The 72089-nt window shown below is 36.5% G+C and overlaps 3 protein-coding genes and 1 long non-coding RNA gene across 5 annotated transcripts; 1 reads left to right on the top strand and 3 right to left on the bottom strand.

Annotated features, from left to right (window-relative positions):
* Positions 1–22584: 22584 nt before the first annotated feature.
* Positions 22585–25241, bottom strand: LOC132165261 (uncharacterized). The gene is made up of 3 exons (XR_009438477.1): positions 25041–25241; positions 23737–23784; positions 22585–22744 (listed from the first exon to the last, which is right to left on the bottom strand). It is a non-coding gene; the product is annotated as an uncharacterized LOC132165261 (long non-coding RNA).
* Positions 25242–34231: 8990 nt separating this feature from the next.
* Positions 34232–47437, top strand: LOC132165670 (uncharacterized). 2 transcript variants are annotated; one of them, XM_059576327.1, is made up of 6 exons: positions 34232–34793; positions 36151–36237; positions 39100–39282; positions 39395–39481; positions 39562–39633; positions 45101–47437. In XM_059576327.1, exons 1-6 carry the CDS (start codon positions 34584–34586, stop codon positions 47060–47062), a joined length of 2601 nt encoding a protein of 866 aa, XP_059432310.1. In that variant the 5' UTR covers positions 34232–34583; the 3' UTR covers positions 47063–47437. The 2 variants fall into 2 exon arrangements, with proteins under 2 accessions (XP_059432310.1, XP_059432311.1); XM_059576328.1 differs by lacking the exon at positions 36151–36237.
* A 7812-nt stretch (positions 47438–55249) lies between these two features.
* Positions 55250–57084, bottom strand: LOC132165653 (repetitive proline-rich cell wall protein 1-like). Its single transcript, XM_059576302.1, has 2 exons — positions 56056–57084; positions 55250–55553 (listed from the first exon to the last, which is right to left on the bottom strand). Exon 1 carries the CDS (start codon positions 57001–57003, stop codon positions 56062–56064), a length of 942 nt encoding a protein of 313 aa, XP_059432285.1. The 5' UTR covers positions 57004–57084; the 3' UTR covers positions 55250–55553; positions 56056–56061.
* Positions 57085–60655: 3571 nt separating this feature from the next.
* LOC132165136 (uncharacterized) lies at positions 60656–65014 on the bottom strand. The gene is made up of 3 exons (XM_059575632.1): positions 64756–65014; positions 64354–64506; positions 60656–60795 (listed from the first exon to the last, which is right to left on the bottom strand). The coding sequence occupies exons 1-3, from the start codon at positions 65012–65014 to the stop codon at positions 60656–60658; spliced, it is 552 nt and encodes a 183-aa protein (XP_059431615.1).
* Between the last annotated feature and the right edge of the window lie 7075 nt (positions 65015–72089).

Raw genomic sequence — 72089 nt, 5'->3', positions numbered from 1 at the left:
CCTATTCTTTTAACAAATAAAATAATAAAATAATTGTAAAAAAAAAACCAAATAATTTTTTTTAAAAAAAAACTAATGGGCGAATAAAAAAAATAAAAAATAAAAAGTTTTTTGGAATAAATAATAAATAATTAGTCACTGTAGTTGGCCTAAGTTACAAATGGTTTCATGTCCTATTAAAGTAAAATCCAAGGTACGGTTCTTCAGATATTCCAAAAAAAAAGGTACCAAAGTAGCCTATCAAACAGCCAAATCGATTTTACTTTAATACGACACAAAGCAATTTGTAAATTAGGTCAACTACAATGACTAATTATTTATTTATTCCCATCTTGGAGTAAATAAATGTTTTAACACATTTATTCCCTAAATGTGTTAACTCCCTAATCCCTACAACTGCGAAACATCCAGTTGTTAAAAAATCTTTTGTTAAAGAAAATAAAACCACTGTTAAAGCCTCTCACCCACCTTTTGAAAATTTATTAATCAAGACTTATGGAACTGACACAACTGTTAAATCTTCCCCTTTTAAAAATCCTAATCCTGCCTCTGTTCATAATGAAACCAGAAAAATCATTGAGCAAAACAATTTTATAAACCATTCCCTTCATGTCATTGGCCAACAATTAGATCGTATTGAAGACAAAATAGATTCTATCACTTCCTCTGGTTGTAAAATTGAAAAACCAATTATTTCTCTTCCAGAAGAAAGAAAAAATCTTGGCGAAAATTTGTTTTGATGCAATATTTTCAACATCCTTCTGCAAAATGTATTTAGTAGATTTACAATCAATGCGTAGTAAAAACTTTTGATTTAGTAGATCAGATTGAATTTAGTAATGCATAAAACTACAGAAAGAATTTCTTTCTTAATAGTACTATAATTAGCTTGAGCCTTATTCCAAGATCCAGAATGGAATCGAACAATTTGTTAAGGAGATCCTGGAGAAACAATTTGTTTCAGAATACCTCCGAAGCCGATTTCAGAAGCATCAGTTTCAACGATTTTGAAAGCGTTGTCTGAAGGAATTCCTAGACAAGGTAAGGCCTTAACATGGGCTTTAATTTCTATGACAATAGAAGTATGAGTGTCAGTTCAGGGGGGTGGATTACTTAACAAACGGTCGAACAAAGGTTTACAGTGTTTTATAAGATCTTTGTAGAAGTCTGCAATATAATTTAAAGAACCTAAGAATCTTTGGAGCTAATTTTTATCAATGATGATATCAAGAAATTTATCAGCAAATTGATGGCTCTATCAATGAGTCTTATCTGACCTTTAGAAATATCAAAACCAAGGAATCTAATTTTTGTTTGGAAAAGCTTGATCTTTTTAGCAGAAACAACAAGCCCATTGTGTTTGACTGTTTCTAGAAACGAATTTAAATGTTTCCAGTGTTCATCAACAGATTTAGAATAAATCAAAACATCATAAATGTAAACGATAGTAAAGTGACTGAAAGGATTGAAAATATCATTTATGATATTTTGGAGTTCACTAGGAGCATTCTTTAGACCAAAAGGCATTACATTCCACTCATAATGCCCAAACGGAGTAGTAAAAGCAGTCTTATACCTATCTTTATCATCAATTTGGATTTGCCAAAATCCTGACTTCATATCGAACTTAGAGAAAATTATAGCCTCACTGATACGACTAACTAAATCCTTCCTATTTGGAATGGGGTACCTAATCCATTCTAGTACATCATTGAGTGGTTTGTAATTGATTACAAGCTTAGGGGTTCCCCTTTCGACTTCAGCATTTTTCATAACATAAAAGGCAACACAAGACCAAGGAGATTTACTTTTACGAATGATACCTTTGGCAAGTAAATTAGCAATCTCTTTTTGGCAAAATTCTAAAGTTTTAGCATTCATTTGAATGGGTATGGCTTTAGTGGGAATTTTATTTTCAGAAATTTTTTTAATGTAGGGTAAAGAAACAATGTGTTTCTTCCTATGCCAAAAAGCAGTAGGAAGATCGGAACAGACAAGATCAATGATGCGGGTATTGAAAGAGGCAATTTTAGATTATAATAACTTATCAGAAAGTTGTTCAGCAATCTTTTTGTATTTAACTTCTTGTTTTAAAAAAATTAAATGTTTAGTTTTAGCAAAGATAATGTTAAAATGGCTAATATCAATTTCAAATTTGTTAGCAAAATAAAATTTTACTTCAACACCTATTTTAATAGTTGAAACGCCAGTTTCATCAACAGAAAAAGGATAAAGCATACAAATGAAAGGAAGACCAAGAATAACTTTTTTAGACATGTTTTTAACAAGAACAACAGAAGTATCAAAACAAATATTACCCTGACAAACATGTATACTATTTAATTCATATTTGATTTACAAACGGCTTCCACTGGCAGAATTCAACCTTTCAGTGAATTTTTCAAAATATTTGCTGGGCACTATTCCTTCTTGAATGCAATTCAAATCAGCACCAGAATCAATCAAAGCAATGGTATCAAAAGCATAATCAGGAGCAAGAAGTCAAGATTTGTTTAGAATTCAAACTTTCAGTGGTTTTTTCAAAATATTTGCTGGGCACTATTCCTTCTTGAATGCAATTCAAATCAACACCAGAATCATTCAAATGAATGCTGAAACTTTAGAATTTTGCCAAAAAGAGATTGCTGATTTACTTGCCAAAGGTATCATTCGTAAAAGTAAATCTCCTCGGTCATGTGCTACCTTTTATGTTATGAAAAATGCTGAAGTTGAAAGGGGAACCCCTAGGCTTGTAATCAATTACAAACCACTCAATGATGTACTAGAATGGATTAGGTGCCCCATTCCAAATAGGAAGGATTTAGTTAGTCGTATCAGTGAGGCTATAATTTCTCTAAGTTTGATATGAAGTCAGGATTTTGGCAAATCCAAATTGATGATAAAGATAGGTATAAGACTGCATTTACTACCCCGTTTGGGCATTATGAGTGGAATGTAACGCCTTTTGGTCTAAAGAATGCTCCTAGTGAATTCCAAAATATCATGAATGATATTTTCAATCCTTTTAGTCACTTTACTATCATTTACATTGATGATGTTTTGATTTATTCTAAATCTATTGATGAACACTGGAAACATTTGAATTCGTTTCTAGAAACAGTCAAACACAATGGACTTGTTGTTTCTGCTAAAAAGATCAAGCTTTTCCAAACCAAAATTAGATTCCTTGGTTTTGATATTTCTGAAGGTCGGATAAGACCCATTAATAGAGCCATTTAGTTTGTTGATAAATTTCTTGATATCATCATTGATCAAAATCAGCTGCAAAGATTCTTAGGTTCTTTAAATTATATTGCAGACTTCTACAAAAATCTTAGAAAACATGGTAAACCTTTGTTCGACCGTTTGTTAAGCAATCCACAATCCACCCCCTGGACTGACACTCATACTTCTATTGTCAGAGAAATTAAAGCCCACGTTAAGGCCTTACCCTACCTAGGAATTCCTTCAGACAATGCTTTCAAAATCGTTGAAACTGATGCTTCTGAAATCGGGTTCGGAGGTATTCTGAAACAAATTGTTTCTCCAAGATCTCTTGAACAAATTGTTCGATTCCATTCTGGATCTTGGAATAAGGCTCAAGCTAATTATAGTAATATTAAGAAAGAAATTCTTTCTGTAGTTTTATGCATTACTAAATTTCAATCTGATCTACTAAGTCAAAAGTTTTTATTATGCATTGATTGTAAATCTGCTAAATACATTTTGCAAAAGAATGTTGAAAATATTGCATCAAAACAAATTTTCGCCAGATGGCAAGCCATTTTAAGTGTTTTTTATTTCGATATTGAATACATTAAAGGTTCCAATAATTCTATTCCAGATTTTATCACTCGTGAATTTTTGCAGTGCCAGAATCAATCAAAGCAATGGTATCAAAAGCATAATCAAGAGCAGTGACAATATGAACTTTAGAATACCATTTAGGCGGAACAATCTTGTTAATAAGATTGATAATCTTGAATTCATTGTTGACTTCATTGGCAATCACTTTATTGCTGGATTCCGTTTCATCAGAATGCTCAGATTGCTTATCATTTTCATTGTCAAAATTGTGATCTTGAAAACAATTTTGGATTTTCAGTATTAATAATTGTTGCTTTAAATCATTATTATCAGATTTAATAGTAGAAAGGTCATTTTTTAAATCTGCAATTTCTTTCTTGATATTACTAATCTCATGCTGCAAATCTGAGATAGTAATCTCTTTGGATTTTTGTTTAGAAAATCGTTCCAAAGTTTCATCAAGAGAGATTTTTGTATTGTTAGGTTTATTAGTATTTTTACCCATTGTATTCTTGAGTTTTTTAAGATAGTCTTCTCTTAATTCAGGATTTTCAATTTTTGAAATTAAAGTAATTAGCAATTTCTTGTTCTTCAGTTTTTGTGAGAACATTGCAAGTTTTGACATTTTTGCAGCAAGAATCATTACAACCAATTTTGAAATCATTATCAGAAAATTCACTGGCAGAATGGTAATTAGAGTCACTTGAAGTTGCTAAAAACTCACAATCAGATGAATCAGAAGAACTTATTGATTGTAGGATTCTAAAAAGATTTTCTTTTTCATTGTCATTAATTTTCAAAGCATTAATTTCTTTCTTCAATTTTTTGGGTGGTTCAAGGCCAATACCTTTTGAAAAATTTATTTCCCCTTTTTCTCCAGAGACTGCCATTTCTCCTTTGGAAAATTATTTATCAAATTTTGAGTTATTCTTTATGGATTTGTTAGTTGTTGAAATTTTTTTAATTGGTTTATTAAATTTTCTTTTCTTGTAACTATTGTAATATGGAGTAGGTCTTTTCTTAAAAACTTTATGGGGTTTCTTTCTATTTCTCCGGGAGGGAGCCATAGGAGGTAACCCAAATTGTTTGCAGAAATTACCCATTTCATATTTAACTGTTGTCTTATCATTTTTTGATCGATGCACATTTTTATACCAAGTTTTTTAACGGTAGAAAACAAATCACCATAAGTTAAGTTTTCATATTCAATTAATCTAGTGTTAGAGTTGATGAGTTCATCTTTAACTTTGTGAGCAAATAATGAAGGTAATCCATCAATAAATTTTTCTTTCCAATAAGGCTTTTAACTATCAGATCTAATCATAACACGAGAAAGAAAAACATCTTGATACCATCTATAATCAGACATAGTAGGACAACGAAGATTATTCAGGAAATCAGAAATGCGAGAAGTGATGTTAGAAGTTGTTCCAATAAAATGCTTAATGATGGTGTAAATCAATGTGTTAACACTATCGGGTTCACCAGTGCCACGTTGCTCATCAAATATTGGTAAGCCATCTTCATCTTTCTTAACAACTTTTCTAATTGTTTCTCGAGATTCTTCAGTGGGGTGTTTATCCCACCAATTCCGAAGAGTTCCAGAGAAACCCGTAGAAAGCAAATCAACAATTTCTGATTGGCTTAAATTGTGATTAGTAACATAAGCATTGGCAACCATAGACATGTGATTCATTTTATTCAATATTTCTTGTTCAGACAAACCACCAATGTTCCATTCATAAAGTTTGTCCGCAGAAACGGAAAACTGGGATTGAAAAGATCTTTCTTCAAACTGTAAATCAGGAGGAGTGGGCTTTCAATACCAATTTTTTGTGAAATTAATTGGTTTGGTTTTATCAAAAATTCTTTGGAGTCTTTGATCTGGATCGAAATTTTCTTCAATCATCTTAATGTTGAAATCAGAAGGATATGGTGAATATTCAGAATTGTCCGAATCAGATGTTTCAAGGATTTTTTGGATGACACAAGCTTGTCCAAAGTTGGAGGCTTGACTAGTTTTTAGATCTTTCAACATTTTGTCAATTCTGTCAATATTTTTTTAGTTAGTGGTTTTCAATCCGAGATTTTTTCTTTCTTCTGGAAGAGAAATAATTGGTTTTTCAGTTTTACAACCAAAGGAAGTGGGAGAATCTATTTTGTCTTTAATACGATCTAACTGTTGGCCAATGACATGAAGGAATTGGTTTATAAAATTGTTTTGCTCAATGATTTTTCTGGTTTCATTTTATGAACAGAGGCAGGATCAGGATTTTTAAAAGGGGAAGCTTTAACAGTTGTGTCAGTTCCATAAGTCTTGATTAATAAATTTTCAAGAGGTGGGTGAGAGGCTTTAATAAAAACATTCTTGTTGGGGTAATGGTTTTGAAGAAAATCAAAAAACAAAATATGTTTTTGTTCTTCAATCATTTTTTCAGTCCAACAGATTTTGATAATAGATCTTTCTTTTTCAGAGAAATTAGAACGGTAAGCATGCCTTAATGGTTGATTTTCTTTTGAAGAAAAATCTTTTCTAAAGCAGACCAGTCTATTTGGGAAAAGAAATCTTTAATAGGAGCATGAATAACATTTAATTGATGAGGGGGAGGAAGATGTGCATTAAAATCTAAGGCAGAAGGAGAGAGAGATCCTCCATCGTCATTAGCTTGAGTGGGAGGAGGAGTTTGCTTAGTAGTGTAAAAACCAGAGGAAACTTGAGAATATCATAAACACCTTTTAGTTTTAAATCAGGGTGAGCAAGAAATTTTCCAACATCTTGGTCTCTTCGTCGGAGACCTTCTGAAGTGGTTGAGCCAGCAAAAGAATTTCTTCTTTCATTGATTAGTAAAGGCCTTTCAATTCTGTTAGGACGGTTCAAATCGGAGAAACTGATTTTTACAGATCTATCTAAATACTGCTGGATATAATCAAGATTACTGGTATTATTAACTACTCTGGTAGGCTTAGATACATTCTCCAGAAGCCAATCGTTGGGAAGGTCAATTTCTTCCCATCGAATCATTCTAGGTGTTCGTATATTAGCATCCTGAGTAGAACTTTGGATCAAAACAGTAGAGCTACCAGAATTCTTAATAATAGCCTGAGGATTTAGATTGGTTTTCAACAATTTGTAATAAATACGGTAGATGATAGCAAGAGGTCTGCTACCTTCTTCCATATCATATCCAGATGTTAGTACATTCAAAGTTAGAGCTTTAAGAATATGAATATCATTCAAAGCAAGAGTTAAGTTAGGGAATGTATCAAAATGAATGGGACCATTAAACAAAGAAGATTGTATCATACCAAGAATACTAGTTTGAAAGTTAACAAATCAAGCATCACGAAGACATAATAAAATAGAAGCATTAATGCCTAATCTGGTTAAAGGTTTAATAGCAACTTGAACAAAACCAACATGCAAGAACTTAAATCCTTTAGCAAGTGAGTCATTGACAAACTTTTTATTAAACAATTGAAATTTCTCATTATTACTAGAAATAGCAAACGTTTGTTCAACAGTTTTAATAGAGTATTCAGCCTTAAAAGTAGATTTTATCCAAAAGTGGTGTAAACTTCATTAGGAGAAAGTTTAGGAATATTCCATTTATCAAAACTAAAGGAATTATCATCTTGAACGGAGAAATGTTTTGTATTAATTACATTTGATGGTAACGAAGACCTAGAGCTAACGGAAGAATTGGATTTCCACATTTTCAAGAGCTAAAATCTAAAACTCTCTTTTAATCATAGGCTCTTCTCCAAGAACTCACAACACATACCCTTGGCTAAAACTAACCCTTTACCATGCCCTAAGACGCCAAACCCAGGCTTAAGATGGGACTTATAGGTCAACCAAGGTTACCTAATGAGGTGGTTGGTTTATAACTGAGAGAAAGAGATATGGGGTAAAGAAAGTAGAAGATGGGAGCTAATGGAAACACGGATCAACAACTCTTACGGCTCTGATGCCCTAGAAGATGGGAGCTAATTTTGGTGTATTTAACTTGATTAATACCTGTTTCTATGAATTCCTCATATGTGTGTGCCTGATCAACATATGCATGTGGTATGGACTAGTTAGTTAAATCAATTTGGATGACCGAGTCCTGGGTTTAACAAGAGTAACAAAAGATATCAACGCCGGATTCTTGGGTTAATCAACATGGGGAACCGGGAGTATACATATTGTTCACAATTACCTACCTAAATTAATAGGCAAATAATTGTGTGTTTTACCCGCAAGTGCACGAGGTCAACACAGTAGTATAGTGTGCAAATACAGAATCATTCCCACGAGGATTGCTGAATCTTTCTTAAAATCAATTCCAAAGTAAACTAAAATAAAGATTGGGTTAAGTTGATAATGATAAAAAGGTAGGGCTTTGATATCCACTGCTAATTATACTTAGCTAATATATCAATACGCTAATGCTTTGATCATATTATGAATATCTAATGTTTGTCAACCTAAGGGCATTGGTGTCTACTCCTTAAGCTATTGATTTCCCTAAGCAACGAATTAAGCATGGGTGACACTCTAATTTTTTTCTTTCTTAAAGGATTTAGCATGGGTGTCTACTAAGTTGTTCTTTAAGAAAGCATAAAAACTGTGGAAATCGACAAACACATGAGGCCTAGGGCATGGGTGTCTACTCCCGGTTCCCCATGTGGATTAACCCAAGAACCCGGTGTGGATTACTTTTGTTACTTATGTTAAACCCAGGACTCGGTCATCCAAATTGATTTAACTAACTAGTCCATACCACATGCACATGTTGATCAGGCACACACATATGAGCAATTCATGAAACTAGGTATTAATCAAGTTAGATATCATAACAAGATCATCACAAAGGTGCCAATATTGAAATATTAAATAAACATAACTAGGGCTTCAATCTAGCCCTACTAAATAAATTAGCTACACACAAAATTGATGTTAAACATCTTCATAAAATAAAAGAAAATAAAAGAATAAACTCGAGACTTGAACTTCAAGAGCTCCTCTTCTTCTCTTTACAAGACATCCCTATTCTAGAGGCTTAAGGGTCTATTTATAGGCTTTAGAAGTCCTTGACAAAGTAGTAAACCTAGGGATTTCATAGGGTTTCAAAACCTATTACAATTGGGAGTTGGAAAACCCTAATATGGAAAGAATGACAATCTGGCCGCCACTTGATATGTCTCCTGCGCACGGGTGCGATCGATCGTAACCCGTGTGCGCTCGATCGCAGGTCTGCGATCGATCCTTTTCTAGCATGCGCTCGATCGCTCCTGGCCTGGATTGTGCTTTGTCTTCTCGGGTACTGCGCTCGATCGCAGTGTCAGAGAGCTCCCAATTTTTCATCTTCTCTCTTTGGAGCCAAAATCATCTATATTTACTTCATTTTCTTCCAAAAGCCTACAAAAGAATGAAAAACACAAAAAGGAATTAAAATGACCTAATTAACCAAAACCAAATGATTAAAACATGCAAGTTAAGGGCTGAAAATATGAATATTTTAGCACTTATTAATACACCCATGCCCTAGGCCTCATGAGTTTGTCAATTTCCATAGATTTATGCTTTCTTAAAGAACAACTTAGTATACACCCATGCTAAATCTTTTAAGAAAGAAAAGAGTTAGAGTATACACCCATGCCTAACTCGTTCCTTTGGGAAATCAATAGATTAAGGAGTATACACTCATGCCCTTAGGTTGACAAACATTAATTATACCGGTATAATTGGCGCATTGGCATATTGTTATTTAATTAGTTTGATTAGTGGTGGATATCAAAACCCTAATTCTTTTTAATTTTTGTTTATCTTTTATTTTATTTCTTTATATTAAATTCAATAGTGACAATTGAATTTTATATGTTTAATTAAATAGGAATTTACTTTTAAGCATAATTTACCAATCCTCGTGGGAATGACCCCGTATTTGCACATTATACTACTATGTTGACCTTGTGCACTTGCGGGTAAAATATACAATTATTTGCCTATTAATTTAGGTAGATATTTGCGACAACAAGTTTTTGGCGCCGTTGCCGGGGATTGCGGCAGATTTTGTTTAGAATTAATTACCTTTAGTTTTGTTGTTTTAATTTTTTAAAATTCTGTTTTATCAAAAATCAAAAATATTTTCCGTTTTTCTTAATTTTTATGTTCTCTGTTTCAGTTTGCGGACCTGCATTCTGTTACTGCGATCGAGCGTAGTCCAAGTGCAATCGAGCGTAGTTCCAAGGAGCATCCAGACCACAATACTAAAGAGGCTGATTTCAATCTTGCCTTTATTTTTTTTTATTATTTATCTATTGTTTATATTTTTATTTTGTTCTGTTATTTTAATTTTAATTTCTGTTTTATCCAAAAAGTAAAAATATTTTTTTGTTTGTGTTTCAATTAGTTCTCTGTTTCTGTTCTATTTCAGGTTAAAGCACCTCGCATTCTGTTACTGCAATCAAGCGCACTAACCTGCGATCGAGCGCAGTTCCAGAGGACTTCCGCACAGTGGTACTGAAGCTGCTGTGACTCCAAGAGAAAATTCTCCTTATGCAAGGTCGTCAATCTCAAGCCTCAACCATCTTTCCACTTAATCTAGAAATTGAGAGGACCATTCGACAAGGGCATAAAGACAATTCCGACATAGAAGACGAAGAAGAGGTTGAGGAAACAATGCAAAAGCTGCCAGAGAATCCACAACCAGTGCGAAGGCCCATGAAGCAGGCTTTCATCCCGAAAAACCTAAACCATCCATCATGCATATCATATCAACCAGAGGTGGAAGGCAATTATTATATATTCCCGTAGACTCAATGCATTAACTCACTTCAGGGGCACAGCTACTGAAGATCCTAACTTGCATCTTAAGGAATTCTTTGATCTCTACAAACTTCAGCATGTTCAAGGCCTAACTCCCGAAAGGCTCAGGTTAGTCTTATTCCTGCTTTCCTTAAATGATAATGCTAAGTTGTGGTATAATTCTTTGCCTACAGAATCTATTCATACTTAGGAAGAGTTGTCTAGCAAGTTCCTCAAGAAGTTCTTCCCAGCTCAAAAGACAAGACAGCTTAGAAGGGAGATTCAATCATTCCAACAAAGAGGTGGATATCTGTTCTTTGAAGCATGAGACCACTTCAATACGCTGCTTCTTAAGTATCCACATCACAATATGCCTCAAGATGACTAGGTACAAGGTTTTTATGAAGGTTTAAATGATATTAACAAGGGTATTGTTGATTCAGCTTGTGGAGGTGTGCTGATGGAAAAGAGCAATGAGGAAGCAATAGAGCTCTTTGAGACATTAAGTAAACACTCCCAACAATTCTCATCCAAAGGGAGGCAAGAAGTAAAGAGCAAAGGCTATGAAGTGAATCCGAGTGGTGGACCCCCAAATCAGATGGCTGTTGTGGAAAGAAAGCCGGATATGATTGTCAAAGCCATGACTACTTAGAACGTCTCACCTAGTCAACAAGCCATGCAACGTCAGGTATATGCTTTATGTTCTCATTTTGATCACACTACTGAGACTTGCCCCTTTTACTCATCTACAGATCAAGAGCAAGTGAATTATGTGGGACAAAACAACTATCCTTCCAAGAATAATCCCTACTCCAACACCTATAATCCAGGGTGGCGAAACCACCCCAATTTCTTATGGACTAATAGTCAGAATAATTTGAACCATCAAAGGCAGCAGAGGAACTACCAACAAGCAAGCCAAACAAGCCAAGAATCAAAGCCGAATGACTTGGAAAGTATGGTACGCACCTTGGCAACCACACAAAGGGAATTCATGAATGATCAAAGACAAATCAATGCAAAAACTGATCAAGCAATACAAAGAACCGAGCAAGCTATGCAAAGATTGGAAGTCCAAATGGGGCAAATGGCTAAGGATCTGAGTGAAAGGAAACAGGGTGGATTTCCATCCCAAACAATACCCAATCCTGGAGCCTCTTCTTCAGAACAGAAATAAGAGAATGAAGGAAGAACCACCGTCTGGCTGAAGACATTAAACTTAGCGCTCATGGGAGGCACCCCATAGTTTATCTTGTTATTTTATTTTTGTGTGTTCCATTTAATCTTTTTATCTTTAGTTTTGTTTCCTTTTACTTGTTTATGTGTTTTCTTATTTTGCAGGGACAAGTGTGCTTCAATTCAAGTTTGGGGGTGTGCTATGAGCCATGCTTTCCAAGACGATGTTGTCCATATCCAGATACACTCTTTCCTTAATTTAGACACATTAGGGACAATGTGTCATTTAAGTTTGGGGGTATTGGCACACATGTTGTTTACACACACTTTGTTCATAATTTCATGTTATTTATTTTGTTTTGTTTGTTTGTTTGTTTTAAAAAAAAAAATTGCAATTATTGCGGTACACAAGTTTCTTCTGTTTATGACTTGTCTAGATGCTTTCCAGGTTGCAAGTTTCCCATTTGAGGACCATAATTGCCCCTATCCAACTCATAAATTCACTTTGTCTAAGTGCATATTCATGGTTGAAGGAGGACATTGAGAATGTTGTTGTTGTTCATTGTAAAGCTGGTATGGCAAGGACTGGAGTGATGATTTGTAGCCTTCTCTTGTTCCTTAAGGTTAGATTTTATAGTCGACCCCATTTAAAGCTTTGGGGTTCGTATCAAGGAAAATTTTCTTGTTCTGGTCCTTATTTGTCATCGCTTTCTTGACTATGATTATGATTTTATTTTGCCATCTCTCTTTAGTTCTTCCCAACAGCCAATGAGGCTATTGATTACTACAACCAAAAAAGATGCATTGATGGGAAGGCTCTTGTTCTCCCAAGTCAGATTGTCAGTCAATTGCTTTTCAGTATACTGTTATCCTTTTAAGGGTTGATCTTTTTTTACATCTTTCTCATAGTTTAGTATTACTCTGCTTTTCCTAGAGGTATGTCAAATACTTTGAGCGTGTCTTAACATACTTCAATGGAGAAATTCAGTCTAGACATAGGTACCATTCTGATTTCTATCTCAAAATGCTTCATTCTTTTACCTATAAAAAGGTATTGAAATTACAAATTGCACAGGTTCATGCTTAGAGGATTTCAGCTACTTAGGTGTCCTTATTAGGTTAGGCCCTTCATTTTTTTTTTTTTTTGATAAGTAATGTTGTATATATCAAACGCATAGAGGAGCGCTACCGTAGTACACAGGTAGTATACAAGTGTACACCTAATTAGAATTAGACAAGAGAACAAGAAAATCAGAAAAACTAATCACTAATGGAGCTAGCAAGGCGGCTGTCCAAATGAATAGAGTAGAAAAAACAAAAAAACAAAAACAAAAACAAAAACAAAAGCTCCTCCATATTCTTTTCGGAATTCTCAAAATATCTCCCATTCCATTCGCTCCATAAGCACCATATAATGCAAAGTGGGACCATCTTCCAAACAATAGCACTTTGAGAACAACCTCCATTCCACCAACTCGCAAATAAATCCGCCACCCCATAAGGCATGACCCAAGACAGCCCAAAGCGATTGAAGAAAGCATTCCATAAAACTCTGGTAGTCTCACAATGAAGCAAAAAGTGATCTATAATCTCCCCGTCCAGTTTGCAAAGCCCACACCTGTTAATCACCACCATATTTCTCTTCTCGAGATTGTCCTGGGTTAGAATCTTCCCTAGTACTGCCGTCCAAATGAAGAAAGCCACTTTCGAATGGGCCTTTGTACGCCAAATATTTTTCCAAGGGAAGGGATTAATTTCTTAGTAAATAAGGATATTGTAAAAAGTACTCGCATCAAACTTCCCCTTGCTGGAAGGACCAAATCTTGTCTTCACCTTCTCACATATCTTGGGAATATTGAAAAGAGTAGAAGACGCTAAAACTTCCACTTCCCAATCATGTACCAATTGAATAAAACTGACATTCCACTAGCGGGGTCCACTGGACAAATTATCTGCAATGGAAGCCTCCTTATTCCTAGCTATGTTGTATAGACCAGGAAATATCTCCTTGAGAGTCGAGTGGCCACACCACACCTCATCCCAAAAGCTGATCCTTGACCCGTCACTAGAGACGAATCTTGTGTGACTAAAGAACAAATGCCACCCTCTGCTAATAAACTTCCATAACCCCACCCATGCGATCCAGAAATATCAATGGAGCGCCACCCTCTCTTACAAATCCATATTTTGCATCCAACACCATTCTCCACCAGGCTCTTGTCTCATGCACATATTGCCACAACCACTTCCCTAACAAAGCCTGGTTAAACATTGTCAAATTCCGGATCCCTAAGCCGCCTTCTCTGATAGGAGTACAAACTTTGGACTAGCTAACTAGATGATATTTGAATTCTTCACCTAACCCACCCCATAAGAACACACATTGAATCATTTCTATTCGCTTTGCTACCGAGGCACGGATCGAAAAAAGAGACATGAGATAAGTTGGAAGATTGGATAGCGTACTTTTGATGAGAGTGATCCGACCACCCTTGGAAATTGTGTTGGCCTTAAAGTGAGCCCCCAAAGGTAGACCCAAGTATTTCAAAGGCAATAAATCAATGCCACAACCCAATACCTCTGCCAAATCTCTTATATTGTCCACTAATCCTATTGGAACCAAAACTGACTTGGCCATGTTTACTTTTAGCCCGGAAACTACTTCAAAGCACACAAGTAAGTCTCCAATGGTTTGAACATGATCAAGAGTTGCCCTGCAAAAGACCAAAGTATCATCTACAAACAATAATTGAGAAATGTTAAATCGCACTGCCCCACTAGCTCTCACCGAAAAGCCTGAGATGAGACCGCGATCAATTGAGGCTTTCATCATTCTGCTAAAAGCCTCCATAACAATGACAAGAAGGAACGGGGAAAGAGGATCACCCTGCCTCACCCCTCTAGAATTGCTAAAGAACCCTGTTGGAGTGCCATTAATCAATACTGAGAACCAGGCTGACGATATACACTGTTCTATCCAAGAACACCATCTTTCCCCGAACCCACACCTCCTAAGTTGATACATCAAGAACTTCCAATCAATGTGATCATAAGCCTTCTACATATACAACTTACAAAGTAGCCCTAGTTCCCTAGATTTGATGTGACTATCTAAGCATTCATTAGCAATAAGGACCGAATCCAGAATTTGCCTTCCTTTGACAAAGGTGTTTTGAGGTTTAGAAATAATCTTGTCCATAACCTTCCTCATCCTTTTAGCTAGAACTTTAGTGATTATCTTGTTAATCCCACTCACACGGCTGATAGGACAAAAATCTTTGAGCTCCGAAGCCTCAGGCAGCTTTGGAATGAGAGAGATAAACATGGCATTAATGCTTTTTTCGAATTTACCTCGGTCATAGAAGTCTGAGAAAGCTGCCATGATATCCTTTTTAAGCACTTCCCAACACTCTTGAAAGAATGCCATAGAAAATCCACCCGGGCCCGGGCCTTTGTCCCTATCCATGTCTTTGACCACCTATCGCACCTCCCTTTCCTCAAAGGGTAATTCTAGACTGGAAGCTTCACCTGGACTCAGAGAATTGAATTCTAAATCATCTAGTCTTCGTCTCCAGTTATTACGCTCAGTGAACAAAGACTCATAGAAATTAACTGGATGCTCTTTGACCACATCTTGGTTGGAGAACAAAGTCTCGTTGATGGATAAGGACTCTATGGCATTGAATCTTCTATTCACATTTGCCATTCAATGGAAAAACTTTGTACATTTATCACCTTCCATAAGCCACTTGGTACTAGAACCCTTCAACTTTTAGCCATATGTTCTCAAACTTTAAGGGGCTCTTGCCCCCCTTAAGACCTCCACAATCTAACAAAATAGGAAAGTGATCCAAGCATAGATGAAGCATCATTTGTGAATCAAACCCGGATGTCTCGCTTCCCACTCTGGAGAAACTAGGAAGCGATCACTTTTGGACCATGAATAATTGTTGGACTAGCAACACCTCCCCCTTGCTAAGGGAACATCCATAAGACCCATCTCTGAAATGAAGTCTAAAAACTCGATCATAGCTGAACTGATGCGCCTATCACCCGACCTTTCACAATGAAAGTGAGTAACATTAAAAGCTCCTCCAATACACCAAGGAATATTTGACCAACTAATAAGACCAGCCAGTTCTTCCCATAAAAGACCCTCCATTACCATCTCTAATCAGAATGATATGCTTTTCAAATACTACTCATTGTGTTCGTCCTAAAAAAAAATTAGTTATATCTTGAGATTTCACATTTATCATTTATAAAGATGCATAAGAAATTCTATGTCATATGCCCGCCTATTGATAAGTGCCAAAATATTCATATTTTAACTCTTAAATTATATTTGTTAATTCCTTAGTTTTGTTAGTTTGTGCTATTTTACTTCCCTTTTTGTATTTTCTTTGTTTTATAGGTTTTTGGAAGAAAATAAAGCATTCCTGAAAGTATCGAGCTTAAAGGGCAAAATTGGGAAAAAGCTAGAAGATTTGAAACAGGCAAAAGCATTCTGGTAGTGCTATCGATTGCAAGGAGCTAGAAAATTTGAAACAAGTAAAATTATTCTGGTAGTGCAAACGATCGCAGGGGACCTGCGATCGAGCGTACTTCCAAAGAGGTCCAGACGTGAAGAACAAGGCATGCACTCGTGTGTACAAGAATAGAATTGACTGCATTGTGATCGAGTGCATAAGACATACGATTGATTGCAGAGGTTCAATCGAGCACACACGGGCTGCGATCGAACACACCCGTGTGCTGGAGAATTCCAGAAGCTACGGCCAGACTTCCTTGGCTTTCCATATTAGGGTTGTTCTAGTCCTAGTTGCACTAGGACTAAACCCTACTATTTTACTAGGGTTTCTAGGTTTTCTAGAGTATTCCTAAGCATATAAATAGATCTCTAAACCTCACAATTAGGAGATCGATCAATAGACAATTTGGGGGAGAGGAATTGGAGGCTACTTCTAGGAGCAGCTTTCGGGTTCTTTCTTTCCCTTTTCTTTTATTTTAATTATGTGTAACTAACTCTTTTGTAGGGCTAGATTGAAGCCCTAATTATGTTTATTTAATATTTCAATATTGGCGCCTTTGTGATAATCATATTGTGGTGCTTAACTTTATTAATTCCTATTTTATTGAATTCCTCATATGTATTTTTCTGATCAACATATGCATGTGGTATAAATTAGTTAATTAAATTAATTTGGATAATCGAGTCCTGGTTTTAATAAGAGTAGCAAAAGAAATTCACATCGGGTTCTTGGGTTAATCAACATAGAGAATCGGGAATAGACACCCATGCCTTAGGCTTCATGTGTTTGTCGATTTCCATAAATTTATGCTTTCTTAAAGAACAACTTAGTAAACACACATGCTAAATCTTTTAAGAAAGAAAAGAATTAGAGTAGACACCTATATCTAATTCGTTGCTTAGGGAAATCAATAGCTTAAGGAGTAGACACCCATACCTTTAAGTTGACAAACATTAGGTATTCATAATATGATTGGAGCATTTGCATATTATTATATTATTTAAGCATGATTAGTGGTGGATATCAAAGCCCTACTTTTTCAATTATCTTTATATCTTTTTTTTTCTTTTTTTTTTTTTCATAATATCAATATTGTGACAATTTTGATATTTTAATTAATTCTAAAAAAAAAATCAACAATTTTCGTGGGATCGATCTCGTACTTGCTACACTATACTATTGTTTTGATCTTGTGCACTTGCAAGTTAAAACGTACTAAATATTATCTATTAATTTAGGTAGTATTTGGCATAACACATATATTCGTCACTTTCTATGAAAATTTCATTCCTTGAATTGAGTACAATTACATTCTTGTTTAAGAGAAAAGGGGCCTTTTTACAATTATTAACACTATGTAGGAGTTAAAAGTGCAAAGAAATTAGGGATATGTCCTCAGAAGTTCCTCTCATTTACTAAATCCTAAAAGATTTTGGGAAATATTCATTATGTTATGTATTTGGATCTGTTCTAGACGTGCTTTTAGAGGCAGCCTGTATGCATCTATTGTTAACTTATATTCTATAAAGCCTAAAAATAAGGTAAATCTATACAAAATTGTCGTACAATCTATTTTGATGGACGTTTTTTCATGCCTTCATATTTTCCCAGGCTTCGATTTTGTTACTAAAATTCAGATTTTTTTTATTGTTTACCATTACCATGCTATGCGAGGCACTATTTAGTGTTTTTATCTCGCTTCATTCTTTAATCTGTCATTAAACTTATTAGCATGGATGTTTTCCTTAATCCACTGGAATTCTGTTCTCAACGAGAAAGCATCCAAAAACAAAGGACCTAATGGTGAATTTTTCTTGAATATGGTCACATTGTTATTGATTTGCTTGTTAGTTTAATCTCTTATTTAAATTTCGAGTATGAGCCCACCATTTCATGCCCGCATCTAGAAGATTACTGGATTGGTGCACCAAATAAAGGGATTGTGGTCTTTGCTATACTAGGAGAGCCTCGTCTGACCGAGTTGGTTGGGGACTTTAAAATCCATTTTCATGACGGCCGAGGAGATTTCTATTGTTTTGTAAATTGCCGCCTACTTTCATGATTGTTTTTGTCAGTTTGTTATGACTGCAAACTTACTTTCATCTAACATATGTGAATTAAGGGGCTTGAATATATAATAATATTCAACACTTATCACACCCCAAACTTACATATTGCTAGTCTCTTAGCAATACAACTAAAAAAATAAAATAAAAAACATCAAACAAAAACTATACTACCTCCACTGTCGTGGGAAACACGATTGCATTTAGCGTATGTAACAAGCCTTTTAAACCCCTAAGTATCCCTAGTAGGACGAGTGAAGTCTCGTGAGTGTTTAAAAAAAATGTTACCCACAAACATTATGCAAAGTTCATTTCATCCACAAGACTAAAGTATCACTCAAAACTATGATTTTCATTCATTAGCAAGCTTAAAAAGATAAACTCCATCTTCACAATGAATTCGAATTCCAAAGTCTAACCACTTACAAATGACAGGCTGAGGCATTACAAGTTCATTTTATTGTAAAGTGAACCAACACATAAATATGAGACTTCAAAAACTTCCAATGTGCAATGACTTAATATCTCAAAGTTCACTAGGATCCCCATCGAAATGAATAATTATGGCATAACAGTAAGAGTATTTTTTTCTTTCTTCTTTTTGGTCAGGCTGTGCAATGTTTAGTTTCCTTAAGCTTTTTAATTGACCCATATAACGAGTGTTAAGCCAATGTTCCCAAATCAAATGGTTTTAGGGTCACTAGGTGTAAAAATACCCACATATGCTTCCTAACTCGAGTCAAAAAGGCTACGAAACCAAACTAGCCATGACATTAATCAAATCAAAATTTTCACCTTTTGACGTGAATACTCATTGATTGTGGTATTTTTGTGACAAAAAATATCAATTATAAAATTACCACTCGCAATAGGATGAATCCCGTAGGATAGGGCTATATTGAGGGTGTCGAACCTCAAGGACTGCAAGAGTTTTATTATCAAAATTCGAAAGATTAAAATTAACTTAATTAAAAAAGAGAATTGATTTGATTTTCTTTAAAACTTAAAGTGCATGAAAATAAAAGAGATTTAAAATAAGAGAGAGTGTAGGGTATTGACTTCACCTCTATCCGCACAACAATGGTTAATCATAATTAATCACAGAAATTCATTCTATGCATGTTATAAATAAACAAGAAACTACATTATTAAAGAATAAGCATAATCTATCTTCGGTTGGCACGGATAGTCCACCCGTCTTCCCTAGGTATAAATTATCAAATTATTTAACAGGATACATACAATCAATGAATAAGTGTAACCCATCTTCAGTTGGCACGGATTGTCTACCTAAATTACACTAAACTAGGGTGTAGTACAATCCGTCTTCCCTAGGCATGGCCTATCAAATTCTATTGATCATATGTCAATTTAACCCATTGTATAACCATCATCCTCATAATCACAGAAAACAAGAATGATTTGAGATAAACAAAAGTAAAATACTTTCTAAGACAAGAGAAGAATTTCACAAATATTGATTTTGGAATTTAAGAACAATTGCATTTAATATGAAGAACAGAAATCAATTGTAGCAATCCTCATAGTTATACAATCTACATGCGTAAATTAAAAATCTAGAAATTAAATACAATCAAACCATTGTACTTGGATAGGGTTACATCAACACCCCACGAAGGGGTTTAGCAGCTCATGATAAGCTCCAAAGACAAATTTCTGATTCTAGCTCTAGGAAGCGGTGTGTCATTTTTCTCAATGATTAGAGGCCTATTTATAGGTCTTAGGAGAGTCCTAGAAGCCCTAGTAATCCTAGAAATTTCGGAGATTTAAGTCCAAGTCCAATTAGGATAAAGAAAACCTAAGTCCAAATCGGAATAGGATTCGCCCACAATTGCGTTCTTATATTGCGGGGCGATTTTGGCATTGCGTCGCTCTGAATTAGGAAAATGTTATTTCACAATGATTTGTATAAATTTGAGTTAGCTTTTCAATGCCACTTGAATCACCTCAATCGGATATTTGATCTGAAAGTTATAGTTAAAATACCGAGACGTATGCAGAATCCAAATTTGAATCCAATCCGATTTTGACTCCAATTTGAGAAATTCTGAATTAATCATTTTCTTTATTTGATTAAACTTAACCACAACATATAGGTCCTCTGTTATGATTGGCTAAGCTTTATCATATCTTCTAGGTCTTCTCAAAGTGTGCTTTTAAGCCCAAAATCAATGGAATTAATTGCATCTTTATTTATAACCTGAAAACAATAAAAACAAAACAAATCAAACAAATAACAACGCTAAGGAATTAACATATGCAAATTAAGGGGCTTGAATGTGCAACATTCGGCACTTATCACTCATTGCTTAATGAGGCAAGAGGTCTAATTACTCAATGAAAAGCTCAAAATGATCAACTTTTTTTTTTCGAAAAAAGAAAAAAAAAACTAATGCCAAAGTATCCATCCAACAAGTCACCCGGCTTCACCCAAGACATTGAAACATACACAATCAAGCTCACATGTCATACCTCACAAACTATGTGCTAATGTGATTGTGACAATTCAAATCAAAACAAGTGAATTCTCAAATGCCAAAAGTAAGTAACAGAACTTAGAAACTCTATCCATCAGATCACGTGTTCAAAATTTTAAGCTTACCACTGAAATTCAAATCACAACTTTTAGATCAACCAAAGTCTCAAGAATAACATGAATATGCATTTTCAAAAATTTTAAAAATATTGGACAAAGTGTGTGTGTCTCCTACACCCCCAAACTTGAATTACACATTGTTCTCAACGTGTAGAGATAATGGAAAGATCATACCAGGGAGAAGATAAAACTAGTTGGAATAGGTATGGCTCATAACATACCCCTAAACTTGAATGCAAGCACACTTGTCCCTGAAACAAATAAGTGATACTCCAACCAAATAGAAATTAGTTGACAAATAAAAATTGGTTGAAAGGTAATTGGTTGACAAATAAATTCTAAACACATTTGAAAGCCCAAAAGTAATTTATAGTAGAAATTTAAAATCACACAAGAAACCACGTTATATCATTAACAACCCTCGCTGCCATTAAACCAAATCATAATACCCATGACCTAAAACCATATACTATACCCATTCTAATTTATCGACCATCGGCCGCATCCATGCTCGGTCCCCAACTCCTTTCTTCTCTCTTCATTTCTTCGCCCTCAAGCTACCATCTCAACATTCCCTTAAGCTACCATCTCAACAATGACCTATTCTCACATTCATACTATTATTAACATCCCACCTAAACAATTCATATACTCATACTAGTGTTTGTTATGTTTGTGCAACACTAGCAAATGCATGAACATGGTCCCAAATACATGCTTTTCTCGAAAACAAAATGGCAATTGATACCCAAAATAGAGAAGTGGGGGGTTTACCTTTTTCTTTGTGGTATTGAAGAGCTCGTCCCTTGCAGTGTGTTTTGGTTACAATAAAAAAATTGGTTGACAAATAAATTGGTTGAAAGGTAATTGGTTGACAAATAAATTTTAAACACATTTGAAAGCCCAAAAGTAATTTGATGAGTGCCAAAGATTGTATATTTGGACCACTTAACTTGTATTTGTTAAGCTCTTAGCTTTGTTATTTTTTATTTTTTATTTTGTTAGTTTTGTGTTAGTTTTGGTGTTCGTGTTTTGCAGGTCATTGAGAGAAAACTGGGGTTTGAAGATGCAAATTTGCGAATAAGTTGAAAGCCCCCTGGTTGTCCCATCGATCAAGCACATAGAGCCACGATTGAGCGCAGCTGCGCTTGAGCCCATGCAAGGCACACTCGAGCGCACGCCCATGTCAGCCCTTGCACCACAGAAGCCCAGAAGACCCGAGTGCGCTTGAGCGCACCGTGAGTGCGATCGAGCGCACTCACGCTGTGTGACGACCCGCTTGATAAAACCATGATTAAAAATTTTTCTTTTAAAAAACCAATAACCCACAAAAAAGCGGATTGTCACAATGGCATGGCAATACCACAGTGTGCCACGAACCTATGCATTAACCTGATTAACAATATCATAAGTCTCACAGAGCTATATGCATCATCCATGATTAATCAGAGTTCATATGTTTGCAACAGAATATAAATAACATAGACATAACTTAACACATTTGAGTTGATAATACATCTATGTGAATAATGTTTTACATACAAAAGAATGGCTAAACAAAGTGTCTCATGTGACACGAGCCATATACAAAATACCAACATCTAAGCATATACATAAATGCTCTAACAAAAAGGACTAATAACTAGTCCAACAGAATCAACCCTCGACGCATCTAGGCCTCAAACATCGTGGCCCAAATACATGGCAACAGGATCCTCATCTATCGTCTCTATACCTGCATCCACAACATTGTCTGCACCACAGGAATCACTACCACCCATGATGCAGGCGGATTTCATGAGTCCGCCGTCTCCATGACATAGAGACGCTCAGTAGTATAGAACTCACTAGGCTATCTAAAATAGTCATCATTTGAAAACATACTTACAATTTAATGAGCTTAACAATAAAATATAGGGAAGTCATCATGCAATGTCTAGCCATAACAATATACATATATGTTCCGTCCCATACCTGCCACATATGCATAGTGATACGTCTAGCATAAAAATCATACAAAACCAATCATCATCATCATACAATCATGTGCTATGCATGCTTATGCTCATGCTCATCAGCTTGTGCTGGTTCCATTGTGAGGCCAACTCTACGGTAGGAGACTTGTCATCACTACCGGGAGCCGTCACCCCATTTCACTTATACATATGAGGCCAACCCTGCGGTAGAAGACTTTTCATCACTACCGGGAGCCGTCACCCCGTTTCTCTTTTACATATGAGGCCAGCCCTACGGTAGGAGACTTGTCATCACTACTGGGAGCCGTCACCCCGTTTCTCGTTATGTATGAGCCAGCTCTACTGTAGAAGACTTGTCATCACTACCGAAGTTGAACCCCGTTTTCGTTATGCATGGGCCAGCTCTACGGTAGGAGACTTGTCATTGCTACCGAAGTTGAACCCCGTTTTCACGTCAATGCTTATGCCATGTTCATGCTTATGTCAATGAATCCTGGAACTCATGTGCTATCATAACTCATATCATAAAATCATAGAATCATGTCATAAACCATGTAAACCAACCAATGCACATAACAACATAATCATCTCATTATCTTGCAAACCCATAAAGCTCATAGAAACATTTCATCAAACATTCAACCAACACATCTCATAGAACATCATCAATAGTCATAGTATCTCAAAACATCATTCATCAATCGTTCAACCAAAACATCTTTTATACTTTAAAAATAGTATCTTTTTGCCCAGTAAGTAAAATACTTACATTGATCCGCTTGGGTTCTCTTAGCAACCTTGACCCACTTGCCAGCACCTATATATTTACATGATAAACACATAGTTAAACTCTATTATAGGTTCTAACAACACAAACTTCACCAAGATACTTGCATCCCACATCACTACATCGCTTACTCTCCTAGACATTAACTAAGCACCAAAGACCCTCCAAATAAGCCAACACAACTAAGGCCTTATTCTAATTAATTGCTTTACACTAAGACACCCAAGGTTACCATATTCTTACACCATGTATTAACTTGATTACTAAATACACACTTAATGAATTCCATCTTTACATTAGCAATTTATTACTTTATTAATTCATGATATGAAAGTATATTTGGTACGTATATAATTTAAATGCATATTAAGTTAATCGAATTTCAATAATGCGCTTATGTCACTTTATTGTACATATATATTTAATTGCAATACTAAGTGAATCCAAAGTCTAGTTATGCATTTTTACAACATAACCAATTTATAAATATAATACTCTAACCTTAAGGTTATATTTGGGCAACCAATAATATACAATCATCTCATCTTAAATCATTTTATTACATAACCTTATCATACTCTATGTTTATCAACATGTTTACCATTATACCCATCTACTTATCTATTTACTACTCATTACATTAAATACTCATTTACTCCCTTATCATACGTAACATGTATATATCCATTCTCATTGTCATTTACCCCAATTTATAATATTCATAAACACTTGCGATAATTAACATGATTCTAATATGACATTAGAACCTAAACCCATATTCATCAATTTCTATTAAACCCATGAAAACTTAGGGTTAGTTAACACTTTAAATGTAATTAACCTATTCAAACAACATTCCTAGTACTCACATACCCAAAGCCCCAATTTAATTTATACTATACCAATTAAGGTTTATGTTCATACTTTACCAATAGGTAAAATTAGAGTTTCAACCCATTAATTCCATAACCAGGAACTTGTATAATGCATAACAATTTAATACGCATAAAAGCCCGACATTAATTTTAGGCATTTAGTTTCATACTACAATTCTCCCCAATTTTCGGACCTAATTAGAAATTCCCCAAATCAATATGATTTCAAGCTTGGAATGCAATGGGTAGGACAAAACCTTAAAGAGAAACTACAGATTCAACCACATAACAAAATCCCATTCAAGAACCCTAATTTTTAGACCTAAATCATAGCCCCACAAATCCACACAATTTCTAACTTCTAATCTCATGGGTAACACGAAAATCATAAGAGAAAGCTTAGAGATTTACCCAACAAAAATCCATGGGTCGGAAATCCCATTTTCGGTCCTCACTTTCTTCTTCTTCTTCTTCTTCTTTCTCTTTCTTCCTCTTTCTTCTTATTCAAACAGCAGCAGCTCTCTCTCTCTCTCTCTCATTCGATCTTGTTCTCTCTCTCTCTCTCTCTCGGCCATGTGTGCGTGCGTGAAGAGAAAGGAGAGAAGAAAGGGAGAAGGAGATAAGAGGAAGAAGGGGAAATGAGAGGATGTGCGTGAGATGAGAGAAGGGAGAAAGAAATGGGATAAAGGGATAAGGGATATCCCACATAGCCAATGGTAGCCCGACATGTGGCATCAGTTAGATCTCCTTTATATTTTAAAGCCCAATATTTTATAAATTGCTATATTACCCCACCTCATATTAATTCTATCATTTTTGTTCTCTTTAATTCCCCACACTACATTTATTTATTCTAACAACAACTTATCATTACCATTACTCATTTACCATTAATGGTAATGATTTACCACACTATAACTTATTAGTACACTTTATTCTTCTAATACCATTAACCTATTTTATTTACTAATCGATTGTCACACTAACATCATTATTAGTTAAACTCTTTATCGCTTAAAACTTATATTACATAAGTATATCATCATTAAATAATATTGTTATTATATTATTATCACACAAATATTATTATTATTAATCAATCTCATATATATCTCAATTATGATAAAGTCATCATTATTATTATATTTATTATTCTAAATTATTCCATGCATTATTTATTCTACTAATTAATTCAAATTACTATAAGGTTACTAGTAATAAACTTAATTATTTTCTCGGGTCTTACACGTTGACCTGGCAGCGCCGAAGCCCTAGTTTTTTTATTATTTATAGCACATTTTTCTCTTGTAAAACCTACATTGGGAGGCACCGTTTAGAGCATTTTTTCAACCTATTGTCGTTCTTACGCTCGTTCTACGTTTCTCTTTGTAAGGTCTAAGATTTTTATGTTTTCAATAGAATTAATCATGTTGTTTTTAGTCATGAGAGGCTAAAACCTTCAACCAAGGTTGAAGATGAAGCTTTGTCATTGATGAACTCATATACTCTCGTTAGTTATTCGTACAATTCTAACTTTGAATAAGAATGTTGTAGTTTTCCATTCAATTGGTTGATTCATCTCTTTTAATTGAATGTCATGAGCGATTATGTGTTTGAGTTGGATATTTGATATGTTTCATTCTTCGGATACATCAAATCATTCGATTGAAATCGAATATCTGTTGTAATTCGTTAATCAAACGAATACATAGGATGATTTAATTTCAATCGGATATTTGTTGTGATTTGTTAAATGGGTGGATTCATTGAATGATTTAAACTATAATTTTGTAAAACATCGAACAACATTTTGAGCATAATAGTTTGTCATTGTATGAGCAAATACGAGAATATAGAGTTAAGATTTGGCAAAGTGAATTCTAAAACCGTAGTGTTTTAATTTATTTCATTATTTTTCTTTAGTTTACGTTTTGTTTGCATGTCAAAATCACGAAATGCGGAACTAGGTTAAAATAGGGTTAGTTTAAATTAGAAAATTGATTTTTGCAAGTACAACTCCATGTGGATAGACCTCGTACTTGCACATACTTTACTACACACGACTCATGCACTTACGAGTACAATTAAATTTGCACAATATAATTTATAGTAGAAATTTAAAATCACACAAGAAACCACGTTATATCATTAACAGTCCTCGTTGCCATTAAACCAAACCATAATACCCATGACCTAAAACCATATACTATACCCATTCTAATTTATCGGCCATCGGCCGCATCCACGTGCGGTCCCCAACTCCTTTCTTCTCTCTTCGTTTCTTCATCCTCAAGCTACCATCTCAAGAAGGACCTATTCTCACATTCATAATTTATTAGCCATCGGCCACGTCCACGAGTGGTCCCCAACTCCTTTCTTCTCTCTTCGTTTCTTTACCCTCAAGCTACCATCTCAACAAGGACGTTTCTCACATTCGTTTCTTCGCCCTCAATCTTCCATCTTAACATTCCCTTAAGCTACCATCTCAACAAGGACCTATTCTCATATTCGTACTATTATTAACATCCCACCTAAACAATTCATAGACTCATACCAATGTTTGTTATGTGTGTGCAACATTAGCAAATGCATGAACGTGATAAAAAATACATGCTTTTCTTGAAAACAAAATGGCAATTGAGATCTAAAATAGAGAGGTGGGGGGTTTACCTTTTTCTTTGCAGTATCAAAGAGCTTGTCCATTGGAGTGTGTTTTGGTGACCATAAAAAAATTGGTTCACAAATAAATTGCTTGAAAGGTAATTGGTTGACAAATAAATTGTAAACACATTTGAAAGGCCAAAAGTAATTTATAGTAGAAATTTAAAATCACACAAGAAACCACTTTATATCATTAACAACTCTCGTTGCCGCTAAACCAGCCCATAATACCCATAACCTAAAACCATATACTATGCCTGTACTAATTTATCAGCCATCGGTGGCATCCTTGTGCGGTCTCCAACACCTTTCTTCTCTCTTCGTTTCTTCGCCCTCACCAAAACACACTCCAATGGACGAACTCTTCGAAACCGCAAAAAAAAAGGTAACCTCCCCACCTCTCCATTTCGAGTATCAATTGTTATTTTATTTTTGAGAAAAGCATGTATTTGGAACCATATTCATGCATTTGCTAGTTTTGCACACACATAACAATCATTGGTATAAGTCTATGTTAGGTGGGATGTTAATAATAGTATGAATGTGAGAATATGTCCTTGTTAAGATAGTGAAGTTGGCCTTGAAACTGGAAGGAGTTTTTGAATGTTCATGATAAAAAGCTCGGAGCTTGCTTGAGTGATCCAACAAGGAGGTCAGATTATGAGTTGGCTACTTTTCTCAACTGCCACTTCAACCACGCCACAAAAAGGGAAAGAGTGACCATACGATCAACAGGTGCAAAAAGAGCAAGGGTACAAGGTTCAAAAAGAGTAAGGGAATCACAATCTGGTGGTTGCCTAACTACACAACTCAAACACCAAATACACTTTCCCAGCCTCCATCCTAGCATGCATCTCAACCTACATTACAGCTTGCCAGAATAACAACTTCTGTAACACCTTCTACAATAAATGCACCTTCTACAATAAATGCACCTTCTGTAATCCAGCTAACCAGAACAGCAAAAAGGGCAGCAACAATACATTTTGCATACAAACTAAATTTGAGTAATTTTTCATATTTAATAATTCAAAGGAAAAAAAAAATGCAACTTTAGGGGGCTAATTGTATACCTATATTGCAGGCATCTACCATATTTGGTAATAAAAATAAGGCAACTCTAGGGTTGGCCACAAGGTCAAGGGCAAGTAGTAGGTTTTAGGGCAGATGTTAGAAGTGGAAGAGAACCTTCTAACAAGCAGAAGATTATTCTTTAATTGATTGGGAAACCTGTTTGGCCACCCCCAATTCCAGGTGGTGAACCAGTATGCTCTTTGGGTCTTACCCGAGTTGGTGGTGTAACATTTTGAACTGCCCATTTGATTTTGACATACACAAAGGTCAGGCGGCAGCTGCTGACCACTAGGTTTTGGGGAGCTTTTCAAAGAATGGATAAGAGGAAAGAGAAGTCCACCACGACAGCGAAGGACAAATGGAATAAGAAAATGTGGCAACTATGACTTTTTGTGGCAACCTTTTATATTTGACCTCTTAATAGTTGAAAATGTTATATTTTGTAAACATTGTAATGGATGAGATTGCTTTGAAGGGAAAATGGTGGCCATGTATATTTTTGGAAACATTTAGAAATAGTGTAACTTGTGAATTCACTATTATGCTACATTTTAGATTCACTATTAAGTTGTGTGATTTGGATTATCTATATAATTTGTTTAGTGTTTGAGATTATGAATTATATATTTACTGAAATTGTTGATAGAGATAATTAAGTAGTTGATAAATGGAAATGTTGACTCGTTGGATTACAGCTTTCTGCTTATACATTTAGTGTTATTGTGGTGTTATTTTGGTTAAATTTGAATACATGTGGATGACAACATTTAGCCATTTTTTATTTCTCCATATTAAGGTATCACAGCAGCAAGCAATAAGACAACATCAAATTCAAATACCAACAATATATTAAACAAATCCCATTTGCGGACTTGTTAAATTGTACAAACAAAATTTATACAAAGCATTTGAAATATTGTACAATAGTTGGGTACAAAAAACATTACAAAATGGTTAATTGATATAAGTTTGATAGTAGTTGAATTAACAAATAAAGACAACAAAAACATGCAACTTCAAATCTCTTCTTTAGTTGCTCAACATCAGCCTTGATGTTAAGCAATAAGACACCATCAATAAGACATCAACAACATGCAAGTGCAACTCGTAACTTCAGCTGCAACGAACGATACTTATTTTTTTGCTTTTCAAGTTTAAGTGCAAAATTAGTAGCATCAACTTCCATTTTTGACTTGTACTCAACAAGTTCAATCTCGCATTTCAAGATCGCATTTCCTGTTGCAACTCCATCAACATTGACACTACTCGATCACCACACGCAAATTTCTGATTCAGCCCATTTTAAAAAATTGCAACCACAATTTTTTTTTTTTCATTCTGCACAATCACACAAATTAGGGTTTAACCCATTACTATAGGATTTAGGCATAACGGGAAAAATTAAATTTCTGTTCAAATTAAATTCTCAAACACATTTTGCCACATAATTTACACAGACATAAAACCTTTTGCCAAGATTTTTAGTTGTGCAAACTATTTTGATCACGGTTTTGCTCCCACATTTGCAAATCGGATAGCTCGATCCTGAATCACTTACCTCACCCTTGGAGTGCTCCATCTTTCACCATCATAATCTCGCCGATAGTGGGTATTGGGTACTAGGTCTTGCTTATGCCCTTTTAGACGTCCCACCGAGTAGTCGTGTGGGACTCCTTCACTGTCGTGACCTGTAGAGGGTAACGCGTATAGGTCATGATCTTCAGCTTGGTGAGACTTTTGTTCTTTAGCTTAGAGTGGGTGGAGGGGTCTAGTTCCTCAACTTCGTGTGGGTCGAGGGGTCGAGTTCTTCAGCTTCATGTGGGTCGATTTCTTTAGTGTTGGACATTTAAGTTAGTAAGGGTGAGGGTATAACGGGTAAGGATGGGGTAAAAACCATGTGTCAATCACGTGATGACGATTCCGTTTGAGGTTAATGATTGAATTTGACGAGGGGTTCAAATTGATTGCAAGTGAAAGTCTATTTTTACTTTTACTAGAAGTTTGCTTATTGTTATAAATATAGTAGACCTAATATGTAAGAGGAGGGTTGCTTTTTATTATGATGAGTTTATCAATGAGAAATACTTAAAGGTTGAGTTTTCTTTTATGTTTTTCCTTGAATCCTTATAGACTCAAGGTTTTAAGAAGAATTGTGAATTACTTGTTGTTTGTCTTTGCGACCCACGATGTCACATTGCATCAATCTCCCATCATTCAATGATTGCTTTCACATTGAAGATTTCTTAGATTAGGCGATGGATGTAGAAAAGTTTTTTGATTATATGAATATTCCCGATGATTGCAAGTTGAAGTTGGTGGTGTATAAGTGCAAGGGAGGAGCTTCTGCTTGGTGGGAACAATTATAGTTTTCTCAAGCCTAACAAAGGAAGGGACCTGTGACTTCATTGTTAAAGATGAAACGGCTACTCAAGGCATGATTTTTACCACTGGACTTTGCACAACCTCTATTCCAACAATACCAAGACTGTTGATAAGGAGGTCGAACAATCCAAGCATATGTTGGTGAATTCTATCACCTATCTACCCTTAATGATCTCATGGAGACAGAGGCTCAACAAGTAGTAAGATTTCTTGGTGGATTGTGTATGGCGATCCAAGACAAGGTCTCTATACATCTTGTCTTCACCTTGATCAAGGCAGTTAGCTTGGCAACCCAAGTAGAGAAACAACTAGAAAGGCATATAGCACCAACATGGGAGCAAAACCCAAGTGATTCGACGCGATCTACGCAGAGTCGGGGAAGACAACCCCTAATCCCGACAATCAGTCCAAATCAATCATTCACTCCCATGAGAAAATGATTCAGTAGCAACTCAAACATCCCAAGGCAACTAGTGAACATACCCTCATCCAACAACCCATATGCACGACTTGGTCCGAACAAGTGTTTCAAGTGCAACCAACCGAGACATAGGTCACATCAATGTCCTAGGAGACATATGATGAACTTGATCAAACATAAGACAGAAGGAGGAGTCGAGAGGATGGTGCAATTAGGGATGATATGCCATATTATAAGGAGGAAGAGTTGGTTGATGCTAATAAGGGAATTCCATTATCCAGATCCTTAGTAATTCAACGCTTTCTTTTGACTCCAAGACAAAAGGAACCAAATAACCAAAGATTTGTGATGTGATCGTTGATGGTGGTAGTGGAGAGAACTTCATGTCTATAGCAATGGTTACACAGGTGGGGCTGAAGACTAAGAAGCACCCATCACCATTCAAGATCAGTTGGATCAAGCGAAGTACCGAGACATAATTATTCGATAGATGTTGTTTTCCATTCTAGATCAGTAAACATTACTCAAACTCGATCTTATGTGATATGATGGAGATGGATGCATGTCATATAATCTTGGGGCGACCGTGACAATTTGAAGTTGACACCCAGTACAAAGGCAGAGACAACGACTACATTATCTTCTGGGATAGTCAGAAGATAATATTTCGACTCCTGCGGGAAAAAGTGAGCGGTACTCTGGTACTGGGGCTAGTATAGTAGCTGAACATTTAACAGAACAAGTAAAATCAACGCAAGAAGTGGTTCATCAGCATATAGAAGAATTGTATACCAAATACAAGACAGCAACAGACAATGGTCAGTAATTGAATATTTTTCAAGAATGAGATGTTGTGATGGTGTATTTACGCAAGGGGTGATTGCCGATTAATACTTTTAGAAAGTTGAGGAACAAGAAGTATGGTTCATGCAAAGTACTACAAAAGATTAACGACAATGCATATATCATTGATCTTCTAGAGGAAATGATGATATCCTCAATATTCAACCTGATAGACATTTTTGAATATTTTCCACTAGAGGAGTTAGAACTTAACTTGAGGATGATTTATTTTCAAGAAGGAGAGACTGATGTAGGATGTGTCTCACTGAAGACTAGAGATTTTTATTTGATTTTAAAATTCATTTCCCTATTAGGATTATGTTTACTTTCCTTACTAGGATTAGATTGACTTTAATTATTTTCCTTTCCTTACAAGGACTAGGTTTACTTCAATTGCAAGTATTTCTCTTCTATAAATAGGTTATGTTGTGATGTAAAACTCAATCAATTGAATTATAATCAAATCAAAGAATTTTATTTCAAATACTCTGCAGAGTTTTATCTTTCCTAAGCCTGTGGGCTTGTTTTATCTTTTGGTCAGAAGACGCAGATGCTCTTGATTATGGTTACTTAGTCTTCTGCTACGTCAAGAACACCACATAAAGATCTACAACCTGATCTGGAGAGCACCATAGTTGGTGGCGTGGGCACCATATGGCCCAAAACTACAAGAAAACAATAGAAAATAGCAGCATCAACAGAGGAAACGGGGGATGCATTAGGGCTGGCAAAACGGGTCGGCGGGTTGACCCATAATGACCCACCACCCGTTTAGGGTAAATCCAAACACAACCCGTTTAACTAATAGGTTAGCCCTACGAAACCCGGACACGACACGACTATTTCACGGGTTACTTGACACGACCCGCTTAACTCGTTTAAAATAATGGGTCGTCACCCGTGAACTTGACTCGACCTGACCCGTTTAACACGTATAAAGTAATGGATCATGTCGGGTTAAACATGACCCGTTTAGCTTAGAAAGTGATGTGATAATATCATTGGCATTCACAAATCATAATAGTTTTAGGTTTAAAATAATGGATCGTCTTGGGTTGACACAACTCGTTTAACTCGACACGACCGTTTTAGATACTTTTTTTTTAAAATATATATACACATATAAACGTGTCTGGCGGGTCATTCGCGGGTTGACCCGCCAAACACAAAATAAACGGGTCAACTCGTTTATGACCCAAACTCGGTAATTTCGTGTCGTGTTTGTGTTGGGTTTGCGGGTTGTATCAAAATTGCCAGCCCTAGATGCATGGGCACATGAGAACTATACGAAGGTGAGTGAGGCAGGCGAAGACATGTGGGGGTTGTTTGCCAATGGACCAAAAAAAGCCCCATATTATTCATCTAAAATTCAATTCTAACATTTTTACTTTTTACACCATATCAATCACATTTTACTACTGTTCAAATAAAAAAATAACTACAAAACAATATATTTTTTTTTTCTATTACTTTTCTATATCAAACGTTCTTACTTTTTTACACATCATTCAAATATTGTTACAGTTCCAACTGACTTTCTTTTCAAGCTAATGGCAAATAGCCTTGTGAGGTCTAGGTAGAGACGTAGAGGGTGGCGATGGGGAGCGGAGAGGCTGAAAAAGACAGAGGTTGGCAAAGTGGAGGAGTGAGCGGCGCTGCGAATTGAAAAAGGTGGCAAATCAGTGGTGGAGTGGACGATGTTGTGATTTTAGGAGGAAGAAAAGAATCCCTTCAGATAGATCGCCAAAGAGCGATGGAAAAGACCTCATAAGAGGTGAAAAGGTCTAGAGAAAACTCCCAAAGAAAAACACTTGGATGAAGGCTTCACATGGACGTGGAGGAGGAGGAGGGTAGAAACCAGAAACTTAACCCTCCTCCTCGAGCTAGGCGAGGTAGCGCGGAAAGCAAGTCAAAGAAAAGTTTTTGTTTTTTTTCCTTTTTGTAGAGCATGTCTTATTAAATTTAATATATCAATAATAAAAGAAGTTTACAACTTCTTACCTGCTGTCGCCTTATATAAAAGTAGACACGCCTATATGTACGAACTAAAAGCTCTTGTAAATTCACATCCCACGCAGGGAAAAGAACATTAAGGCTAAATTTGGTCGATCACTCCAAAGTCCCAAAATAGCCTATATGCCATGAACAACCCCTCCACTTCATTTCTTTTTGGCTAAATAAGTAAAATAGTCTGGTCCTCTTCCCAAAAAAAAACAAACAGGCAAAAGCACAAAACTAAAAAAAGTACTCTCTCTCTCCTCGCTCTCTCTCTCTCTCTCGCTCGTTTTATCCGTATCTCGCCCAATTTGGCGTATAGGTTTTTAGTTTTCACTCCCTCGCTCTGCAAATCGGACGCATCAAAGCAAAAGAAACTCTAACAAGTGCCCTTCTCTGAAATTTTCCAAACCTTAGGGTTTCGGAACCTTCCAATCGCTTCCAAAAGGCCACTACGATTTCCACTCGAAATTCAAATTCTAGGGTTTTTCAGATTCCCATTCATTACAGTTCAGATTAAGCTCATTTGGATAAGGTACTCGTAAAATCTCAGCATCCGATTGGTCGATCCGGTTGAAATGGACGCGCGAGATTTATCTTCGTCATCGTCATCGACGGCTGCCGCTAATGCGAATCGCGACGGGTCCTCGGGCACCGACGACGACGCCGTCTTGTCAGCCGCAGCCGCGCTCGCCAAGGACGCCGCCTTGCAATTCCAATCGAGCAAGTTCGCCGAGTGCGTCGAGGTCCTGAACCAGCTCTTCCTCAAGAAGGAACACGATCCCAAAGTAAGCCTTTCCACACTCTCGCATACATGTTTCAGTTCACTTCTTTGATATTCTTTTAGTTCGTTTTACTTTGCGTTACCCTTGCGGTGTAGATATCGATCGGATTTGCCTGTTGCTTTTCTTTCTGGCAATTGTAAAAGTTCTTTGTTAGGTTTAGGTGAGAAATCATTTGATTTTGGCTGTGAAGTTTGAGCTTGTGGCTTTTGGAAATGGAGATTTAGGCGTGCAGCTTGAATGAGTGAAAATGGAAAAGTGCTGTGATTGAAGGTTTGGTAGTTAGTACTGTAAATTTGATAACTGACGAGAGTTTGAGGTTGGGAAGGGTGAATGCTGGGTTGAGGTAGCTAGAAAAGTTCTGGTTGAAGACAACCTTTTGTATCTTTTGTATTGGTAATGTATTTGCGGTAGGATTTCACTAATTATTTGGAGAGGATTACTCTTCTGGTGGAGGTGAGTTGGAGGCAGAAATCGAGGGCCTTGTGGTTAATAGAGGGTGAAAGCACTGATGAAAAAGATAATCATGTGTGACACACAAGGATTTATATGGTTTGGCATTTTCCTATCTGTGCAAAGGAGAGGCACAATTTTCAAGAAAAGATCGGGGGTTATAGAAACACTTTCAACCTCTTAACTTTCTATGTGGACAACTGTCTTGGCAATCGGAAACACCCTCTAAACCCTGATCACATTCATATAGTTTTTGTATGCAATTTATTGACAAACTGACCCAAGTGAAACTGTTTGTGTTCCTTACATAATTGAGAGGGGTACAATGCAAGGATGGGCCCATTGAGTTCATGACATTTGCCACTTCAATTACAACAGTTTTTAGATAGCCTGCCTAAGAGCTTCCACTATGCTATTGCATCATCTATTTCAAATATTAAGCTGGATCCTTTTTTCCCGAGGAACAGTGGTTTTTCCTTCAAAGCAAAAGCCTCCAACACACTTATTGCCTTGTTTTTTGTTGTATTCTACAGCAGAAACGGTAGGTAGAGTAAGTCTGTGGAATGAACAAGACCTTTGTTATAAAGTGCTTTTTTCTTGGTATGTTTTGGAAGATCAGCTGTACCATATTTATCAAGAATTTCATACGAATTTCTGAAGTTTTCAGATGATTCTTGATTTATATTGGGACAAATTTGGATGCCAGCCTTTGATTGAATGTTCTATTTTTATAAAATTTAGTTGTATGTGATATCCTGGTTTGACCTGTTTATAAGCATTGCTGTTCATTTGTGGACATTTATGTAATTATTATTATGAACATTTTGAATCCAATGTCTTATGGGAATATCATTTTCTTTCTCTGCTGTAGCATTTTTGGTTTCAAATTTTATTAATATGTATATTTTAGGTTCTTCACAATATTGCAATTGCCGAATACTTTCGAGATGGTTGTTCGGATCCAAAGAAGTTGCTTGAAGTACTTAATAGTGTTAAGGTATGTGATCCTTTTACTTTTTCTCCCTTTGACCTATATAGATATTAGTTTTATGCTAGTAGATGGCCATAATAGTATCTGCTTGAACGCGGGCACAAGCATTAGGCACATTATTCCACATCTTACCAATTAGATCCTTGGTAGAAAAGGAATATATTTTACAGTGAAGGTAACCTTTGTTTCTCTCTAGATTTTCCATATTTTTTTTATATAATTAATTGACACATATCATTAAAAGCGTAAGACGCCCCTAGGTATATAGGAAGTATACAAAGGAAGCACCTAGCTAGTAAGAGTAAAAAGAACTAGGAAATCACTATAATTTTTTTTTTTTTTTTTTTTTTTTGATAAGTAAAACTAGGAAATCACTATAATTAATCATCATAGGAGAAACAAAAGCAGATGTCCAAAGGTACAAAGTTTTAAAGAATAAGGACTTAATCTCCTTCAATATCCTGCCCCAGTCCTCAAAACTTCTGTTATTCTTTTCCCTCCATAAGCACCATACAAGGCATGTTGGCACCATTTTCCATACAACATTACTCCACAGACCGTCAATAGTCCACCTACAAGCGTACAGGTCGACTACACGTCTAGGAATAACCCAAGATAGTCCGAAACGATTAAAGAAGGTAGTCCAAATGCCATAAGCCTTTTGAGTATATTAGATTTGTTAGATGCTATCTTCCTTGTTTGGTTGATGGCAATATTGAGAGAGGGTTATGGAGGTTAGCAATAATTTCATGGGCCTGCAAGAAGGATTGCTCACCAGCGTTGGATTTTACAGTTTCATTATGCCTATTGAGTATAATCAATGGAAGAAGTTAGAACTTTTGATTAGAGTGCTTAAGATGATTGACACATCATTCTCCTATAAAGATCATAAAAATAAATTCACAAGGCAAATTCCCTTATGCCCAAAATATGTATACTGTCTTGGTTCTTTATAAAATTTATATCAGGTTTAATTTGCGAGCTTTACTGCATATAAAGCCTTCTGATTTTTGCCTTCATAAATTAATATTGAATATACTTTCTTACTCTTTATTTGCAACTTCTAAAAAGGTGCTTACTCTTTTATGTCTGCTTGGTTCTTTTTGCACTATATTTGATATATAATGTCTTTGATGCTAGTCTTCATGTTAATATATACTATTTTCTTCTCTTCTGATGATAGTCGTCTCATTTTCATCTTTTCCTCCACTTTATTTGTTGGTCATGAAAGTTCTGTTCTTGTGCTCAGGAAATGTATTTAATTTTAATAATTTTACTGTTCCAATTCCCATATGCAGAGACGGAACTAATGGGGGGCTGGCATAGGCCTAGGCCCCCCCCATTTGAATGAACCTTTTTTCACATGGGGTAATTTATACCCATATGGCCCCATACAATTTACATTTTGGCCATACGGCCCCTATCTACAACAGAGAAGGCTAATTCCGCAAACTATATAATCCCTAAAAGTGTAAGGTTGCAGGCTGCAAGCAAGTAAAATTTAAGCATGTAGAACTAGAATTGACTTTCTTTATTTTGTTTTGTTTTGCCATGTCTCTTAACTCTTATCTAGTTATCTTCCTTTTTGTTAATTTTGTTAATATGTATATATATGCAATAGAATAGATGTAAAACCATTTATTGCAGGTTACACTTTTTGAGATTAGTTTTCTAAGCTTAATTCTAAATCTAAGCGGTCTTGTAATTCAAAGATTATGATTATTGAATAGTAATACTGTTATAAATATATTGCTATGTTTGTAAATTAATTTCATTAGTAGTTAATTTTTGTGAATTACTTTTCTGTAATGAAATGTGTTTATAAGAAATTATAGTTATTTGATTGCAGACTATAATACTTTCTAATTGTTATTTGATAACTATAGTTTAGAGTAGTTTTTAGTTCATAAGAAACAACCAAAATTAAAAAATGAAACCCCAAAGAAACAAGAAACATTTTTTTTTTTTTTTTTTAAAAAAAAGGAAAAAATAGTAAGCAACCAATTGGGTGATTTGACATCTAAAAGCTATTATATATTCATGAAATGTTTAATGTTAATATATTTTTCATTCATTCTTTAGCCTTCTGATTTTAATAAATTTTTCATTCATGCTTTTGCCCCCTCCCATAAAGAACTTCTGGTTCCGTCCTGCCCATATAGGAATTTGCATTTTAATGAATTTCGATTACTTATCCAAAAATTTTTTTTCCATATACGAAAGGCAAAACTAGGGGAAAGCTAAACTTACCTTTTATGGATCAGACATAGAAATTTGAAAAGTTACTGGATTTAGCATGGTGATAGTGTGGTTGCAAGTTTCAACATTTTACATTGTCACCTTAACGATGCCATGCAAATGGGTTGTCTATTGCAAACCATGATTAGGTTTAGTAAGAGCACAAAATTATATATTATGTTATTCATTTGGAAACCATCATTTGAGATGGTTGGTGTGGAAATTGTGGTATGTAATGTATTACTTCAACCCGCATTTTTAATTATGGTATATATCTATTTGGAAGGACAATAATTCACAAATCTTAAATAATGACCTAAAATGACCCTAGCTAGAGCGGAATGGCCCAAAGATATTCTGTTGCTGGCGGTAGTTTAGACTCAGAAAGTTACTGAGTTTTTATCTCTGATGTTTATTTTGTCGTCTCATATCGTGGCTTGTACAAAATTAAATAACAAGAGGAAATGCCATTCTGCACTGAAAAATGGCTGCTATTGGTATAAGTTTTGTTGCATCATATCATTGTAATTTTTATGGTTCTGTCACCTAATATTCCGGTCTTGATTAGACTTCTAATTGATGATTTTATGTTTGTTTTATTGGTAGTCATTCATTGTTTCTTTTTAACAGAAGAGAAGTGAGGAGCTTGCTAGTGCCTCAGGAGAACAGGTGGAGGCTGTTAGCAATCTCGGGAATAAAGTTATTTCGGGGTTTAAAGGCAATAGTACAATGGCACATCAACTTTCTACTGCAAATAGTTCCAATATTGTTTACACAGATGAATTTGACACTTCTGTGGCAATCCTAAATGTTGTATGTTTTCTTTATGTCTTTAAGTAAATTTATTGTAGATTGCTGAAGGGTAATTTGTTTCTTTTATTCCTTGTTTGAATTGATGTGCTTGTCTTAAAATTTCTCTTACCAGGCAGTTATCTGGTTCCATCTTCATGAATATTCCAAGGCATTATCGGTTTTGGAACCTTTGTATCAAAATATCGAACCGATAGATGAGGTACGATGGTTGTTACCTCTGGTTTTTCTTTGGCTGTTGTAGTCCTTTTGTTAAATGTTTTTCTTTTTATTTATCTGCAGACAACAGCTCTTCATATTTGCCTCTTGTTGCTAGATGTTGGGCTTACTTGCAGTGATGCTTCAAAGTCTGCTGTAAGTTCTTACTAGTTCGTTCAAAATTTTGTAATGTTCACAAATTTTTACCATTGTTGCTTTAAGTTAATATAATATCATTAGAGAAAGAGTAACTGCTGAAGTCAAGTCTTGTATCATTGTATGTGATCTATAACTCAATCCTTCTTATGGCCATAAAGGAAAGATATGGGGTGGGTTGGGTAATGTTGAACATGTGAAGCAAATTACTTTAACCTTTTGGTGGGAGCTTGTGTTCTTTTCCTTGGGATCAGGGAGTATCAGAGACCCTGGTGAGATGACATTTAGTCTAAGGATATAAAATGTTGTAGGTTTCTTTTTTTTAATAGATGATCCAATTTCTTGTTACAAGTTTCTATTTTCATTATCTTTTGTTGGTTGAGTACCAATTTGATGAGGGGGAAGATCCTTTAAGTTTGTGTATATGTGGCCTAGGCCAATGGTTTTGTGGACAAGGCGAGGCAATTGTGGTCATCTTATCTGTTTCAAGCCCCCAATGGAAAAACTCCGTACATTTGTCACCCTCTTTTAACCATAGAACCCTAAACTTTTCCCTAATACTTATCTCCTCCATTAAGTAGCTTTCTCCAATTCCCCAATGACAGAGGTCTTCCTCAGTTTCTCTTCATCATCCAAGACTCTTCCTCTAAACCATGAAGAACCTACAGCTCCTCCAAAAGATAGAGGGAAATTGAGGAAGACCTTTGTCATTGGGGAATTGGAGAAAGCTACTTTAATGGAAGAGATAAGTCAAAAGTTTAGGGTTCTATGGTTAAAAGAGGGTGAAAAATGTACAGCGTTTTTCCATTGGGTGGCCAATTCGAATAGGAGGAACAATTCCATTGAGTCATCGTCAGTCAATGGCTCAATATCTCTAATCAACCGGCAATCAGAGATCACGTTGTGCAATTCTATGACAGCCTTTTCTCATAACAGTTTAGTTGGTGCCCCAAGCTAGACGAACTTTATTTTGATTCCATTGATGTGGACGGGGCTTCCTGGTTAGAGAGAACATTAGAGGAGAGTGAGGTCTTTGATGTGGTGAAAGGTAGGAACAGTGAGAAGGCGCTAGGCTGTGATGGTTTTTCTATGGCGTTCTTCCAACTATGTTGGGAGGTGATCAAGGCAGATATTATGGGGGTGTTATGCGATTTTAATGCTGGTAGCAAGTTTGAGAAAGTCTCAATGCCGCCTTCATTGTCCTTGATCTTTAGAAAACCGGGGTCATTGATCTTAAGGACTTTCGCCCTTGCCAATAGGCTGAAAGGGTCGTTAGGAAGATCATTTCGAAGCCCCACAATGCTGTTGTTAGAGGTAGGCAAATCCTTGATTATGTGCTTATTGCTAACGAATGTATGGATAGTAGGATTAGATCCGGTGAGTTAGGGGTGCTCTGTAAGCTGGATATTGAGAAAGCCTACGATTTTGTCAATTGAGATTTCTTACTTGTTGAGGTGTGGTTTTGGGGAGAAATAACGTTCTTGGATAACACATTGTACTTATTCGGTGCGCTTTTCCATTTTGGTGAATGGCACTCCGTCTAGTTTTTTCAATAGCTCCCATGGTTTGAAACAAGGAGATGCTTTGTTACCTTTTACTCTTTGTTATTGTTATGGAGGCCTTAAGTAGAATGATTTTTGCAACTGTTGATGGGGTTTTCTCTCTGGCTTCTCAGTTGGGTTTGGGGTGGCGAACATCTCACACCTCTTATTTGCGGATGACACTTTGGTTTGCTATGGGGCCAATTCTGACAACCTTCGCAATTTGCGTGCTTTATTTTTGTACTTCGAAGCTATCTCTAGATTGAAGATTAATTTGGCTAAATCGAAATTGGTTTCTGTGGGTAATGTTGAGAATGTGGATGGTTTGGCTTGCATTTTGGGTTGTGGGGTTTCTTCTTGGCCTATGAAGTATCTTGGGTCTCCCGTTGGGGGCCTCCTATAAGGCCCAGTCCATTTGGGAAAGTGTTATGAAAACATAGAGCGGCATCTTGCTAGTCAAAAAAAAGATGTACTTGTCTAAAGGTGGCAGGATTACCCTTATCATGAGCACTCTTTCCAATTTGCCTGGGAATTTCATGCCCCTCTTCCCTCTCCCTGTGGGTGTTGCAAACTATATAGAGAAGCTTCAACAAGATTTCTTATTGTGGGGTAGGTGAAGAGTTTAAATTTCAGTTGGTAAGTTAGTTCAAGGTTTGCTCTCCGATCTCTGAGGGAGGATTAAGGGTTCAGAACTTGTAGATGTTCAACGTGCTTTCCTAGGAAAATGGTTATGGCGCTATTTACATAAGAGAGAGGTTTGTTGGAGAGTTGTGTTAGATGCTAAATTTGGCCCCATAGATCCAATGATGATTTTTAAAAATGGGAGGATGAGAGAAGGACCAGAGGAGGAAATGAAGCATTTTCCTTTTCTTAGTTCCTTTCTCCTCACTTTGTGCTACTTTTGCTGTGTGATTTTTGAGATCATTGTTTGTCCTACATCAAATTAGTATCAAAGCCTAACTGATTGTTTCCCATAGCAATCTCGCGATCCACGCTGTGCTACCCCAACGGAGCCAATGCCATGTCCATCACCATCTCAACACAGCTGCTGTCTGCCATCCCACGCTTCTCTACTATTGACCAAATCAAACCCTAAAAGCCCATCGGCTTTCAAACACCCAAGCCTGTCACTGTTCTAAAAAAAAACCAAAATCTGAAATCCCCAAAGATGCTATCGCTTCACCGCAATCCAGCAACCCACTTCGATGGACAGAGTCAATCTAGGCACCACCACCAAATACCCAAGCTGACCAACCAAACACCACCCCAAACACCCACACCCAACTAACAACCACTGTAGTTTTTTTTTATTTTTTTTTAAATGCTACATGTGAAATCGATAGGCAGCCTTCTTGGAGGGGGGGGTTGTTTCTTATTGGAACACATGAAACAGTTTGCTACATTTCCATTGTTTCTAGGCATCTTAAAATAGAAAGAACATAATATACCTATATTGGTTTTTTGGTTTTATTTAATGCTGCCTGATATTAGTTATGTGATATATGCGTTTAATTCTTATGATACGTAAGATACCTCTATACATAGACAAATTTCTTATCTTTCTGTGGTAATTTCAAGTTTCCATGTGGAACCTGCATTTAGACGTAACCTCATCTCCTTGATTCATTAGCGTTCTTAATAACATCAAGTTAACTGCATTGAGTTTGGATCAGCCAATAGCTCCCAAGGGGAACATTGTAAAAGATGTTGACAGTTTTTGCCTTCTGAAAGCCTTTAATCTGATCAACATTGATGTGTCAAATCACAGAAATCTTATATTTTGTGTGAATTTTTGTTTTTTATTTTTTATTTTTTATTTTATTTTTGAATTAGTGGAAGCTTTTCACTATGTCAATTTTTTTTTTTTTTTTTTTGGGAGGGACCTAATCTGTCACTTTTAGCTGTTATTGTTGGCCTATTAGTATAGTGCAATTTGGGCCACGGGGTCCTTGATTGGTTTTTCAAGTCCCAAAATTGATTTTACTGGTAATTATTGCACTGGATCTGTTTGTTGGACAAGTATGCTCTCCATTTCATTTGAAATGGATAGTATCTATTTCATAGTTTGAATTTAAAGTTGGTGCATCTAATGGTGTATATGATGCTACATCATTTAAAATTTTTAAAGGGCGTGCCAACATTGACTCCTTGTACTCCGTTAGATGTATCAACTTTAAACATGAAATAGATACTATTTATTTAATTTGAAATGGAGAGTATTCTTGTCTCGGTCTTGAATAGGTTTTTCAATTTTGAAAATTACTTTAGTTGTAATTATTGTAATTTGTGTTTTTAATAATGGATTGTAAAATTTTGAGATATGTGATAGCAAAATAATGGAGCAGTAAGAATAGTTGGTTGGAGGTATAAGAAGAGAGAATGGAAAAAAGGAAAGAAGGAAGAGGGACAAATTTGTAGAAATGCATCACCCCGCTTGTAAAATTCTATAAACACATCACCGCATTACCCCGCTTGTAAAATTGTAAAAACACATCACCCTTCTTTCTCTGTTGTTTCCCTTCCATAATCCTCTCATAGTTGAGGGGATGAAAAAGTTTGGGCCCTAGGTGGAGATTCCTCATCCCTACCTCTTTCCCTCCTTCCCACTATCTCTACCTCTTTCCTTCCATTTTTCCTTGAATCAAACAATGAAAAGATACTGTCCACTCTCCGGTTTGGTTCCCTTTCGTCCCTTCTCCCCCACTCCTCTTTTCTTTTGTAATAAACGGATGTTATATTTTGAGGGACTAGTAATGTAGAAGGCCCATCTGAATGATTCAGTATTGCAAGTGAAAACACACCAAACTTTGGTGTAGATGTCTCAGCTACTGTTGTATTTACCTGTTCCATGGTTGAGACAAGAACAGTTGGTTTTAATTATGTAGAATGTTGACTTTGTCAAATGGGGAAAGTGGAATTTCATCCAGTCAAATTTTCCATGTGCCAATGAACTCAAGCTCGAGTGGCACATTGTCCATGCATAAGAATCGGCTTGAGGGTGAACTTGTGGGTTCGAGGCTTACACCACCAACACACCCCAAAAAAAAAAACAACAGATTTTCCGTTTTTGGCTGAGTAGGGTTTTTTCTTTTTTCTTTCTTGGTATAAGCTCAGTATTTGTCCTTTATAAACATTTTCTAATGAGATCAAAGCATCCCATGTGCCTTGTTTATTCAAAATATGAAATCAATTCAAGCTTTTTCTTTACAGGATATGGAGAAATAGAATTATAAGCAACTTAGAATCTCCAAACAGCCTAAACTTTGATGTCCACAAGTACAAGATATGTGGTCTCCTTGTAAGAGTTGTGCTTTGAAGCTTGGCATGTGTCAACACAAGTTTGGCATCAATGAAAGATCTGGTGTATGACTGTTGGATTGGCAATGAGTGTTGTTCTGCTGAGTTTCTGAACCTGACTATCTGCTATAACTGGGTCGAATGGAAATGTGCGTCTGTAGAAACTTTTGGACCCCAATTTAACGAGTAATGCTAGAAGGAAGACTTTTGTCCCCCTCTTGTTCCTCCAAAGGTGATGGGACTTTTAAAATTACCATTGAATTTTTAAAAGCCACATTACCTTTGGAGGTACAAGAGAGGGACACAAATCTTCTTTCTAGGATTACTCCAATTTAAATGAAACTGTTGGCTTTTACTAGATGTTATGCTAGTGCATTTTAGGCAGTTCAAGCCATCTGTTGGATCTGGAATTATGCTGTTTATAGGGACATGATAACCCAGTTTGGACAATGTTGATCCAATGTCAATTCTTTTTTGTTTTTGTTTTTATTTTTAAATTTGCTAATAGCCTCAGTTCAAAATGTCTTCATTACTTGAATGTAAAAATTATGCTTACCATTTTAATTTTCGTGTGTACATCCTATTGTTGTTGTTCCAAAATGGTAACAAATATGATTATTCTTGTTCAGGATGTATTGATACGGGTGGAAAGAGCTTTTGGTGTTAGTTGTATGAGCCAAGGTGACAGTGGAAACATGGCACTGCAACAATCTGCAAGCCTAGTCACAAAATCTTCCTCTTTTCCTCCTAGCAGTTCATCAGCTACAGATGCTTCTAATTCAGATTTAGCTGCTAGTGTGAATGCCTCAGAAAATCCGTTATCGAGAACTTTATCGGAGGAGACACTTGAATATGAAACTATGTTGTCAACACTTGATATTGGTGGACAGAATTCAGCAAGGCCGTCCGGTCTTTCATCTTCAAATGATCTGTCAAGGGCCCCAGTTGATAGGCCTTTTACCACTGTTGATTTGAAGTTCAAGTTGCAGCTTTATAAAGTTCGGTTTCTGCTTCTCACTAGGAACCTCAAGCAAGCAAAAAGAGAAGTCAAGCATGTTATGAACGTAGCACGTGGGAAAGATTCATCCATGGCTCTCCTCCTGAAGTCTCATATTGAATATGCACGTGGAAATTTCCGTAAAGCCATCAAGCTGTTGGTGGCATCAAGTAATCGGACAGACATGGCAATTTCAAGCATTTTCAACAACAATCTTGGGTGCATTTATTATCAGCTTGGGAAGTACCATACATCGTCGATATTTTTTTCGAAGGCATTAACAAATACTTCATCTCTTCGGAAGGACAAGCCACTAAAGCTGTCATCTTTCTCGCAGGATAATTCTTTTCTTATAATATATAACTGTGGTGTACAGCACTTGGCCTGTGGGAAACCAATACTTGCCGCCCGCTGTTTCCAGAAGGCCAGTTTGGTGTTCTACAACCGGCCTCTCTTATGGCTCCGACTTGCTGAATGCTGTCTGATGGCTTTAGAGAAGGGACTAATAAAAACAAGTTTGGCTCCATCAGAAAGATCAGAAGTCAGAGTTCATGTTGTTGGGCAGGGAAAATGGAGACAACTTGTTATGGAAGATGGCGTATCAAGAAACAGACATGTAGATTCTGTTGAAAGGGATGATTGTTCGTTGAGCAGTGATGGGCAACCAAAGCTCTCAATGTCGCTTGCCCGGCAGTGTCTACATAATGCTCTGCACTTACTGAACTGCTCTGAATCAAATCATTCGAACTCTGATTTGCCCTCTAATTCCTCCTTGGAGGAAAATGAACCAAGTGAAGCAGCTTCTTCCAAGAACTCAAACCACAAGAGCTTACACAATATTGATTCGAAGGCGTTTACGGTAACAGTAGCCTTAAGTCAGGTTAGTTCAAATGGAGATGCAAGAGAACCAAAGGGAGGAACAAGTCAGGAGCTCATACAAAACTCTCTTTCTTCTTATGAAGATATTCGTAGAAGAGAAAATCACTTGCTAAAGCAAGCCATTCTTGCTAACCTGGCATATGTAGAGTTGGAGCTGGAAAATCCCATGAAGTCCCTTTCAATCACCACGTCTCTCTTGGAACTTCCAGAAGGTTCTAGAATTTACAGCTTTCTTGGTCATGTGTATGCAGCGGAGGCTCTCTGCCTGTTAAATAGGCCAAAGGAAGCTGCGGAGCATTTGTCCAATTATTTGTCTGGGGGAAATACTGTTGAATTGCCATTCAGCCAAGACGACTATGAGCAATGGCGATTGGAGAGGAGCATCGATTGTGAAGAGTTTAACGGAGGATCAGTGACTGCCAATATTCCTCCAATCGAGGGCTCGCAAGGTGTTGTTTTCCTCAAGCCAGAAGAGGCGCGTGCAGCACTTTATGCAAATTTTGCTGCCGTGTCTGCCATGGAAGGTGAGCTTGAGCAGGCACACCAATTTGCAATGCAAGCACTAACCATATTACCCAACAGTCCGGAAGCAACTCTGACTTCAATTTATGTGGATCTCATGCTCAGCAAGTCAAGAGAAGCTCTCACCAAGTTAAAGCAGTGTAGTCGTGTCCGGTTCCTCCCAAGTGGCGTAACATTCAATAAATCTTCATGATTATTGCATTGGTTGTTCTTGAGTCGTTATGTCCAGCGCCCCCCTCTCAACATTAGTTAGTGGGTAGATCAGCAATCCTTTAACAGGATTTGTAACATATATATAGTTCAATTCAGAGAATAAGTTTTTTCTGTTCTTTTTTTTTTTTTCCTTATAATTTTTCACTTCTAGGGTTCATTACTGGGTGGTGGCTGTGTTTTGGTTAGTGCGGATGCCCACCTTTCAGATTTGAGATTTAGTTTGATTCCGACCATTGTGTTTTAGTGGCTAATCCAGCTGGTATTCAAGAATAGAGAGATCATGTGCTCCTTGAGAAAAGAACTGAAATTTTTTAATCCTGAATTTGAATTCCAAGCCTTTTCCATTTGATATCCAGATGACCATTTGCAGTCTCACATAGCTTGTTTTACTGTTTCATCTTCCTTTCATTACGTGTGGATGCCTTCTGAAGAAAGAAATAAAAGAATTATCCAAGCACAATTTTTAACTAATGAGAAAGTGATCAATTTAACGAGTCTATGGTGGCCTTTGGCCACAAATATCGTAGGAGTGATGAAGGACGGGAGCGACGTGAAGAGAAAATAGAGGGAATGTGATAAAAACATAAGAGTGAGTCAAGGGGGATGTGAGATTTGGGGGAAGTTAGGGTTTCAGTAGAGGATGATCAATTAGCTGTAAGTTTAACACGTGGCGCACATCGAAAGATTGCTACAGATTGGGCTTAGTTGGCAGTCTAGTGCGGTTGTTTATATCGTTGGGTTGTTTGTAAAAAGACAATAGTCTTTCTCAATGGGACATTCATTCAGGTCCTTTGTAATAGAATATTAGTTCTTAGATACTTGTAGAATGAGGCTGGCCCAACCTCGAATTGGCCATTCATTTCCATTTCAATACAAACTTTCAATCATCATTCTTAAAAAATAATCGCAGAAATCAGTGAAAAATTAAAATAATAGGTGTGTTACAGGCTGCGAGCTTCGTGCGACGCGATGTTGAGTCACGGCCGTTTGCTGCCTACAACCATAGTGTGACACCGTTCTACCTCTTGGTCTTCGACGAAATCACCTTTCTCTCTCTCTAAAGGTAAGCTTTTCTCTCTTTGGTTTGTGCATAGGCTGTTTGTTAGCAAGCCTCTTTATTCAAACGTTACTAAATGAATAACGACATTTTTGGGGACTAAAACGTCACTATTCATGGATCACAATTTTTTATTTTTATTTTTTTAAGTTTTTAATATATATATATAAAATCTTTTGTCACATTACCTAGGGTTCCAATGAAAAAATGATAAGGTTCAACTAATTTGGGCTGGTCGAAAAGCTTCAATAAGCAGCTAGGTTTTACGGCATTAATATTGTATCTTTTTCTCATCCTTCAAAAATACATCCTTCTTATGTTTCCATCAGCTCTCTCTCATCATTCTCTTAGCTTTTTTTGGCCGAACATTCCCAACAACTTGTTCGATAACCGCTTGTTCCTCGTCAGGTTTAGTTCTTCGAAGTTCACTAGAGAGACGAAGAGGTCAGAAACTGTTATGCCAAATACTTGCCTAAATTAATAGGCGAATACTCAGTACGTTTTAACTCGCAAGTATACAAGATCAAACGATAGTATAGTGAGGCAAATACCTGATCATTCCGACGAGGATTGTTGATTCTTCTTAGAATTGATTTTCTAAATTAAAATATCGAAATTGTCACGAAATTGATATTATGAAAATAGATAAAGATAAATGAAAGCGTTAGGGATTCGACATCCACCACTAATCAGACTAATTAAGATAACAATATGCCAATTCGCCAATCATACTGGTATATTTAATGTTTGCCAACCTAAGGGCATATGTACTTCTTAAGCTATTGATCTCCTTAAACAACGAATTAGACATGAGTGTCTATTCTAATTGTTTTATTTCTCAAAGGATTTAGCATAGGTGTCTACTAAGTTGTTCTTTAAGAAATCATAAATCTATGAAAATCGATAAATATATGAGGCCTAGGGCATGGGCGTCTACTCTCTATTCCTCATGTTGATTACTTCAAGAATCCATGAGAAGATTCTGTTGTCACTTTATTAAGACAAGACTCGATCATCCAAATTGACTTAAATAACTAATCCATATCACATATATATGTTGATCAGGTACATTCATATGAAAAATTCAATTAAATAGAAAATAAACAAGTTAAGTATCCCAAAATATGATTGTAACAAATACGCAAATATTGAAATCTTAAAAAGACATGATTAGGGCTTCAATTTAGCCCATAACTAAGAGTTAGTTACAATAATTGAAATAAAAATAAAAGAAAAGGGAAAGAAGAAACCGAAAAACGACTCCTGAAAATAGCTTTCAAATTCTCCTCCCTCAAGTTCCGTGTTAAATTGTGAGGCTTAGAGGTCTATTTATAGACTTAGAAAAACCCTAAAAATCCTAGTAAACCTAGGAAAATCGTAGGTTTTAAGTCTTAGTTCAACTAGGACTTGGGAAACCTAGTTTGGGAAGGAAAAAGGAGTCCTATCCGCCTTTGGGTTTTCCTCCAGCGCACGAGTGCACTCGAGCGTAGACCTGCACTTGATCACATGTGTGATGCGCTCGAGCTTCTTCTGATGCATGTGGTCGCAGCTGTGCTCGCTCCTTGGCTTTGGGCGCTCGAGCGCTCGAGCCTAGGTGTAGTGCGATCGATCGCACGACCCGTGGATGCTTTTGCTTGATCCAAAACTTTTAGCTTTTTCCAATTTTGTCCTTTAGGCCCAATACTTCTAGAATTGCCTCATTTTCTTCAAAAACCTAGAAAAACAGAGAAAACATAAAAAGAAAATAAAATAGCACAAAATAATCAAAACTAAGAAATTAACAAATGTAAATTAAGGGCTAAAATATGTATGTTTTGGCACTTATCAGAAACCACCCCGGAGAGTGCTGCGGAGTTAAGTCAAGGAAGACAATTGTTTCAGAATCGTGACTTGGAGGGTGTTTTCGGAGAGGTCGAGGAGGAGGAGGCACGGGAGGGAGGATATCACTGGCGAGATCCAAAGCTCTCGTGGAGATGGAATAGGTGTTGCACATCCTCGGTGTGGAGGTGGAATTGAATGGGCATTTGTTTGGATGCTATCAGATAACTCGAAGCCTTTCAGTTAGAGAGTTGGCTGCACGTGAACTAAACTAATAAAGTTTGAACTTCTTCAGTTGTAATTTAGTTCATTCTGTTTTCAGTCAAAGTTGAAGTTAGTTAGTTTAGTTAGTTCTCAATTTCTGTTATCAATGTAGCCAAGTATATAAGTAGTATTCATTCATTATTATCATTAAGGTTGATTATATAGAGTATAAAGCTCACTCTTTCTCTTTCTCTCAACTTGTTCAACCTTCTCTCTTATTTCTCTCTTCTGTTTGCATTACTCTGTTTTCGGCTATTTCTACGGAGCAAGCTATACTTGACATGGTATCAGAGCCTTTCACATTTTTGTGAAGCTCCTTCGTTTTCCTTCAATGGCATAAGACTTTGCTGCCTCTTCTTTTGCTCTTCCAAACACCATTCCAAACAATCGTTCCATTGATCCATCTAATCATCTTTTTCTTAACAGTGGTGAAAATCCCGCCATCTTACTAGTTGGCCAGCCACTAACAGGAGAGAACTTCAATACATAGAGTCGCTCAATGCTTGTTTCTTTGAGTGCCAAGAACACAATTCGCTTTGTTGATGGCTCAATGCTCAAGCCATCGGATCATGACAGTCAATTTCAAGCCTAGACTTGCTGTAATGACATGGTAGTGTCATGGATTCTTCATTCTGTATCAAAGGACATTGCCTCCAGCATCATCTACATCACCTCATGTAAGGACAATTATTTATCAATTGGATGTGAATAATGCATTCCTGCATGGGGATTTAAATGAAGAAGTTTACACTACTATGCTCTCTGGTTTTGCTGCAAAGGGAGGGACAAAGATTTGTAGGTTGACAAAATGCTTGTACGGTTTGAAGCAAGTATCCCGGCGGTGGTTTTCTAAGTTTTCTACCACCTTAGTTGATGTTGGTTTTATCGAATCTAAGACTGATTACTCATTGTTTACACGGCTCAAAGGCTCCTCTTACATTGCTCTTCTAGTCTATGTTGATGATGTGGCCATAGCAAGCAATGACTCAAAGGTAGTTTATGAGTTTATCACTCTCTTAAATAATAAATTTTGTTTGAAAGACTTGGGACCTTTGAAATATTTTCTAGGACTTAAAATTGCTCGATCCACAGAAGGTATTTTTGTATGTCAAAGAAAATATGCCTTAGAAGTTCTTGAAGATTCAAGCCTCTTAGCTTCTAAACCTGTTACTTTTCCCATGGAGCAGAATCTGAAATTATCCAAGGATGCATGAGTTCTTCTTGCAGATTCTATAGGTTATAGGAGATTAGTTGGCAGACTCCTCTACCTCACTATCACTCGGCTTGACATAGCATAATCAGTGCAGATCTTAAGTCAGATCATAGACAAACCAAGACAACCTCATTTAGATGCTGCCACCAGAGTTTTGAGATACATAAAGAATTCTCCTACTCAAGGGCTTTTGTTTTTTGCAAAATCAGATTTTCATTTGGAGGCTTTTTCAGATTCAGATTGGGCAGGCTGTATAGATACTCGAGGATCCATAACTAGATTTTGTGTGTTCCTTGGTGATTCATTAATCTCTTGGAAATCCAAGAAACAACAGACAATTTCAAGGTCCTCTGTTGAGACAGAATATCGTGCAATGACTTCTACTTCTTGTGAGCTAATGTGGCTATTTTTTCTACTCCATGACTTTCATATACCTCATTCAAAAGCTGCTTTATTATTCTGTGATAGTAAGTCTGCTCTCCACATTGCAGCTAGCCAATCAAGTTTATCATGAAAGAACTAAGCATATTGAGATTAATTGTCACTTGATTAGGGAGAAAATCCAATTTGGCATTCTCAAAACTTTACATGTTTCCTCTCAAATTCAGTTAGCTAATATTTTTACAAAAGGAATTGGATTCAAAGATTTCTCTCATTTGTTGTCCAAGATGTCTGTTGAAGATATTCACCCCCATCCATCTTGAGGGGGAGTATCAGACAACTCGAAGACTTTCAGTTAGAGAGTTGGCTACACGTGTACTTAACTAATTTAGTTTGAACTTCTTCAGTTGTAATTCAGTTTATTCTGTTTTCAGTTAAAGTTGAAGTTAGTTAGTTCCCAATTTCTATTATCAATGTAGCCGAGTATTTAAGTAGTATTCATTCATTATTGTCATTAAGGTTGATTATACAGAGAATAAAGCTCACTCATTCTCTCTCTCTCTCAACTTGTTCAACCTTCTCTCTTCCTTCTCTATTCTGTTTGCATTACTCCGTTTTCGGCTATTTCTACAGAGCAAGCTTTGCTTGACAGATGCTGGGAAAATTTCAGCAACCATTTTTTTTTTATTATTAATTTTGATTTACGTCGTTTATTTAAATGACATCAAAATTTACGTCATTTTTACACTAACGATGTAAATTCTTGTTGTTTAGAAGAAAAGAGACTTTAAAATTTTTTTCTCAACCCAATGTTACATGACCTACAACAAACGACATGAACAAAACAACATCAATCGTTTCATTTTGTTTTTCACTATTCATGTCATTTTTTAAACAATGTGAATTAGCTTTATTTTGTAGTGTTTGAACCCTCTCGTGATGAGTAGTGTTAAAATATAAATTAAATGATTAAATTTAACTCTTTATAACAACTTCAATATTTAGAATAATAGATGATTTAACAATCGAAAACTAAAAGGCTCAAATCATAGTTGATCAATTAAAATGCTCTGCCTAGCTATCATTAGTTGTGGTGGTTTAGTGACCTCAAGGAAATTTTCAAAATGGTTAGGCATATACTCGGGTGAGAGTTTGACTTTCGAAATGGGGAGTTTCAATCCTATTAGTATTAACTGTATTGGGTCTTATTGATGTCTTGACGGAGCTGAGTCAGGCTATGATTCAATCGGACTTGAGAGAGCATCTGCGGTTCGTATCGTCTAGTTCTCGCTTGTACAGCTCCTAGTGGACAAGTACTAGCTACTATGGTCTCGCCTAAGTAGAATAATTACTATTTGATTTCTCCCACCCACCTTTTTTCTCATTAATTTTTTTTTTTTTTTGATACTCTTGGCCTCAAATCTTGAGTACTGTTACTGTATTTACCCAGAGACACCAAATAAACCAAGGAATTTCATGTGATTTCAACCGACAGGAACCTCATCACAGACACCCACATGTTTCAATGGGAAAAGAGACAAAAGAAATTCTTGTGCCATAGCTTACAGTGGTCCCTACTTTAAATCTAGTCGTGGGCATTTCTCTTGCATTTGTTTTCTTTCATTATCTTCTCACTCCCTCATACTTTTTTTTTTCTTTTCTTCATGGTGAGAAATAGAAAAAGTGAGGCACAAGTTAAGGTTCTGAATAATGAACATTTACCTCCCACAATGAAAAATCTTCTTCGATCAGTAGGATTTTGAGACAGGTCCCATAATTATAAGTATACATAAATGAGGTAATTAAAGAATCCTAAGACAAATGTTGATAAAGAATATCTCGTCATTTTCAACTGGAACCTACTTGGTATGCTTTTTTTTCGATGGGACAAAAGATTCATTGTCCTTAAACTTTACCACAGGATCGTCCGGTCATGATATCTTGTTTGCTACATTTGTTAAAAAAAACAATGACACCCCTATGAAGTATGAATTTGAATACTTTCCATTGCATTGGATCATCATTTGGGTGCTTCAAGATCTCTCTCTCTCTCTCTCTCTCTCCCTGAGGGTCTATTACTCACTGTAGTGGTAAAATGTAGCACTTTTAGAATGATGGTATTTCTCAACCCCCATTGGAACTCTCTCTCTCTCTCTCTCTCTCTCAGGTTCTATTACTCACTTGAGTGGTAGACTGAAGGTATTCCTCAACGCCCATTGGAAATTACAACAACTGGATCTCTCTCTCTCTCTCTCCAATTATATATATTGTGTTCTAAAGTGAGAAAATTACCCATGCGACCATGCGGGCCTGCGGCACATGCACTTAGAGCAGAAAATCTCTCCTGAAAAAAAGATTAAATGTAAAAGACGATGCCCTTGTTCAAGCTCCACAGGACCACAAATAAACTAGTAAATGTACTAGACTTGCTTCAGTTTTTTTCGTTTAAGAGCCTTAATTAATTTCATTCGTTTTACAATAACTATCAAACTGGCCGGTATCTGTTAGGATTTTAGTGACCGAAACATTTAGTGTCAAAATATGTTTGGTGGTGAATTTAGGTCAGGGTTAAGTCGGTGTAAAAGTTAATTAAATACATCGAAATTCAAGTTTGTGTTGCTATTATGCATTATCAAACATAGGCCTAGTCGGAGTAAAACATTCATATATTTTATTTCTGACACTAGATGAAGGCGAGCTTGGTGACATTGGAAAACTATCTCAAAATTTTACAACTTTTTTATTTCACGAAATTTTTTTAATTCCAATGTTTACGATGTCAAAATAAATATTATTTATTTTTTTTTTTTTTCAGTCTATATACGTCCTCTTCTTGATAATTCTTTTCATTCAAACCATAGAAAAGTTATCAACCATCAAAGTCATGATTTGAAGCAGACGAGGTTCCTTTTTTAAGAAGGCCAGAGTATCTGGAGCAATTATGGTGGGAAGAAACTGCGTCATTTACCGGAATTACAAGATTGAGTCTTAAAAGTTACTGCAATTTTAAATAGAATAATTTATAATTAACATAAGTCTTTTATAGTTGAGGCATTTAGAATTGGCTGGCTTCTGGAGTGATTACACTTTTTGAAGGGTTTCAAAAGATTTCAACTTCGTTACTAAAATCTATGTGCTTATTTCTTTTACGCATGCTTTAATTTTGGTATTGATATCTATTGTACTGTTTGGCTTTAAAGTTGATAAGTTTGTTCATCATTATTTTATTTAGTAAACTGGATTAAGAACAACTTGGGGTCTAAAATTGAAAATTTCAGTTTCCTAAGGCTCACTACTTTTTTTCGTTTATTTGTGGATAGAACTCTTATAATTATAAATGTTGGATCAGGTCTCGGTGTTCGGCGAAGAAAACCAAAGCCGTTTATGACATTTGAAATTGTACTCCGCAAAGCATCTTCTAAGAACCATTCACGTGAACAAACTGTCGTACCTCAACAAGAAAAGAAATACAATTACAAGAAATTGTGGAACAAGGTGAGAATCCGATAAAGAACTGAAATTGGACTCAAAAAGCATCTTTGATAGCTTCCTTGCTTACTTAAGACAAAACACACATGCAACAATCCCTTAATTTAAAAACAAATGGTGTACAAATGATGCCAAACATCAGAATATCAATCATGAAAAGGATAAGATTTTTTGGACAAAGAAAGAAGGGGGGGCTCGACATCCTCTCATGTCGATTCCGCCGTTCCATGCTATCATCAATCTGACAACCTGCAATCAGTTCACCACGACATACGATGAGCCAATATTTCCCGACATATATTCCAATAAATAATAAATTCAAGCCATCTCTCTATATATAGAAATAGTAGAAGAATTTGCTTAGAAAAAAAAGTACAAGAATTTAATTAGTATTCTAAACAAGATCTAGTATAACCTCAATATTTACAAATTCAAATTATATATATATATATATATATAACGTAGCTAGCTAGTTAGTGATCTGTACGGATCTGATCAAAAGCTGATATGCTTTTCATTTTCAAATGCTACTTAGGAATACCATACAATTGAATGCCGTAATAATAAAAAATTAGTATCTATGACTGATAAAAAAAGGTAAAAAAAAAGAAAAAGAAAAATTAATTTTAATTCAAGGGTTAATTTTTACTGCTACGTCGTCTAATTATATGTGAGTTATACGTAAATCTACTAAATAAAATTAGTATATAAGTGAAGTAGAAATAAAGCTTTTTTTAACTAATTACTTAACTCATTTCTAGAGAGAGCAGGTGTAACCAGGAGGGGGTTCTTTTCCACAAGTTACAAGGAGCTGAAGAGCTAGCGGAACAAAGATGTTGAGGTTGAGAAGCTTGAGCTTGAGAGTGGTGCACAAGCAAACCGCGGCTTCCAGCCCAACAAGTCCATGCAAGACAGGGCAGCACTCATTGACCACCGGATCCCCAAGGCCAATGTGCACCAACCCACCAAGAAGATCCACACAAGCACCCAGTTTCAACGTGTCAATGGGGCACGTCTCCTCCGGCGGCGGGGGGCATGGGAGAGTCACAGGTGGGTATTCTATGGGAGGGTGAGTCACTGGTGGCTCTACTATAGGAGGGAGGATCCCCGGAGGGTTTTCTATGGGAGGGTGAGTCACTGGTGGCTCTACTATGGGAGGGAGGATCCCCGGAGGGTTTTCTATGGGAGGGTGAGTTACTGGTGGCTCTACTATGGGAGGGAGGATCCCCGGAGGGTTGACTATGGGAGGGAGAGTCACCGGTGGCTTAATTGGAGGGATTGGCACTGGTGGCAGGGTGACTGGGGGCACCGGTGGCAGGGTGACCGGTGGCTTAATTGGAGGGATTGGCACCGGTGGCAGGGTGACCGGGGGTACCGGTGGCAGGGTGACCGGTGGCTTAATTGGAGGGATTGGCACCGGTGGCAGGGTGACTGGGGGCATCGGTGGCAGGGTGACTGGGGGCTTGACAATGGGGGGCTTGACAATGGGAGGCTTGACAATGGGGGGCTTGACAATGGGGGGCTTGACAATGGGAGGCTTGACAATGGGGGGCTTGACAATGGGTGGAGTGATGGGGCCTTTTGGGGGATTTCCCTTGGGGGGTGGCTTGCCACAATATGGACAGCCAAGAATGGGGGTGGCTGAGGAGATGAAGAGCATGGAAATGAGGAAAAAAGCATACATCTTAGAGGAATCCATTTTCTTGGGTGAGTCCCTTTGGAACAAAGAGAGAGAGAGAGAGAGAAGTAATACAGAGTGGCCTGTGAAGTTGTTTGTACAGGAAAGAGGGTGTTAAATAGGAATAGTGAAGAGTAGAAGAAAACAAGAAGCTGAAGAAGCAGATCACGTGAACATGGGGCTAAGCTTGGCCTCAAAAAGGCAGCTGCCAAACTATGCTAGTTGGCAACTACCATACAAACGCATGAATCCATATGGACTTATGTTTTTGTGCTATTTATCATTGTTTTCGTTCATTTCTATTGTCTTTGTAACCATTCAAATGGAGGAAGCTACCTAGCTAAAATGAGCAACAACAAATACAAACAAACACAAAAAAAAAAAAAAAAAAAATCTAATCTTGATAGTAATCCAACCATAGCTCCATAGGGAATCCTCGAAGATAGAAAAGGCAATCAAGAATGCTGTCAACAAGGCTAATTGTAGCGACCTACAGTAATCAACTTTGATATATATATATATATATAATCTCCAAACTTAACACTACGACTTTGAGTTTTTTTTTTTTTTGTTTTTTTTTTGGCATGTCCGCACAAGGAGATTTGAACTAGTGACTTCTGCTTTATGAAGCATAGTTCTCAGTCTATTGAACTACCCATTAAAGACACGACTTTAAATTTCTAGGACTGTGTTAGAATCCTTAAGATTTTCTTACCATATTGTTGTTTAGTAAATGTCAGGATCCTTAAAATCTCTCTAGCTAGCTACCTTTTCAACCAAACCTTACCTATCCATTGTATTCTATATAAATAGGACCATTGTAGTACAATGTTATTCAAGTCAATACAATCGAGTGTAAACTTATTTGACATTATATTTTTCATATTTTACTTTAATGGAGTTGATTGATTATTGTAGTGAAGCGCAGTACTAGCATGCATGCATGTTTGATGTTTCCATCCCAATAATTCAGGTCTGCACTCATGTTGCTTTCTCTCTCTTTCTCATAGAATATTGAAAAATATTAATCCTAAGATTTACAACTTGTTTAAACTCTTTTTTGTTGAATGTAGTAGTATATCTCAAAATTAATAAAATTTATTATATTTGAACAATCTAAAATATTATACTTGAACATCTTAAATTCTTAATTTAACTATAAACAATGTTATCCTCATGACTTTTTTACCGACATATATATGTATGTGCATGATTGGAAGGTGCATGTTAAATTCTTTTTAGAACTTCTGCGTGCACTCTTAACTCCACACTTCCAAGTGTACACTTCATAACGTGATACTAAAAATTACTATTAGATCCAAAATCTAATGATAATTTTCATAATCACGTTAATGAATGTGGACTTGGGAGTACTGCATGTAGAATTTCTCAACTTTTTTTTAGTGTTTGATTTGGCTCTAATCACATGCTAACATGTGTCAACAAATTGTAAAAGAGTCGTAAGCGAGATGACCTATTTCATGATCAAAATTTTATTTTATTGCATCTAATGATGTATATGATGCCATGTGGTGAATATATTTCCACATTAATTTACATAACGTAGTATAATCTTAACTACAAAATGACTCAAAATGGAGATTGAGTATCCTTATTCCGAGAAAGAGCATCTGAATTAATTAATTTTCCTACTCTAAATCTTAAAATCAAGCCATAAATTTGCTTGCTAATTAAACTTATTTAAATTGGTTGGAGATGTGGACCATATGATGCCACATCATTGGAGGGTGAACCTTCTTTTTTTCTTTCGATCTAATTCTTCTAATCTACCGCTAAGCTTAGTGATGTACAGAGGATTCCTTTCTTTTTTCCTTGTTTTTTTCCTTGTGTTTTTTCCTGGGCATAGGCATGTGATACAGAGGTGGGTTTCTTCTTCTTTTTGAAACCTTGTGATTTAGAAGTTTCGTACGTAACATCCATGGAAAGAGCTAAATAATGAATTTAGTGTTAATAAATTTATCCTACTCCAAAAATCAGTGAGATTCAAAAATAAATATACAATCACAAGATTCACAACCACATAGAAACAATATAAGAGGTGTCAATTACATCCCCACAAAACCCTAAATTAATTATAGGCGATTTTAAATACGATCTCCAACAAGGTCAAAACATCGAAATGGGTCAAAATTTTGTTCATAAGCTTCAGAAAAAACCTCATTTAAACTGTAGCACTTCCAACGTGATCATCCGGGTCGAATAGAAACCACGCTCCACGTCGCCTAACATTTAGAACCTAAAATTTAATGATCATAAAAATAAATAAATAAACTAAATGCACAGATGTAGAGAGTACGTACAGCTATGCAAGCATGTGCAATGGTGGGGTTAGAGGAAGTGTAGTGGAGGTGGAGAAGAGAGGGCTGTGAAAGTCTATGGCTTCGTCCGTGAACTTGAAAAAGGATATACTTGAGAGGCTGGAATTTTTGTAAGATTGTGGATCCGTGATTCTTCATTTGCTCACTCTGATGTGATCGGTCTCTCTCTATCTCTCTCTCCTGCGCCAATTTCTCCTCTCATGAGTATCAAATTATTATTCTTTTTCCTCTGAAGGAATTGTGGGCCAGCTGAGTGACTCGTGAAAAATTCAAACAACTTGTTAGCCGTGACAGTGCCAGTAGGCAAAATATACTGTGGGATGTGTTATCATTTTCACCAAAGAAAAGAGAGAGAAAAGGTAAGGATGTCAAGTCGTTTTCATGCCAAGAGATCTATGCTACTGTACATGAAAAATCATACTAATTAATCGAAACTCCAACCTAGCTCCTTTGCATCTCATTTTAGAGGGTTTGAAGCAGGAATTTTTATTAGGTTTTGTCATTGTTTGTGTTAGAATATTTTATATTATATTGTCTTATATGTTTTAGGGTTTATTCTAGGGAAAAGGATCCTCTCTATTTCAAAACCCCTCTATTTTCTCCATTTAATGTATTTTAAAGGGTATTACATTTAATGCACTACCATCATTAAAACTTTTGGACCACACTACCCTTTAAAATGCACTAAATGGAAGAAATGACGGGATTTTGAAATTGAGAAGATCTGTTTCCTTAGTCTAGGATTTCTTATACACTACTTTTTCTCTCTCTATAAATAAAGAGGTATGTAAGAGCATTCCCAATGGAAGAGATAAATGTTACTTTTATCTAAAATAGCTCTTTAAATGTTTAAAAAACCTCCTACATTGGATTAACCAAAAGAAAATGTAAAATAGATATTTGATTAGAAGAGCTAAAAAAAAAGCTAAATGTAGCAGCACTTTTTAAGGGAGCTATTTTATTTTTCATTGTTTCTCTCACCTATTTTCTCTTTTCCCGAATCTTTTCCTATTTTTTCTCTGCATGTTCTCTTTTTCTCAAAACTTTTCCTATTTTTCCTCTCACATGCTCTCTTTTTCCCAAAACTTTTATTACTTTCAATAATATTTTAATAGAATAGATGGAAATATAGCTAATTGGATGTAGAGACATTTAAAAATGGCATAACTAAACTAGATAAAAGTGAGTTTTGAGAAGTCATTTTACATAAAAATATGGCTCCTCCATTGGGAATGCTCTAAACATATCAAATATAGAAGAGAATACAATGTAGTCCTTAGCTTCCACTCTCTGTCTTTCTTCCGCTCTCCAATATATTTAACATGGTATCTGAGTTATTTTCTTGTGGCCTCCAATAAACGTCTTGGACGTTTCTTGGCGCTCCCTCCGACGACGTCATTGTTTCGGCCGTCCGCATGCTGCCAATCCTCTAAAGCTGTTGTAAATCTCTTCCACTCCTTCACCGCAGCAAAATCTGGAAAAGTAATCCCAGAATCAAGCTCATAAGGCACAAATCTACCGATCTGTGGAAGATCTGCTGCCAACGGCTCACTCACGTGCCGCCACGCGTCCACCTGCAGAATTCCATGCGCCGGGAGCTGCGCCTAAGAATCTGTCTCTTTAACCGCACCTCGACAAAGCACTGATCACATCGATAGTAGCGCCAATCGACAGATCAGGGCCAGACGAGTCTAGATCCGACAAGAACTCTGCCGAAAACGCTCCGACGCGCTGCTACATCCACTCGATCAGCAAGGTGGTTGGACCGTTCCATAGATCTGCCGCCGTTGGTTCCAATTCCGTCCAGGAATCCGCCAGCCGAGCTCCGACGCGTCGCCACTTACCAGTAGAAGACTCTGCGCATGGGCTTCATGCGCCCTAGCACCTCACAATGGGAGGCGTGTATACTACACGCGTAGACGGTTTTCCACTTTTCCTCTGCCATGTGTCACTAGAGAGGCCGCCACGTCAGCCATAGCCGTCCAAGAGCACCTCTGCCATGTCAACACCTCCAACCCGGTTTCTAACCAGGTTATCAGGTCTAAAATGGGTCCAAAATAGGTTTTTAACCGACCCAATCATTCACGACCTAGCTACCCAAGTCGGCCCACTCTCAAATCGGTCCAAATAGTTAACCCGGTTCAATGAGTTAGACCCGGTTCACTCAGATCCGAAACAAATCGGATCCTACCCGGTTCAGTCGAATAGGGCAACTGGGTCAATTCCTATAACCCGGTCCAAAGTAGTCAACCCGGTTCACTTCCTTGCTGGTCAGACCATATTCAATGGTTCATAGGTTTTGGCCAATTTTGTCCCAATGAAACTAGCCCACCACCAACAATTAAGTCCATCAAGATTTATTCAATAAGGCTCCATCCCAAGTCTCAAGCCCATTCCAACGCCCAAATCATTCACTGCCACCAGCAGCCAACACCGGCAGCCAGCATCCGGCCGCCACTCTCCGACCACTACTCTGGCAAACAAAAAAAAAATTCATTATTTCCCTTTCTTTTATCCAAACTCAAGCTTGCACCTTGAGTTTGAGGGGGGATGTTAGAATATTTTATATTATATTGCCTTATATGTTCTAGGGTTTAGTCTAGGGTTTCTTGCCCACTACTTCTTCTCTCTCTATAAATAGAGAGCTATGTAAACATATCAAATATAGAAGAGAATACAATATAGTCCTTAGCTTCCACTCTCTCTCTTCTCTCTCTCTCCTTCTTCCGTTCTCCAATATATTTAACAATATATTTAACAGTTTGCAATGAGTTCCCATATGAAAAATAGTTTAGTAATAGTCTAATGCTCACGCCCTATCTTAAGTTAGGATAATTCGTAAGCCTAACCCATGTAGACAGGTTTAGAGGGTGAGTTGTGTTAGTTTTATATTGGCTAATTCGGTGTTTCTAATGTAATAGTTTGAAAATGAGTTCATGGATTAACAATTGAAGAAAGAAGTTGGTCTCAGCCTTGTGTGTCCGGGCAACCATTAGACGTGTATGGACATAATTTCCAAAGACTTCAATTCACAAGTCATATTCGGACAGCTAGAAGATGTGCCCGGACATGATTTTCAAAAGACTTCAATTCACAAGTCATGTTTGAACAACTTGGGGACATGTTTGGACAGAAATTCTAGAGAGTTTATTCAGTATTGGATGTCCAAACATTGGGACTTCATGTCCAGACAGGTATGGTTTACAACAACTTGTAACCCTAGCCATGTCAGGACATGCATTAACCCTGTTTGGACACAACCACTTTATTTTAACCTAATTCTATTTGGAATAGGATTGTGCTTAAGTCTATGTATAGGAGATTGTCAAGCACATTTTCTTTTATGTATTCCAAGAGCGAATACTATTGTGCTAAGAGAGCTTTTGAGATTTAGAGCTTTAGGTCTCTCTCTTAGAGTTAGAGATTGTGTCTTCATCCACAGATCCAAAACAACTGAAGCCTATTGGTAATCTAGTAAAGGAGATCACATAGAAGAAATGGTCCAGAGGTTCTAGGAGTTTTTTTACTTTCTTTTTTTTTTTTTTTTTTTTTTTTTTTTTTAAGGTTTTTTTTTTAAAAAAAACAAACGTTCCAAAAGTTTTTTTTTTTTTTTTTGTTGGGTTACCAAATATATGTGTCTCCTTGATTTACAGTTTTTATATATATTTGGTAAATTATTGCATGCTTAATATTTTTAACTTCCACATGTTGGTCATGAACACATATTCAACCCCCTTTTAAGTGTAGATTGGAGTCTATTAAGTTTTTCAAATTGAATTATTTTAGTTAAATGGATCAAAACACCACTAAGCATGAAATAAAGCTTTTGATTTAAATTTTCTTTTTTCTTGAATGATATGCTTGGTTTAATGGTTTAATTGGCAAACTCAATACTCGAAGGCCTAAGATTGAGTTCCCAGATAAGCAAAATTTCAGTTTACACTAATTTTTACTTAATTACATCCATAAAAGTATTAAAAAAAAAAAAAAAATCAGCTTTCCATACAATTACAATATGGGTGTTGTTGTTTTACAGGCAAAAGAGTAATGCTAGAAACTAGATTCTTATCGCCAATGTTGATGTGACAGTCATAACTAACCATTAGATCAGCCATTGTTAAAATTTCATTTTACACTAATTTTTTACTTTCATCCTTAAAAGGAAAAAGAAAAAAGAAAAAAAAAAAAGGTTTTTCATACAGTACTTATATGAGTTTCTGCCTTATAGACATAAGAGTAATGTTAGACATTGCATCTTTATCCCACAATTCTGACATGGTTGTTCCAACCAACCCTTGAATCAATCATTCCTAAAAAAAGAAATGTTGAAAGATTAGTTAGGACTGTCATGATAGCATTAAGGGATATTTGTGGGATAAAAAAGTTGTATATAGCATTACCTTAGACAAAAATGTTAATACTAAGAGTAATGCTTTATAATCTATTTTTATCACATAACCATCCTACAATGTTGGTGTAGCAGTACCCTAACCAAACCTTGAATGTATTTTTTCTTTTTATTTTTAACAAAAACTGATTCAATAATTGTTTGAAGTTGTCTTTTCAATATTATAGGATAAAAATGTAATTTTTAACACTACTCTAATACTTTTTTGAAGGAATATTATGAATATTCATTATCTTAAAAAGATCTGTTAAAAGATCACATAAGTAGGAGAGATTGCTCTCGTTATACAATATCACATACACTTGGTGGGGCATCCCCCAACCAAGTAGACATAGTGACATGGGTGGTAGCCAATTTTGCTAGCATATGCGAAGCATTATTGGCGTCCCTAATTACATGCTTAAAACTAGCATTTTCCAGAACATGTAGCTCTCTTTGGATACATTCTATGAATTGTCCATAGCTACTAAGACACGGCTCCTTTGAAGCAATAGCCTTGATAACTTGCAGGGAGTCACCTTCAAAAATAATATTGTCGAAGCCCAATTCCTTGCAGAAAATAATAGCATGCACCACTACTAGAGCTTCGGCCGAAGTAGGCTCAGTGTGAATTAAGAGACATACTCCGAGCAGCAAGAAATGTACCAATTGAATCTCGGCCTATAAGCCCCAATCCCACACGTCCTTCCTTCAAATTCAGCCTAGCTTCCCAATTCAACTTAATCATATTGTGTGGTGGTGGCCTCCATACTACCGCTTCGGTTTTATTGTCAGTACCTGCAGCACATTGGACCTTGTTATTCACTCTGTGAAATTCTTCCAACGATGTCTATGCTTCCTATATTAACCATGTCGGATGATTAAACTTTTCTCCATGTATGATAGAATTTCTCCTCAACCATATTTTCCTTGCCAGGACAACGAAAAGTTTGTTGTCCCCCGTGTCGCATCTTTCACTAACTGACTCAAAAGTTTATGGGAAACTACTCCCCATTCCGCCACATTTTTGCAATTTAACTGGCCCACCTCCCCACACATCATTTGATGATGGGCATGTCCATAGGATGTGCGCAACCGTCTCTTCTTCAAGTCCACAGATGGGGCATAAAGTGTTTCGGACAATTCCCTTCTTAGCCAGGTTCACCCTAGTCGGTAATAAATTATGTAAAGCCTTCCATAAGAAGAGCTTTGCCACATTTGGAATCTTTAGCTTCCAGCATTCTTTCCAGGCAATCTCGCCATTAGGTATGGATGTTCCACTTCCTTTATTTGCCCTGTTTTCCATTTCCAAAAAATATGCACTTCGGACAGAGAAGATCCCATTTTTTGTACCCCGCCAGATAAGGCGATCCTTAGGTGGTAAAGGACTAATAGGTATGTTTCTAATTACCTCAGCCTCATTGTTCAGAAAGAAGGCTTGTGCAATGAGGTCATCTCTCCAGCACTACTGTAATACTTACATTACAGTAGATAATGTAATAATCTACTGTAATACTAACAGAATATTATTACAATATTCTCACATTCACACACATTATCGCATTTAATTTTTAGACATCAAATTAATTCACCATGGACAAATGTCCAAAATTTATTCATATCATAATTACTACAATGATGGGCCATAAATGGGTACACATGATCACATTTTAAGTTAATTTTCATTCTCATAGTTCTACATCACTAAGTTAATAGCTTAGGATTTTTATTTATTTTTGTTAACTTAAACACCCTAATCATTTGATTTGCCATGTGATCATAATCTTATGAGTGAAATAATATGTATTCAAAAAAATTCATTTCTAGAGTGCTATTCTTAAACCACACGCCCATATCAAAATTTTCTCCAAAGTAATTATTCTTTTTTCTTTTTTTTTTTTTTTTTAAAAAAAATAAAAAATAAAAAATTCCATAGTCTCTCCAAAACTCTTCAATCAAAATACTATAGAACTCATCAAACTCTTTCCCCACAACATATTCGACTTAATCTCTTTTTCATTCTCACTCTCTCAATTTTGTTTCTCTCAACTACTTCTCTCAAAAATTCGCACATGCATCTCACTCTCTCCTAATCTACATGACACTTAAGGGGCATCAAAACAATTTCCTCTCTTCTCTGATATTTTAAAACATGTAAGCATCTATAGACATATGCATGCATATGGAGAATAAATTCGTGAAATCATGTTTGTTTGCACATTATTCATTCTCTTAGTTTCATGGGTGAATATTAAAATATCATTAGAATAGGATGGCATATTAATGTTTCATGAATTAACACACATGCACCGCACAGTTTTTGCACTAGGATCAACAAGAAAAATGGAAATACGCTTTAAGAGTATAATATCATAGGGCTAAATGATAAGAACCGGCCTAGATTTTCAGGTCGCATAATTTCATGCTTAATTGATCACTAAATGCATTCTTATCAATGTTTTAATAAAGTCATGACGTTACGGCTAGGTTAGGGAAATTTGTGTGACTCTCTCAAGAATATATATTGAGATAAGTCTCTTACTAGCTCCTTCCCAAGTTTATTTTCATGACATATTTTTAACCAAGTTCTTTTATAAGATGATGGCAGATGTATGGAGGAAATATTTTGGCCTCTCAAGATTCAAAGAAAAGACAACACGATATCGGGCGCAACCACTGAAAGATGTTTCGTGAAGATATGAATCCAAACTACGTTTGCCACGCTAAGTGCACCTTCGTTAATCGGTGTACCACTACATCTAAGGTCATAGGCACTACCATAGTCATAAAAATGATTGTACAAACCCCTAGTACACAATACATGAACCATAATAAATTTTACAAAAAAATAAGAGAAAAATATAAAAAAGCTCCTCAAACTACCAGCTATTTGCAATATAGCCTTCTAATGTTCAAAAGGTACTAAAGTAGGCCCCAAACTACCACAATGTATCAAAAATGCAACTTATTTTGGGGAAAAATATAAAAAAAGCCCCCTAAACTACCAGTCGTTTACAATATAGCTCCCAAATGTTCAAAAGGTACTAAAGTAGCCTCCAAACTAGCAATGGTAAATAAATACAAAAAAAAAAAAAAATTGCAATAAATAAATAATTTAGACCAACTACAGTGACTATTCATGTCGTATTAAAATAAAATCAAATGTACGGTTCTTGAGATATTCCAAAATAATAATAATAATAATAATAATAATTTAGTCCCTTGATTTTACTTTAATACGACATGAAGCAATTTGTAATTTAGGCCAACTATAGTGACTAATTATTTATTTATTCCAAAAAGCTTTTTTTTTTTTTTTTGTATTTATTCCCCCATTGGTTTTTTTTGTATTTTTCACTAATTTTTTGGTTTTTTTTTTCACAATTATTTTATTATTTTATTTGTTAAAAGAATAGGGGTATTATAGAAATATAAAAAAATAGGAAAAAATATAATTTAGCCCCCCAAGCTACCAGCCATTTCCATTTTAGCCCCTTAATGTTCAAAAAGTGATAAAGTAGCCCCCAAACTACCAAAAAGTTGCAATTTGATCACTCCGTTAGTCGACACATTCAAATTGGATGGAAAATGCAAAATGACGTTTTTTTGAGGTTAAGTTACTAAAATGCCCTTTTAGAAAAAAAAAAATCAATTAAAAAAATGCCTTGCAAAAACAACGTCGTTTAAAAAAAAAAAGAAAAAAGAAATGAACGGGGTGGTTTAGGGGTGGCTCGCCCCAGCACCGCCATTCATTGAACCTCCAAGCACAACCATCACTGACCCGCAAATATCTAGTTCGTCGATCTCAGGACAGTTGGAACCCCAAGCATACAGATTGTACTGCCGGAGCAAGCCCAGCATGACCGCCGAAGCTCCAAGCGACCAGCACCTCTGATTTGTCACCGCCGATCTCGTGACCCACACAATCGGGGACCCAAACGACCAAACCAGATCGCCGGTCGCACTCCACTGCAGATTGCCGGCCATACACCCCTGCATATCGTCGGTCGCATGCCAGACCTGCCAACCCATTCAACTGCCGTTCACCAAACCAGCGGGAGACCCAAGCCACGTCGCCGAGTCTCCAAACCAGATCGTCGGAGACCAACGCACAGCTAGACCCACCGCTGTTGGAAACCCACTCCAGCGGCCACCCCATAGGGCATGGGGGTGGTCGGTGAGCCACCCCCAGGCCATGAGGGTGGCTGGGTGGCCATCCCTAAACCGTTGTTGTTTTTTTTTCCCCCCTTAAAACGACGTCGTTTTGGGGGGCATTTTTTAAATTGGTTTTTTTTAAAAAGGGTATTTTAGTAACTTAACCTTGTCAAAATGACATAGTTTTGAATTTTTCATCCTATTTGACTGTAATGACTAATGGAGTGGCCAAATTGCAACTATTTGGTAGTTTGGGGGGCTACTTTATCACTTTTTGAAGAATATGGGGCTAAAATGGAAATGATTGATAGTTTGAGGGGCTAAATTATATTTTATCCAAAAAATAAGTGGCCTTTTTGATACATTTTGGTAGGGGTGGGCACGGGTCGGGGTGGGGCGAGTATCGGCCATTTCCCTAACTCGCCCCGCACCTTGCGGGTTTGAAAATTTCAACCCGCCACCCGAGCACAAGTAACAATACCCGCGTGAGTTCGGGTATTGCGGGGCGAGGCGGATCAGAGCGGGTATTGCGGGTTGTGCGGGTTCTTTTCCAGATCCTCTCATTTCTTTCCTCCACCAACTTCTGTTCTTTCTTTTCCTCTTTCTTCTCCATTTTCGTCTTTTCGTCAGATCCTCTCAAAACCCTGAGAAACAAACACAACCCTACATCAAATAACAATGGAAAAGAAAACCAAAGAATGATTCATGAAAGAAGTCTATAGAGAGAGAAAAAACCTGGATCGACAAGATCGTGGTCTGTGGAGGTGGGAGCGGCGTAACAGCAGTGATCTGAGGAGGTGAAGCGGCGGCGTAGACTAGAGAGAGAAGCAGACGAGAGGCGGAGAGGGAGAACACACCGGAGAGAGAGCAAAGGAGACGAGAGAGCGAGAGGGAGAGAAAAGGGGACGGCGGCAGAAGAATAGAGAGAGAGGCTAAATAGATTAGGGTTAGGGTTTTTTAGTTTTTATACTTATGCGGGGCGGATCGGGGTAGGGCGGGTACCCGCGGAAAAAAAATACTTAAAACCCGCAACCCACCCGGCCCCGCCCCGCACGGGTTGGAAGAATCCTACCCGAACCCGCCAAAAAACACATAAAACCCAGGCGGGGCGGGGTGGTTCAGGTTTGCGGGTTGGACGGGTTTTTGCCCACCCCTACATTTTGGTAGTTTGAGGGTTACTTTAGTACCTTTTGAACATTAAGAGGCTATATTGCAAATAGTTGGTAGTTTGGGGGGCTTTTTTATATTTTTCCCCTTATTTTTTTTATATTCCTATAGTACCCATATTCTTTTAACAAATAAGATAATAAAATAATTGTAAAAAAAAAAACCAAACAATTTTTTAAAAATACAAATAAAAAAAAAACCAATGGGTGAATAAATACAACAAAAAAAAAAATGTTTTTTTTTGGAATAAATAAATTATTTAGGCAAACTACAGTGACTAATTTATGCCAACTATAGTGACTATTTATGTCGTATTAAAGTAAATCAAAGGTATAGTTCTTGAGATTTTTTTTTTTTTTTTAAAAAAAAAAACAGTTTAGTCCTAGTCAAATTCTATTAAAAAATTGTTTTTATTTGCCCATTAATTTTACTTTAATACGACATGAAGCAATTTGTAATTTAGGCCAACTACAATGACTAATTATTTATTTATTTCAAAAAACTTTTTTTTTTTTTTGTATTTATTTTTCACTGATTTTTTTTTGTTTTTACAATTATTTTATTTGTTAAAAGAATAGGGGTATTATAGGAATATAAAAAAATAAGTGGCCTTTTTGATACATTTTGGTAGTTTGAGGGCCACTTTAGTACCTTTTGAACATTAGGGAGCTATATTGCAAATAATTAATAGTTTGGAGGGCCTTTTTATATTTTTCTTAAAAAATAAATTTATTTCTTTTTCAAACATACTCCAATCTTTGCCATCTTCCCTTTTCCCAAAGATTGGCAAAGAGTATAATATTTCTTGATATATATATATTGTTTTCTTCCAAAAATTTCCTCAGGTTGATCTTGTATTTTTTATTTTTGTTTATTTGTTTTTCTATGGCAAATTTAAGGCTTTGGATTAATTTGGACGAACGATCTGAGAAAATTCAGTCACTGTTTTACTGAGCCTTAAGAAAACGTGTTTAATTGCATCAGGTTATTATTTTTTCGGCCTAATTACCAGCATAGTTAAAAAAAATTTACTGAGACTCGTTTCATTTTCTTGCGAGAAAATGCGAATTTATCACGCGACAAGACTCCTATAACCATGCAAACCCATGCATACGCTATATATATATACCACCAAATTGTTCTGCGCATGGGACGCGGGGGCCATTAATTGGTTCTTGTCGCCTGTGGTATCTCAATACAGTAAACGCTAAATATTCCAGTTAAATCCAAGGGTTCGGATTTCATCCATGGTATATATATATGGCCCTGAATGCGTCTCTCTGAGATGAAATCTGTGTGGTACGTTCGTGATCTAGTCGTTCTGGCTTCATTGTCTCTGATTATGTACTTGGAAAAAGTACATCCACAGGATGTTTGAGATTACATTTGTTTATTCAAATAGGGAGCAAAAGAGTGTTAAAATCAATAATGGCACGATGGAGCATGTGGAGAGAGAGAGAGACAGAGATATGATGTGGAGGAGGAGCTCGTATTCATTTGTTTATGTATTTTGAGCAGATACTGAAACCATGGCATAAGATGATGTTGTAGCAAGCCAATGCTAGCTCATGTCAAAGTCCTTGGGCCGACAAACAAACAGCAATACAAAATATGGATGGATTACTCAACAAATACTTCAAAAAAAGTTTGTATTGTGCAAATTGGTCCTAAAACTATATGAGTTAAAAAAAAAAATTAATCAGTCCCATTTGAGTCTTAGCTCCTTGTCCAAGATAAAGGCCGCCACAAACGGCGGTTTGATACGACATTTCAACTGCCTGTAGATATACTAGCTATAGTAACAAACGAGCTTGAAAGTCATAGTAGGGAAGACCGTTTGAGCAGAGCACCACTGCGACATCCAAAAAGAGAGGTACTTGGCAATGAAGACAGACATATGGGACATTGCAAGATGGTCTACAACAAGAGATGAAATTCCCCATAATCAAAATGAGGGTACTAAATATGGAGATCCAAAAAAGAGATAGAGAGGAAGTCATAGATCTGGCGTGTGGCCAAAACCATAGCAATTGGGACGGTGGCGCGTGCAACACACGTGCGCTTGGGTGGAACGTGGAGTGCACATGCGCTGGTGGAGACCTCCAAACGAAGGGTCGAAGGATATAGATGAAGGATGTTCAGTGCGTATGTGGAGATAGTTGTGAAAAAAGGAGTAGATTTGGCTTAGAAGATTCAAATAAAACAAGAAGAAAAGATAAAATGAAGAGTAAAGAAAGAAAGAAAAGAGAAAGAGAACTAGTCGGAGGGAGCAAGAGGGGCTCAAGGCTTTTAATGGTGAGCTGGAAAAACGCATAAGAAGAGAGACATACATGAGAGATGTTGGCCGAAAACAACCCCAAAAGATCTTTTGCTTCAAGATAAGGATGTATTTAAAAACAAATACATTAGTCTGTCTTACTTGAAAATTCGACCTCTCTTAGGTAGGGGTGTAAACGAGGCGACGTACTAAAAATGTTGTCTAACTTCATTAAGCAACTCCTTCAACATCTTGCCATATTTTCTAACTTCATTTGATTACACCAAATTTACACTTTTTGTCTAAATGTTTCAAGGGATGTTTAAAATACAATTAGTTAGTATTTTTGTTGGCCTAATTCGGTTCCAAAATGCAAAGGCTACAGTCCATGGGCTCAAACACTAATATATAATTCTCATAATCAAATCTCCACCGTTCACAATGAGGATTTATGTGTCATGAACATGCCTGCAAAGTTTCAGCTCAATTGGACCACAAACACTCATCAATCGGAGCTGTTGATCAAGGCCCAAAAGAAGTTCCAGAATGCGATTTTCACTCTCTGCAGGCCCTGTCTGAACATTCCTTCCCCCTGTTTGGACAGCATTTTCAGAAACTAAGTTTCTGCTCTGCAAGGCCTTGTCTGGACAGCCCATTAACCTGTCCAGACACCCCGTAAGTTTTACATCCAAAAACATGATTTTAAGTGTGTTATGTTTAGGGTTTTGTCGGGGGTATATATACATCTTTATAGAGTGATAAAGAGATGTACAAAATTCCACCCCAGCCTTCGTGAGAGGCT

The sequence above is a fragment of the Corylus avellana genome, chromosome ca11 (assembly GCF_901000735.1).
Source record: "Corylus avellana chromosome ca11, CavTom2PMs-1.0".
Lineage (NCBI taxonomy): Eukaryota > Viridiplantae > Streptophyta > Magnoliopsida > Fagales > Betulaceae > Corylus > Corylus avellana.
This window is presented reverse-complemented; position numbering and strand designations above follow the sequence as displayed.

What these genes read in the sequence shown, in the direction of transcription:
- LOC132165670 (XM_059576327.1), top strand. Translation starts at nt 34,584, where the DNA reads ATGGACGCGCGAGATTTATCTTCGTCATCGTCATCGACGGCTGCCGCT. An exon ending in AGAAGGAACACGATCCCAAA is followed by an intron (nt 34,794 to 36,150) that starts GTAAGCCTTTCC and finishes TGTATATTTTAG; the next exon opens with GTTCTTCACAATATTGCAAT. An exon ending in ATATCGAACCGATAGATGAG is followed by an intron (nt 39,482 to 39,561) that starts GTACGATGGTTG and finishes ATTTATCTGCAG; the next exon opens with ACAACAGCTCTTCATATTTG.
- LOC132165653 (XM_059576302.1), bottom strand. Translation starts at nt 57,003, where the DNA reads ATGGATTCCTCTAAGATGTATGCTTTTTTCCTCATTTCCATGCTCTTC.
- LOC132165136 (XM_059575632.1), bottom strand. Translation starts at nt 65,014, where the DNA reads ATGGAAAACAGGGCAAATAAAGGAAGTGGAACATCCATACCTAATGGC. An exon ending in ATCAAATGATGTGTGGGGAG is followed by an intron (nt 64,507 to 64,755) that starts GTGGGCCAGTTA and finishes AATGTGCTGCAG; the next exon opens with GTACTGACAATAAAACCGAA. An exon ending in TACATTTCTTGCTGCTCGGA is followed by an intron (nt 60,796 to 64,353) that starts GTATGTCTCTTA and finishes TTACTTTTCCAG; the next exon opens with ATTTTGCTGCGGTGAAGGAG.